The sequence below is a fragment of the Phyllostomus hastatus genome, unplaced genomic scaffold (genome assembly GCF_019186645.2).
Source record: "Phyllostomus hastatus isolate PE091 unplaced genomic scaffold, TTU_PhHast_1.1 phas_contig_40, whole genome shotgun sequence".
Taxonomy (NCBI): Eukaryota; Metazoa; Chordata; class Mammalia; order Chiroptera; family Phyllostomidae; genus Phyllostomus; species Phyllostomus hastatus.
In genome coordinates, this window is record NW_025333872.1 from 33807816 (window position 1) to 33879904 (window position 72089).

Below are 72089 nucleotides of genomic sequence, written 5' to 3' on the forward strand. Positions count from 1 at the left end.
ATATGATGAAAATAATGCATGGATTCCCATCATTACCTCGGAAACCATCAAGGGGCCCAGAGATAGGACCTGAGGTTGAGAATCCCTGCTTCAAATTACAAAAGAGTATAACAGGCACTTAGCTTTATTGTTTTAAATTACATAAAGTAACAAAGACTAATTTCCAGAGCATTGATATAAAAGATCCCCAGGGGATTTGGTTTAATGAACAGCTAAAAGTGATGTACAATGAACATATTTGCTATTGTATGTAAATGGTGCTCTTAAAGGGCTTAGAGTTTTCTTCTTAGGGAAGTGAAATCTGCTTTAGCCTCTTCCTATGTTTTCAGTGCACAGAAGGGAACCCTCACCAGTGCCATCTGTCCCAGCGGTCACCAGAGGTCCCCAGAAGAGTCAGCACAAGTCCTCTCTCTCCCTGCTGTCCTTCCTGGTTGCTTCCACCCTTGGGGAGGAGGGTAGATCCCAGTGATTTGATTTCAGTGAATGGAAGGAGCTACTGTTTTCCAGGGATGGAACTACCGAAGGTATTTAAAGGTCCTATAATTTCAGGTAGAGTCCCTTTTCTCTGTCTCCATTTAGCTTTTTTCCTCTTTGCCAGCAGTGTGTCCAGCTTTGCTGCCCTGTCTGAAAAGCAGAAGCAAAGCAAAGGGAATGGCAAGTCTTGAATGAATTTTTATGAAAGAGTCTGATGTTGATGAGAAAGTAGATAAAATGTCATGAAATTGAGGCAACCCAGGAGTAATGCCTTTTTGCATACTCCCTTACAAATCCTTTGTAGAAGGTTTTGGTCAGCTGTATTAGTCAGCTGAACTGCTGTAGCACACAGTCGCAGACCTTGATGGCTTAAATCGGTAAAAATGTATTGCTTGCTCACATCACAGGCCAATGTGGTTCACAATCATTCAAAAGAAGCTCGGGCTCCTTCTGTCTTGTGACACCACCAGTGTCAACACATAGCATGACCATCAAGAAGGGTGGCCAAGCCTGGAAGTACTGTGCATCACTGTTTCCCAAATCCTGTTGGCCAGAACTCACATGACTCCAACCTCACTGCAAAGACGCCCAAGTGAAAAGTAAAATGGGCTTGGTGAACACTCGGCATCGTCTCTGCCACACCAGCTCTGGGCTCAGGAACAAAAGACATTTATATTGTTCTCTGGAAGTCTGATTCCATTGTCTCTGGAAGAGGCTCCTCCCCATACTTGAGTAGTAAATGCTGAGATTTGGGTTTGAATTGAATAATTAATGGGGATTTATCTGGGGTTGGATCCCTGAATATTCCTGGTTCTCTAGACAGAAACACCATCTCGGTAGTATTTAATTGTATCTGAATCAATAGCCAGAGATTCTGAAAAAGTAAAATTCTAGAGCTTTGCTGGATCTCTCTATTAGTATTATAAAGGTAGGAAGAATCCAGTAGTGTACTGTGGCTTTCAGTCTTTCCTGATCTACCTTATTGAAGATTTTTATCATTGAACATAGTTTCACCTTTGGTGAACAATGATGCTGCTGGGATTTTCATTTAGCCTATGTGGACAAAGTACCATAACCTGGCTGTAGGGAGGCAGTAAGTCCAGTGGTTAAGAGTACAAGTCTAGAGCAGACCACCTTGCTGTGACCCTGGGCTATTTACTTAATTCTCGGTGCCTCAGTTTCCTTACCTATCAACAGGTGTCATGAGGACTAAGTACTCACAGGAAAGAAACAATGTGGATTGCCTAGCTTATCTTACATTCCACCTCCCTCCTTGGATCCTTTCTTTCCTGTAGAGGTTGAAAAGCTAAAAGTCTGCATATCTCAACCCGCTTTGCAACTAGAGGTTTGCATGTAATTTAGGTCCTGTCATTTAGACAGATTTGTTTGAAATTTGGAAGGCAAACATGAAGTCATCCTCTCATTTCAGTGCCCCCACCACCAGTGGCATGCAAAGATCCTGGAGATGTGAGATTTCATCTTCAGCAGGGTTCCAGCTTCTTGGGTGTCAAAGGCTGTGCCAGTAGAAGCAGCTTCTTGAAGCCAGTTTCCTGAGACATATTTCTGAATTTACAAGCTTCAGTGACCTTGAAAGTAGTTGCTCTCTTCATGGGCCAGTTCTGTATTTCTCTGGGGATTACTTCTGGGAGCCAAGTCCAAACAGGGGTGTATAACCTTCATTCCATTGCACATGAAAAGGCCTTATGTGGCTCAGGATGGCTATGAATGTGGCCCAACACAAAATCATAAATTTACTTAAAACATTATGAGATTTGCATGTATGTGATTAGGTGCTGTAATGTACTTAATGTGTGGCCCTAGGCAACTCTTCTTCTAGTGTGGCCCAGAGACACCAAAAGTTTGGACATCCTTGGGACTCTGGAACTGATTCTTCCAGCCCATCTAACAATGGATGGGCTGATTGGATGATTTTGTAAACATCCAATTCCCTGTGTTAAATATCACCTTGCTTAAAATACTGAGAATGGTTGGTTCCTTTTGTTCTATTATGCATCTTGATAAAGCAATGATCTCATAGGCTTATTTTGAGAATAAGATGATAGCCAAAAAGCACCAAAGCCTGGTATGTAGCAAATACTAAATACCTGTGAGTTTTATTATTATGCAGATCAATGACCAGAAAGTGAAATGAACCTGTACAGGATCCCCTAAAGAGTTCCATTTTTGGAGATGAATCTAGCAATATGTCACCCAGTAGCACATAAAGTGGAGTTTAGTCATACACAGTTAATTTGCCCATGTTGCTTTTACATGCTAATTCAGGAAAAGCAATTTGGCCCTCTGATGACCCCAGCACAGTGATAATTTGCCTGGTCCTGAAAGGCCACAACCCCAAATTACTCTTTAGCTCTTGGACCCTGTGAAGAAAACATTGTGGATGCAGACACAAAAGCATCATGAACAGAGGTATTTTTACTACCACTCTCTTTTTAAATCAATTTACTGAATTTCAGAAGCCAGTAACCATGAGTAAGTAACTGGGTATTCTAAAACAAATGCTAACATAAAAGAAGGTGATTTGAAACAAAACAAAATTGTATTTGGTTAGTCTGAAACTTCCTTTATTTAATTAAAAAAGCCTAATTTAATATATGTATATCATCCTGAAGTTTATTCAGGCTGCCTTTCTTATAAATTACCTTTTTAATGCAAGCTTTGCATAGAAGCCATAAGAACTGTCTGCTTTTGCTGTTCCTCTTATTAAGCCCATATTTTGAATCCAAAGTGGCCATTAACTTGCCATGTATGAGGAATTTTTACAACTCAGTGTCATTAATGAAAATTGGGTGGCTTCTTTATGGGAATGGCAGATGTTTGTTATCAATGATGATAATGGCTTCTTGACAAAAGTCAGTTTATTTAACTAGCTTTTTCTGGAATTATAATAATTCATTTTCACATCGACACCCTTGCAGAACTTGATATACACATCTCTATCATCAGAGACTCACCGGATCACACAGAAGAGAGAAATCCCTGTTTCATCATCTATGAAATTAGAATAGTTTCTTCTTAGATTTATTATGAAGTTTTTATAATACACTTAACATATCACTTACATGTAATAAATAAATGAATAAATTTATTATCTATGAAAGGTTATAATGTATATAAAATGCTTCGCACAATTTCTGGGATGGCAAATCCATCGAGCTGCCTCATGTGACCACAGGCAAGTTGCTTTAGTTTCCTCACTAAACCTTCTTCGCAGAATGTTAGGACAAGTTTCTGTCAAGGCCTCGTGCGTGTATATAGCTATTATTATGTCTGTTATTACTGTTCTTTACAGATAGTCAACCCTCTTTGAACCAGGGCATTTGGCTGACATAGTTTCCCACTATGATGGGTAACAAGGGAGTGCAGTATTTTTCATGAGTCTATCAATATTTCTCAAAAAAATAATAGATTAAAAAAACTAACAAACCAATACTGAAATAAAAAACAGCTACAGGCAAAATGCCCCAGAATCAGTTTATGAGTTGCATTGTTGTATTTTTTAAAAAGAATTTTTTTTTCTGCTGGGCACCTGTTTATTTCAATCACCAAAGCTTAGAAGATTCTATCTGAAAACTTTGCTTCTGAGCCCAGAATTTAAATTTGCTCCACTGATGGTTTTCATATTTTAAGACAGGAAATACAAATTATTCATACAAGTATTAAATATTCTTGCAGTTGTTATTGGGAATGTTGTATGGTTACAAATGTGATTTGAATTACAAGTGGGTAGGGCTTTGAAAAGCCAAAGGCAGGGGGCTGTTAGTGGGAATTGTGCAATTGAAATTTCTGCAGTGATAATTGTGTTTCTATCTTTGTCTGCAAAGAGGTGGAGAGTTGTTGAGAGCTGCGTTGAGAGTTCTGAGTGTTCCTTTTGTTTTGGGTTATCAAAGCCAGGACCTCTGATCCCTTGCAGGGAGGTGACTGGCTCTTGGAAGTCAAAGAGGTAGAGTTTCTTTCAAACCACTAGAGCCTCTAGTCCCTTTAGGCTGTGACCCACCCAACCCTAGGGAATAGGATCCTGACCCTCCCAGAACTGTCCATGACCATCTGACTTGACTTTTCACCTCACCTCCATCTGTTTCTTTGTGACCAGGCTCCTCAGTGCTCTTCCAGGTTAACAGTGGTATTAGCTGGTTTTCAAAGTTCTGCCCTATGGTGTCAGTGCTGATATTTAAGACAGTGGTAGTCATACATCATGGCTTCTTCAGATAGGGCTTAGAAATTTCCCAATTTGGCTTCTACCCCTCAGAGATAGAGTATTTGACACAGGAGATTATGACATAGAAATCAGGAATAAATAATGAGTAAAACCTTCCTTTTGTTGAAAAATATATCTTTTATCCCTTTTTGGCATCTCTCAATTTAAAAAATGAGCTTTATTGAAGTGTAATTTATACACCATTAAATAGACTCATTTTAAGTGTACAATTCAATGATTTTTAAAATAAATTTACCAAGTTTTATAACCATTGCTAAAATCCACTTTTAGAACATTTTAGATTGTTCAGTGCTAGTATATGGAAATACAATTGATTTTTGTATATTGGTCCTATACTCTAAGATCTTGTTGAATTTTTTTAAGTTCAATAGTTTTTTGCATGTGGTTAAGATTTTCCATATACTGGATCTTGTTATCTATCAATGAAGACAATTTTACTTCTCTCCCAACTTTGAATCCAACAATAGACATTAAATCTAGTCTTTTCATGGGAAGGAGATGCTGGGAGGAGTACTGTTCTTGGCCCATACAACATTTGGAGAGTGTCTATGTGGCAAGTGAGAAAAACCAAGAATTTAGTCCTTGGTTTCAAGAATACTTAGTTGTAAAAAAGAAGAAAGTTTTACCCTCTGTGACAGTATAGATGGACCTGGAGAGCATTATGCTAAGTGAAATAAGCCAGTCAGAGAAAGGCAAACACCATATAATTTCACTCATATGTGGCATCTAATAAACAAAGTGAACTAACAAGGAAAATGGGGACAGACTCATAGATGGAGAGCAGGAAGACAGCTAGTGGCGGGGGAGGTTAGCGGGTAGAGGGACTGAACAAAAAGGAGAAAGGAAAGCCCTGGCTGGCGTAGCTCAGTGGATTGAGCGCGGGCTGGGAACCAAAGTGTCCCAGGTTCGATTCCCAGCCAGAGTACATTCCTGGGTTGCAGGCCATAACCCCCAGCAACCGCACATTGATGTTTCTCTCTCTCTCTCTCTCTCTCTCTCTCTCTCTCTCTCTCTCTCTCTCTCTCTCCCCCTCCCTTCCCTCTCTAAAAATAAATAAATAAAATCTAAAAAAAAGTAGTTTATTAAAAAAAAAAGGAGAAAGGACTCATGGACATGGAAAACAGTGTGGAGATTGCTGGGGGGGGCGGTGCTATAAGGGGACTAAATGGTAATGGGAAAAAATACAATAAAGATTAAGTTGAAAAAAAAATTAGCCAAAAAAAAAAAGAATAGGCTACTTCTTTACATTATTTATTTATAACTGTGGAGTATTTTCCTTCTTAGGTTGAAAAAGAAAAGAAATGCACGACTGGTAATTTACCTTTTGATGACATTTATGGATATAACCTGTATGCTATCTATTGTAATTTCTAATAGGAATTCATTGCCATTACTTCCTATTCAATTGGACAATGAAATAGTTACCCACTACAAAACCTGTCTACTCTCTTTTTCTTCATAAATTTTCAATAGCAATTGATTTGATAACTTCAGAAACTTCCTTCCATATCATATCCATTACTAAGTTAATGTTAAATCTTACTCCTTCTCTCATACCATATTGCTGCTGAAGGCTTATTTCTTTAAATTGTTCCTCTGTTTCTTCTTGACCACCTAGAAAACCAATGATAGTGTCTTTGTCATTAAAGCTATTCAATATCCTTGCAGATAGAATATCAATCCACACCTTTACAATTTCCCATCACCATTAATATAAACTCCTGTTGGCCTTAATTTAAATCACTTCCATTCACCAAAAATCATTTTCCATCTTTGTTCTTGTCAGAACATACCTTTACTGGCCTCTTTTTTTATTAACTCCATTCTCTTCTCAAGATTTTCATTACCTTCAAGTTTATATTCCTTATTTGAAACCCAATATATAATATTTATAATTACAAAATGGTGTAATAATATAATGCATACTATTATATAAATAAATAATTAAAACTTATGTTGACTTTACAAATCAAGCCCATGGGGGGAGCAAAGCATATTATTTAGAATTATGGGTGAAAAATACTGGAGGAAATACTTAAAAGTATATACCTTTGGGGAGAGGGTTTGCTGGAAAGTGTGGAACAGGTCACTATTTTATACTACTTGATTTTTAAAACATTGTATTTAAAAAAGTAAAAGAAATTAAAATTTAAAGAATTAGAATGGAGAAACATAGAGGAGGAAGTTTGTGACTGGGACCCTTCCATTTCATCATTCCCCAGACAAGAGCACATACACAGCATCCATTGGGGCCTGACCTCATATCCTGACTTCCACCCTGACCTCAATGGAGAGGTGACGAAGGTTCTAGTGAAGTATTTCTTAATGGGGGCTACACTGTGCCCTGAGAGGCTGCTTTGGTCTTCTGTGGAGTCATTAGCTGTCACCATGACCAGAAGTGGGGAGGTGGATGAGGAGGTCAGGAGGAGATTATTGGACACAACAGGGATGCTAGATATCCTGCAGTGTGTGAACAGCATTGTCTTACATCTCTCATGACTTTCACCTATCCCACTGGACATTCATGGAGATTTTTAAATAATCCTGTTTATAAATTTCCAAGCATAGAACCTAACTCTGTTTTAACATATACACACACTGAATATTCTGAATACTGTTTGCACAGTTTTAAATGTTGTGCTTAGTTTGCAACTTGAACAAGTGTTGTGCTCCATTTCAGAAAATCACATCACCAACAGCAACAGTTTGAAGAATTTGTGTCTTCACTGCAACTACAGCTGTTGCATCTCAGTGATTCCATGAATACCTATAAAAGTATTTATCCCCTAGTATAAAGTTTCAAGTATAGGGGAGGAAAGAAGGGAAAGAGACTAAGCAAGTAACATGTATGTGTGACCCATGACATGGACAACACAGAGGCGACTGACTGTGGGAGCAGGGGGAAGGGGGTGAGTGGGGCCGGGGACAACATGCAGTGGGGGAAAACTGGGACAACTGTATGTAATAGAACAACAATTAAATAAATAAAGTTCCAATTAAATAATATGTTGATAATTCACTGAATGTTTTATTTTTCTTAAATCTGAACTTATTTTGTGCATCTATTCATTCCATTATTTCTTCTTGTGAAGTCATGCCCAAACATTTACATATTGAAATGCATAATTTGTTATTAATTTCTTTAAAAAATTATTCTTCATTTTGCAGTTAGAACAGTATGTTCAATTTTCAAAACTATGCATGTAGATTATATTATTTATGAGCTTTATTTCAGGATAGTAAAAGGGATGGTAACGAATATTTGTTACAGAAAGTGGATGAGTCCGATCCAGTCCAGTATAATTGTTTAAGAAGGCCTGGAAGCTTTTTTCTTTGTCTTTGACCTGGATCCCTTGTGTTGCTGCTTAATGGTGTTTTCCATTTTCAGCTATGTTCTGCTTCCCTTTGGATATGGAAAAGAGCTACTCAGAACCACCTTAAATTTTTTTTTCTGTTTTTCAAGTCCCAAAGTACAAATGATGTGATACCTTGTGCTTACTAGGTTTGGTATTACAAAGCCTTTTCTGGGTATTAATATATTTTTGCATGGCTCAAAGTCCAAACTCGGCAGTCCTGTGGAATCAGCCAAAAGATGCGAGAAGCTTTTCTGCAGTTTTTTCACTGCAGCCTTTCTTGAGAGTCCCTGACTGTGGTAGGACTGGTCCTGCTTCATGGTCTGTGGGGCCTCGTGTGTCTCCACCCCCAGAACTGGGGCCTGCTGCACTCTGCATTTCAGCCATGGCACTAATTCACAAAACTAATTAGGCTAAAAGTCCATAAAGGCAGAAATCTGTTGGAGTTTAGTCTCATTCGTTCCTTTCAGAAAAACTTGCAAGGAAGCTCCTGTCTGCATTTGGAACAGGAACAGAATCTCAAAGGCTTGGCATGAGAAACAGTTGAAGGCGCCAACCTTCCAGGCCAAAGATTCTAGTCACAAAGAGTCCCAATTCAACTTCTTCCCTTGAGGCAAACTTCAAAGTATGTAGGACCCAAAAAACTCATATAATGAAAATAAACCAAGGGATAACACACTTAGCTCAGACTTGCTGAAACACTTTACTCCCACTATATCTCAATTCTCTCTGCCTCCAGAACTGCCTCATGGTACTTAATTACTTGCAAGGAGGACAAAGGCCGGTTTTCTAATGTTCACTCACTTTATTCCACTTGTGCCTGTAAAGTTTTTTAACTCGTGTTTTAAAATTTTTCTTAAAGTCATATAGCTTCCAATGTGCCAGATACTGTTCTAAACACTTTAAAAATATTAATTCATTTAATTCTCATAACAACCCTGTGAGACAGGCACTTTTTTCATTCTTATTTTATAGATGAGGAACTGTGCAAACACTGCTATGTATTATCCTTTGGGGGTGGCTTTTTTCCTTCCTTTTTTTTAAATTTGGGGTTTTTTTTCTTTTCTTCTTTCTTTTCTTTCTTTTTTGTTTTGTTTACTACAGAAGGTTTTAGGATTGGGCATAATTGTGTTTTCAGAACTTTTTTTTTTTAGTGATTGGAAAAAATCAGAAATGACTATAGTAGAGACCAGAACAACACATGCAAAGCATAATCTTAAGACACAATGTTTGGAGTTGGTTTTTCTCCTTTTGTTTTAGGTGAAATATAAGGCACTCAAGGAAGTCCATAGAAAGGCACAAATTAAAGCCTCTTGAAGTTTCTTTTGGCCTTTAGGCTCAGTTTAGCAGAATAAAGCAGCTAAATAAACCAGAGGTTTAATCTCTTACACTTCCCTTGTTTTCATATGCTCTTGGCATTGCCTATCTCCCCTCCCTAGCCACCTCTACCCCTGCATACCTGCAGGCTTTCTGGGGATGACAAGAGAAGAATAGAATCTTCACAACCTGTGTAAGGGCACTGTCAACACATCAATGCACACACTTAAAGAGCAAAGGCACAAATTTGGTGACTACTGCAGAGAGTCACTCACAGTTTTTGCTTGTGCCTATATAGTACCATTTATCTGGAAGCTTTTGTGATGATTTGATTAAAATTTAATGTAGATTCCACCCTGGCTGGTGTAGCTCAGTGGATTGAGTATTGGCCTGTGAACCAAAGGGTTGCCACTTTGATTCTCAGTCAGGGCACAGGACTGGGTTGTGGGCTAGGTCCCTGGGGCGGGCGGGGGGGGGGGGGGGGGGGGGGCATGTGAGAGGCAACCACATATTGATTTTTTTTTTCTTCTCTTTCTCCCTCCCTTCCCCTCTCTCTAAATAAATAAATAAAATCTTTAAAAAAATCATAATAAAATAAAATTTAATGTAGATTCAACTAGTTGGTTTAGAAAATTACCAAAGTGCTTGCAAAGTCTTGAAATTTGAGGCCTGTTAAAATTAGAACTTTTGCAAAAGAAGAGTATAACAGGAGCATCACTTGTTACATAGATCTTTCCTTAAATCATTTCTTTAGGGTATTGACATTATTACTACTCTTATTTTTGAATTCTGAAGCACATGTTATTTAGATTTGGCTTATTGTCAATTATCAATTAGTGCAGGGAGGTGTGGGACTTTTCTCTCTCTCCTTCTCTCTCAGCATTTTTTCCATGCCACTGGCTTCCTTTTAATAGGAATGGCAGGAGAATGTGGTGGTTTTGTTATTTGGATAAGGGAACAGTTTATGAGAAAGCCCTTTCTGCTAGAATTCTTGGACTTCTTTATAAAATTAATTAGTCCACTTAATGGCCTTAGAAAACAAAGTGTGTAGTATTAAACATCTCTGAATCTTTCTTTCAGGGCACAGTGTCTTCTTATGCCTCAGGGTCTCCACTCTGAAGGTTCATTATTATACAGAACTGCAGGTAGAGAATGAAGGAGACAGGACTCAACTTACATTCTTCCCCGGACCTGCCTACCTTGGAATTCTTTTCACTTACATCACTGAAATAAGCATGCTTTCTTATCAGCACGATGCACAAGCTCTGGAGCAGTCTGCCAGCATTTAAATTCCTGTTCCACCATTTACTGACTATATATCCTTTGGCAACTTAGTTATCTGTTCTTAAGTTTCCTCTTCTGTAAAACAGGCAAAAAAGTAGGTCCCATCCAACTTATTAATGCTCATGTTATGAGTATTAAATATTCATACAAAAGGAGAATGCCATGCCTGGTGTTAGCCAAATGCAAAGTCTAAGGGCACAGGCCCCAAGACTGTCGTCACTTCTGACACCAATTGCAAGTTCAGGGAGTTCTCAAAACCACCCTGAGGTTAATGGCATAAAATTGGAAGGAGTCACGGTCTTCACTGAAAGCTATTACACTCATAACTTATTACAGAGGAAGAATACAAATGAGAAGGAGCTAAAGGAAGAGACACATAGAGCAGAGTTTAGGGGGATTCCAAAGGCAAAGCTTCCATTGTCCTCAGGACAAGTTGCCCTTTGGGTATGGATGTGTGACAATACCCATGGAGTTCTGCCAGCCTGGGATGTGCACCAGAATTTTGGAATCCAGAGTTTTGGCTGGGGTTTCATTACATAGGCATGATTGATTGAAGGATTGCCCAAATGTTTAAACAAAGTCTCCAGCTCCTCAACCCCAAACCCCACCTTCCACCTCTGTCCACAGTTGAATAACATAAATAACAAAGACACGTTTAGCATTGGGAAATTCCAAGGATTAAAGATTACTTTTCAGTGTTTCTCTCTCTTTCTCTCTCTCTCTCCTCAAATCAATAAATTAAAAAAAATTTGAAAGTAAACATTACTTTTCAGGAGCTGTGGATAAAGGCTAGACCTTTCCTTGGGTCAGGCCAAATTCTTTACAACACAGCCTGGCACAGAGTAAGTACTCTCCTAATGTGGATGATTGTCATTACTAACTGTCCTCTTGCTCCTATAGAGAGTCAAAGAAAAATGCTTTTTTTCCACTTTTTTCCTAACTTTTTATTAAGAAAATATGCTAGCATACAGAAAAGTATGCTATAAGAAATCTGTGTATACCTATCACAAGATCTAATAATGAACATTTTGCCATATTTGTTCTATCTGTGGAATGGGCCACACAGAAGGAGGTGAGCAGCTCTGCCTCCTGTCTCCCCTTCCCGACACCAGTGGTGGAAAAGTTGCCTTCCACAAAACCGGTCCCTGGTGCCAAAAAGGTTGGGGATTGATGATGAAGTTGGGTATATGTCTACATATGCTGCATATATTATACATTATTTATATACACACACATATATAATTATTTCAAAATAAGTCACAGCTATCACAACACTTCATCCCTAAAAAACTTCAGCACACATTCCTAAAAATAATCGTAATTGTATGTTAGAAAATTAACAGTAATTCTCTAATATGCAATAGCTAGACCACATTCTAATTAAAGGGAAAACATAGGTTAATCGAGGGGTTCAGTTAGTTGCTAGACTCCTCTTCCCTGGACATCATGCTCATCCTGTCTCTCCTGGGGAAGAATCACAAGACCCTGTGTTTCTTGTTGAATTAAGTCCAAACACTGGTGACCACCACTAAAGGCTTCTACGACCATGTGGATTTCACATTCCTTGCCTACAATATCATATTCCCACACACACTTACCTAACATTTCCTGAGGGCTTACCATGTGCCAGGCATGGTCCTGAGCATTTTGTTCACAGTTTGCTCCCACTGCTTCCCACTGCCAACTTTCTACTCCAGGCATAGTGTTTCATCTTTCTGGACAAACTGTACACATTGGTAGTTGGAAGGAGCCATCCTGTCACCCCAACCTTTAGGGTGTCCCCTGATTCACAAGTCTTCAAATTGTGTTCTATTGGTTCAGCAAATGACCCTTAGGAGTTGCCTCAAAGGGTGAGGTAATGGCCAAGAGAGTGGGTCATATGCCCCTCCTGTAGCCACCCCCTCCTCCAAGAAAGAATTACTGGTATCCTGTTGCATTAAAAAAATGTTTTTCCAGCCATTAATGAAATCCAACCCAATCATTTTACAAACAAAATGGAAACACGAAAGTGAAAGAATTTGCTCAGGTATCTAAAACATGGTTTTACGAGATGAACTCACTTCATGTATATTTGACCTCACATGCTTCCTCCAGCCCTCAAAGACTGTTACCTCGCCTGACAGACCCATCAGCTGCTTTTTGACTCATGCATACCGCCTTCAGAATTGGCCACATCTGTGCTTTGCCACCATTAAACCTTTCCCCAGCTGCTCAAGATGGTTCTGTTCTCTGGTCTTTTAGAGCCTTTAGTCTGAAATGAACACATTTAACACTTCATTTGTACCCTGGAGTCTTTTTCCCTCTTTTATATGTTTTACTTTTGCCTCCCTCAGAGGTCAGTAGTACTTTGATAGTTGGGAGAACAACCTGGATTTACAATGAGTTCACCTAAACATTCAATAAATATTCACTGAGTAACTGCTATGTGCCAGGCACTAGGTAGGTACTTTAAAGAATATAAGGATGAAGAACTCCCTGCCTACAGAGGCTCAAATTGTACTTGAGGAAATAGAAAAGGAAACATCATCACACAGTATCAGACAGAATAAAATAAGTACAAAATCTAGATCAAGAAAGGTGTTATGTGAATGCAAGAGGAAAAGCAACTCATTGTGTCAGAGAATATCAGTCAATTTCTCATTTGCTTCTCTCCACCATGGGGTGCATTGTAGACACTCAGGACTTGGTTGTGTCTCAGTTTTGATGAATCAGTATTAAGCTATCTGTAAAAAAAAAAAAAAAAAGCAGAAGAGCACATGGCCAAAGTTCTGTCTTATAAGAACAAAGCCAAAAATTACGTCTATTCTTGGGGTTGCTATTACTTCTCCAGCAATGTGCTCATGTAATAGGGTATAGGCAGAAGGCCCTGAGCCCCCCAAAGGGGAATTTTTAATGGGTCCAGAATTTGGGGTATCCAGGAATATAGGATATCTCCCCCCAAAAGTCTGGCTGGGGAATGGAAGACTTGGAGCAGGGCCATTGAGACTTATTTTGCATATCAACAGCAGACTAGCAAGGGAGATGGACAAGACTTTGACCATGATATAGCTGGGAGGCAGCTCCCCCAGTTACAGCAACTGCATGAGAGCTTGGAGATGGTTTGCTCCACACCAAGGGGCCACACCTGCCTGGACTAACTGTTGCAGCCAAGGAAGGCAGAAAATTCGGGAGTCTTGGCAGGTGTAGCCGATTGTAGGGACAGTTGGAAATGGGGTTATGAGGAAGTTCCAGATTGCAATTTAAACTAAAGGTAAGCCTTCACAAGGGAGGAGAGGCAATGCAGGACTGTGTGTGTGGACAATGTGAGACCATGCGGGAAGAAAAGGAGTGAAAGTACTCCCGCTGGTGGGACATGAGAAGGTGCCACGTGGTTTTGGATTAAGAACTGGAGATCGCAGCAACATAGCTGATGGTGCTGGGGACTCTGGGAGACCTGCCTAGCCAAGCACAGATTACTGGGAGGAACCAAAAGTCTAGCTAAGCTTTGGACTTCTATTTCTTTTCCTGAGATATGGTACCGCTGACTCACCTGACTGGACAAAGGGGGAAGGCAGCAGCACTGTGTGTGTGTGTGTGTGTGTGTTTGTGCGTGTTTTAAAGGGACCCTGAGATTTAACAGAGCTGCCATTATATAATTCTGCCATTATTCTAAACCTGTATAACTTTTTAATAAATAGTTCCTTTCCTTTTTACCAAACTCTGGCATTGAGAGCCGCAGTTCCTACCTGGCAGCGGGCAAGACTAACCTAGTACAGAAAGACCCCAGGGAGGAGGCTTGTTTCGGTAACAGTATCTGGGCTTCCAATGGGTTCCTTTCTGTAACACTCATAACACAGTAGCTGCTTAACAGTAGCTGGTTAAATGCAGCTTGTGGGACTTGGTAATATGCTGAGTCAACCAGTTTTTAAGAGTACCAGTCATTACCCATTTCTCAAATTGAATTCTAGCAAGAGTGAAAGCATATTTTAAAATCACCTTATCCTGACTTAGAGTCTACTCTTAGAAGAACTCAACATTTTCCCAGGGAAAAAAAGTAATTCTTTTGGAATTCAAAGGAGACTTGGTTCTAAGAAAGAAATGACATCAGACACCCACAAAGGTGTATCCCAGTTCTGTGATCCCCAAATCTGAGGATTTTTGTCATAGAATGGACTCTACTAGTCGAAAAGACATCTGTGTAAGAGCCCCAAGAAATACTCAGGACCACAATTATTTCCTGAAAGTACAACTGAACACTCATTATGCAAAGGCCAAATTGTCATTTGTTTCACTGATACTGTTTAACAACCCAGTGAATAATACTTAAAAGTGCTATTCAATAATTTGACTTATTTAGTTTCCTTTAGGTTTATTTGTGGCTAACATCTTTCTCAAAATGGAATCTATTAAAGGTATATGAAGGGTTTTCTGTGGAAAAGGTTAGGATTCAGTGATGGCTTTTATAAATACACACATATCAGTGTTACTAAGAAATTAATGTTGGCTTCCTTGTAGACTCAAAGCTCCATAAGAGCAGGAACATGGACCCTCTCTCCACTATGCCCTAATGCCTTGCACAATGCCCAGCATTTGGATGTTCAATTTGATGAATGAGTGAAACTGGAAGACAGACTTTGGTGCAATTCTGAAGTGCTCTTAGCCCCGCAGTTGTGCTTTTTAGAGATGGATGAACTCACAGAAGAGACACTGATCAAATTTGCAAAAGCGGTTAAAATTGAGGAAAGCCTAGGTTGAGCCACATGAAATTGCTGTTTTTGAAGGTTCAAAAGAGACGATGAGCTAGGCATTTCATATAGTTCAAGCTATTGTGATGGTTTTGAAAATTTCTGTGCCCATTTTTCAACTATCAAAATTTACAAGGCTATTGAAATACATTGTATTTTGAAGAGATCCATGCCCTATGACCATAATCTAAAGGATGGATGAGAGAAACTGAGGTGTTTCTGAGGGGATGTAACAGGTGTTTTTATATGTTTGAAGGACAGCTGGGGGAAGAATCAATTAGTTCTATATGTCCCTGATTCTAGCAGAACTGGGACTTGTAGTTAGAAGCTACAAGAGATGGTTCTTGGCTCAACAGTAAGAAAATATTTTCTAACTTTTAGAGCTACTTAAATAACAACTTTTTCATAACTGGAGGTATTTAATAAATGTGAGAAAGCTTTGAGGGTCCTATATATAAAGGGGAATCTGGATGATGTGGTTTTGAGGAACTCACTGATACCCATTAACCTAGGTCCAGATATAGGAAGGTATTAAAGATCACAATATAATTTTTCTTAGAAAAGTAACATGGGGTCTAAATTAAAAATGTGATTGCACAGGTTGAGCAAGTATCATTACAGGAATAGTACCAAACACAAACTTCAAGGTGTTCTTAAAGTTATGGTATTGGTGTTTTACAAGGCATTAGCTTAAACATAAACTAAATGAAATAACGATGGTTTAATTTTTTTTTATTAACTTACAGGAATATTGGCCAGATTTGTGGTTTATACATTTGTGTTACCCGGTGCAGTTGGTTTACTTCAGAAATGGATGTAGCAATGGTAACAACCCTGAGCTTGGTTCTTCCCTGTTGCAGACCACATTCAGTTCAGCAAATGTTTATTGGCCCCCATGGTGTGTCAGGCCCTGGAGAACAAAGGAAGTGAGACAATGGTCCCTGCCCTCAGGAGCTAACATTTTACCAGCGCATGTTTTGACTAATAGTACCTCCTGAACACTTACTTCGTGCCATTTAACACTTATAACACCCTATAAAGGAAGTACCATTTTTATTCTCATTTATAGATGGGGACTCTAAGATATGTAGAGTTTAGAGAGATTGAGTAACTTGTCCTGGGTCATACAGACAAAGACAGGATTTGAATCCAGGCAGAATGGTTACAGGGTTCACAAGCTTAGGCAATACACTATATTGCCTTTCTAACAAAGCACAACTCTTCCTTTTGCACTGTTCAAAGGGGACACACTGACCAGAGGCTAATTGTCTACGACAAACATACATGGTATATGTTCATCAGAACATGCCTACAGAGCTCATTTATAAACATCCAATTTCAGTTCAACTGGCATTTGTGGAAAACCTACTGTTTTCCACTTAGGCACTGCACTGGGTGATTTCACAGTGACTACCTCATTCAATCTGAACAACCTTGTCAAACAGACATTTCTATCATAAGGATGAGAAAATGAAGAGGCAGACATTAAATGAACTGTCTGCATTTACACAATTAATCAGAAATAGTGCTGAGATTTAAACCCAGACCTCCTGACTCTAAGTCCTGTGCTTTCAGTAGCTTCATAAATGTTTTTAGTATATTCATGAGTTTGTGCAACCATCCCCACTAATTCAAGAACCTTTTTATCATCTCCAAACAGAAACCCTGTACCCATTCACTCCCAACTGTTCCCTTTCCCCCGCCTCTGACAACCATAATCTACTTTTTGCCACCTATGAATTTGCCCATTTTGGATATCTCATATACATGGAATCATATGTGTGTTTTTCTTGTGTGTGTCTGTGTGACTGCCTTCTTTCACTTAACATGTTTTCAAGGTTCATTCATGTGGTACCTTATAAGGCGTGTCAGGAAAAAATGCAGTCATTGTTTATGTAATAAGAACTGTTAGTGTGACATTGGTGTAACCTGGCAGCTAAGGAGAGTGGACTGGAATATGCATGTGTGAACAATGATGACTTCACTGTACTAGTCAGTGGGGGCAGTAGACACTGTTGAGTGAGCATGTGTACTGTGTGACTGTCGCATTCAAAATGACTGAGCAAATAGAGCAACGAATCTGCATCAAATTTTGCATTAAGCTTGAACATTTCTCCAGGGAAACTATTCAAATAATTCAGAAGGCCTCAGTTATGGGCAACTGGTGATTGACAGCTTCATCACGACAACACACCCACTCATGCATCCTTTCTTACACAGAGTTTCTTGGTGAAACATCAAATCACCCAGGTGACTCAGCCCCCCCTTCAACCCAGATTTGGTGTCCTGCAACTTCTGGCTTTTCTCAAAACTAAAAATACCTTTTAAAGGGAAAAGATTCTAGACTGTCAATGAAACTCAGGAAAATATGATGGGGCAGCCGATGGTGATTGGGAGAACTGTGTGAGGTCCCAAGGTGCTTACTTTGAAGGGGACTAAGGTGTCATTGTTCTACATACAATATTTCTTGTATCTTCCATAAATGTCTCTATTTGTCATATTACATGGCTGGATACTTTCTGGGAATACCTCATAATATATCAGTACTTCATTACTTTTTATGATTACATAATATTTCACTGTATGGATGTACTGTATTATGTTGATCCACTCATCAGTTAATGAACGTTTGGATCTTTTCCACATTTTGGCTATTATAAAAATGCTACTATAGACATTCATGTACAAGTTTTTGTATTCATGTATGTATTCAGTTCTCTTGGGTATATATCTCCGGTGGGATTACAGGATCATATGGTAATTCGAAGTTTAACTTTTTAAGGAGCTTTCAAACTGTTTTTCAAATAGGTTGCACCATTTTGCATTCCCACCAGTAATAAGCAAAGGTTCCAATTTGTTCACATCCTCTCCAATACATCATTTTCCACTTTTTTTTAAAAATACTCATTCTAGTGTTATCTCATTATGGTTTTGACTTGCATTTCCCTAATGACTTACAATGTTGAGCATCCCTTTATTTACATATTGGCTGCTTTCGAAGAAATGTCGTTGAAACTTTTTGCCTACTAAATTTTTTAGTAGTTTATTTTTGAATTTTAAGAGTGTCATATATTGTGGATACGAGACCCTTATCAGATATATGATTTGCAGATAGTTCATCCCATTCTGTGGGTTGTCTCTTTGTTAAAGATTTTAATTTTGATGTTGTCTAATTTATCTGTATTTTATTTGGTTGTTTTTGCTTTTGCTTGCGGTGTCATACCCAAGAAACCGGTCAAAGTCATAAAATTTACATGCAGATATCATATTAAACCTTAGCTTTAAAAAACTTTGTTTTCTCCCACAAAGGAGAGATGTATAATCTCTGTGCAGTTTTAAATGAACTTGAACCTCTATTTGACATTGTACAATTGGGCTTTTTTAAAAATCCTCACCTGAGGACATTTTTTCATTGCTTTTAGAGAGGGAGGGAGGGAAGGAGAGGGAAACATCGATTGGCTGCCTTGCATGTGCACCCAGATAAGGAATTGTATGCACCTCAGCTGACCAGGGATTGAACCAGCAACCTACGCATGTGTCCCGACTGGGAGTCAAGCCCACAACCCTTTGGTTATGGGACAATACTGCAACCAACTGAACCACGCCAGCCAAGACTGGGCATATTTTTATTAGGGGATGGGAACATTATGTTAAAATAATGGAAAAACTCACAAATTTTCTCCCAAATTAATTTATGTAAAGTACTTATTACAGGGCCTTAGTGACTTTGATTACTATTACCATGTACATTCCTTTTGACATTCCACTTCAGACATCCTACTTCTAGAAAATTATTTGAGTAGAAATATGTAGGCAGGCAAAGCTTTGTTTATTAGAATGTTTATTGCAGTATCAATGGCAGCATTGCAATATTCGAAATAATCTGTCTTCAATGATATTTTATTGGTTGAGTAAATTCTAAATAGGCTGTATATTTCCTTTTAAAAATTATGTGTATGTTTGTGCATATATACACACATATTCATAGTCATAGGGAAAATAGTGTGCAATGATTATCTCTGGGACTCAGGAGTGAGGGGAAGGAGAACTTTGAGTTTTTCCTTTATATATTATCGTAGTGTTTGATATTTTTTAAAAATCACCTATAGCACCTTTATAATTTTTTTATCCTCACCCAAGGACATTTTTTCATTGCTTTCAGAGGGAGAGGGAGAGAGAAAGGGAGAGAAACATGGATGTGAAAGAGAAACATTAACTGGTTGCCTCCTGTACGCACTTGGACTGGGGATCATATGCCCAGACTGGGTATCAAACTCACAACCTAGGCATGTGCCCTGACCAGGAATTGAACCACAGCACTTCAGTTACAGGATGATGCTCCAATTAACTGAGCAACATTAGCAAAGGCACCTCCATAATTTTTAAAAAAGTAAATCTAGAGAGTTTATATTCTACTTCTGAATTGGAAGCTAGCCAGCAGTGTACTTCAACTCTGTACTAAAAAGTGTTGAAGACAATTTTATAAAGTGTTCACAGGATACCAGCTATTTTTTCTTTGGGGTAAAAGTGGTTTTCAGCATATCTAACATTCATGAATTAAGGTACACTTCTGAATCAGAAGCTAAGGAAACTTTTAATGAGATTATTCTGTATAAAACGGTTGTTACCTGCAGATTAATGACAGACTAGGGACAGTGACACAAAATATAAAAATGATGGAGGGACCCCGTTTTGGTTGATAATCACAAAAGAAAAGCATCTAAGGCCCTGAGGAACAACAGCCTTTTTACAAGTGTCCCTAAGCAGCACAGGAACTATTCACCATCTTAAAAATTCAAGTCTTCATCTAAGAGGAATCCTGAGAATTCAGCTTTCCTAGGTACTCATGCAGTTACCAAACTTCTCAGGAATGTAAATGAGCAAAAAAAAAAATTACATTCATAAGATAGTTCCTCTGTTCCTAGCATGGCTATATCCTTCCAGAAGCAGAAGGACATTGCTATGGTCTAAATGTCTCTCCAATGTTCACGTGGAAATCTTACCATCCAAACATGGTAGTATTAAAAGTGAGGCTTTTGGGAGGTGCCTAAGTCACGAGGGTGGAACTTGCATGAATGGAGTCAGTGACCATATAAAAGAGGTCCCAGAGAGCTCCCTAGCTCCTTCTGCAATCTGAGGACACAATAGGAAGTCTGCGACCTGGAAGAGGACCCTCACCTGGCTGAATGGCACCCTGATCTCAGACTTGCAGCCTCCAGAACTATGAGAAAGAAATTTCTGTTGTTTATAAGTTACCCAGTCTGTGGCATTTTGTTACAGCAGCTTGAACAGACTAAGATAGACACTGTGTATAGAATTAAAAAGATCAGGCTCAAGCTCTGTTTTTTCTTCTTCTTGTGGGCCTGAAGCAAGTCACATATTCTTCATATCCCCATTTCTTAGTCTAGGAAGGACCTCTAATAACACCTATGCCAACTGCTTTCTTAGGCTGATTCAAGGCTGAAATGTGGTCATGTTGGGTAAAATTTTCAAAGCTATTAAGTCCTCAACAAATGTGAACGTGTTTTAGTACAAATCTGACTCAGTATTATTTTGAAAGTGGGAAATTTTCAAGGTTTATGGTTTTTCACTAGTTCTGGTTTAGCAGAACACTGTTTATAAAGACTTCAAAAAAAAGAGGTTTTTATTGTTTTATATGTGGTAATCCTTGTGGGCCACTTCTGGTATGACGTGTATTAGGTGTAATTCTCCACTGGCACTCACAGATGACTTTATTAATAACATTTTTAAATGCCAGAAAATTAAGAAACAATTGTATTTGACTTATCAGAGATACCATCATGGCACACACTGCTGAAATTCTTTACATCTTCTGCAACAATAAAATAAAATGCTGTCTAAATTGAGTAAAAACACTACTAGGAGGCAGGTATTCTGCAGGCAAGAAAACCTTTTATTTTAAACCACAAATAGTCAGCAGGTGGCCACAACTATCCATGTTTCATTAAAATCACATAAACCTAGGTACAAAAGCACCACTGATTATTGCTCTAGAAAATTGCATGAAAAATTCAAATATGCACAGTAAAAACTCCACAGTATGCACAGGACTAAAATTTTAAAGCAAATGCATGGAATGCTGAATCAATTTTACACACAGCTTCCAATAGTAAATTTATTTTACTTGAGGATGATGGAAATTTCCAAAAAGATTTGATTATGAGAAGGTAAAATGTCCATTCTTATATAGTTTTGTATGCCAACTAGTAGAGTTCTAAAAAATTAGCATTTACAAAATACTTGGTAAAAATAGCTTTTAAAAGTTGTCCCAAGAGGTACATAAAATCAACCCCAATTTGTCATGACAATTCACTCTCCCTCGTTATCTAAAGATTCAGTTTTCTGTGCCTGTGAAAAAGAAAGGAAAAAAAGATATGGTTACTATTAAAACTATTATAAGCCAAATAAAAATTCACCCCACCAACACACACACTTTAAAACACCTGTTTTTTAGCAGCTCTACCGGAAAACCTATTTCAACTCTGGGTGGAAAACAGACAAGGCAGGTTACACAAACACTTGGCTATATTTACTGCTTTCTGCTTTTCAAACAGCCACAGAAGCTTTTGCTGCAAGCTCCCACTGTTCATAATAAACACCACCACAACACTATCTGATTCTAGTCACTGCAAACATGCAGAATTTTCTACTGTACCCTTAACTCTCACTGTTTCAATCTGCCCTTTTACTGACAGTGTGCTGGGTGGGGTACCTCTGGAGGTTGAGACACTAACAGTTGAACGAGAGATGTAGATCTGCAATAACATTACAGGCAATGAAAAGAGACATTAAGAACATGCTATCAGCAGCTGAAGGATCCAACAATTTCTTAAGACACTGATTCAATCAGTGGGAGGTATTTATGCAAAGTACCTCTTCAACTTTAGTTTCACCATTTTCAGATGGTGCAATACCTTCCTTTCCAGCTTCCTGCTTCTCCTCCTTCTTCACTTTAGCACCTTTGTTAATCTTTGTTCCAGGTTCTTTCTAACAGAGGATCAGAGCACAGAGTATGTTAGACGTGGTGTGATGTTAGCTAAGATCAGTCAGCCTCTGTCTAAACACAAGCCAGAACCAACATGGTGGATTGTAGGAGGAACCTAATTTTGCTGGGGATCAGCTGAGTTCTACTCAGTCTCTGAAATGTAACAGGCTGTTTAGAGAGTGCACTGGACCTTCCCTTCTGGGAAAACACGATGATTCCCCTCAGGTATGTGTTTGGTGAGCCTCCTCTCTCAGTGAATTGAGAAGTGGAGAGAACAGCAGCTGTTGGTGAAGGATGAGGCAGAAGCCGGGGAGAAGAACCCAGCAAGTGAGACACTTCGCGTGGGGACATGGGCTTGAGCAGTCGACTAGAAAGCTGAGAGACAAATTGAAAATGAAGACCCAGATTGTAATTTTAAGACCACACTACAGAGGTGAGAGCTGTATCAGAATCACCTACTCACATAATTGCAAACAATTCACAAGGGAATTGTGAGGTTATACGAGAAAAGCAATCAGAACAGGGTCTGGCATAGTAAAAAGGTCATATAAGTTTTTGCTGATACTAATTATTTGTTAGTATTATTATGTGATTATTATTAGTTATCGGACAGGCCTACTAAAACCAGTGACATGAAGTCAGAAGTCCCTTCCCCAAGTTCTCAAGCTGCTGGCAACAGTGTTGCCCACGGCTTACCCCTTCTGAGCACTGTGTGAACAGCATGTTCCTGAGGAAGCTACCACCCCCCCACCCTGCGACATGAGGCTTCTCAGAGCAACATGCTCTGACTCTCTTCATTTTATTGACCAAATGGAAAACACATCCCTGGTAAAGCATAAAGCTGTGCTTCATGCCTTTTGAGAAAGCCTGTAGCAGGGGTAACAGCCTTCTAGACAGTACATTTAGCCTAAATCATTAAATGTGATCTTTCCTTGGATGACTTTTGGATATGATATTGTAATTTATTCATTGTTTAAAAAGACAAAGTGGGGATGGGAGCATCTCTTACCTTAGCAGATGTTTTTCTTGGTTTAGGTTCTGGTTTCGGTGGAGCAGGTTTCTGTAACAATAAAATAAATTACACAAATACTGACAAAGACAACCCTCAGTACCGAAAAGAACACAAAAAGGTTACAAAGACAACAGTTCACCTTGACTATGATTTTGTTCATTTAAAAGTATTTTGTTCTATGTTCAGCATCCTATAACAGCATACAGATCTCTGCACTTCATAACTATTTTCATCCTTGGTTCTCAAGTGAACGGCAGGTGAGATTTAAAAGCCGACTCATTATATTCCCAGGTCCAGAATAGCTCTCCGGGAACAGGTTTAGGCTTCTATCTCTGATGCCTCTGCATTTCCTTTTATCACAGCGCGGCAGCAAGAGGGATGACTCAGGCTCTCGGCCAAATGACTCAATGAATTCAGTCACACTAGCCTTCCCAACAGTGGAGAAATCACAGCACAATCACAGGCAAAGCCCATCCAGTAATGAAGACTGCTGCCTGTGAAGCACTTCAAAATAATTTCCAAATCCTTCCACCTCTGATGTTGCTTTCCAGTTCTGGAGCCAACTGTCTTCCTACTTTCATCATCTCCAATGTCAGCTCAAGGTGAGAAGAATCTCTTGCCCACCCTGATGCTGGGCTCATTTTGCCCTTAGAGCTCTCTATTAAGAACATGATTATAATGACAAAACTTTCACTATCAGCCCCCAAAAGTTTAAGATTTTTCACAGAATTTGTAGCCAAAGTGTCCACTAGAAAACTATTTTTTCTATTGCCTTGTATGGTTCTCCTGCCTATTCCTGTGAGCAGTGCCCACCTTCCCTGTGGCCACAGTGCCCTCCACACAGGGCTGTGGCCCTGGCCCACTTTCCAGGGCACTGAGCACCGAGCACAGGTGGGACATTGGGACACTGGGAAGGATGGTTTTCCATGCTATAGTAGGGCAAACATTTCTGTCACAGAGCTAGGAAAAAATAAGTGTACATCTCTCCTGACACTAGGGGAGAATGGTTTTTAAATAGAAAACACTGGCCAGGTTCTCCCCTGTGGAGAAAAATACATGTTTTTCCCCAAAGCCTCTAGGTGTTTCAGGTTATATGGAATCTGGCCCTTTTCATCAGGGGCATAAAGTAACATTGTTGCCAGTTCAATACCTGAAGACTGGCTGTTAGACATGACCTTTCAAACAGAAAAAGAAAACTGAGCTTGAAAAGCAAGGAATGCTTCTATTAACCTTGCCACTCTAGACCTGCAGTCTGCTCCCCAATTACAACAGCTTGCATGGCTACAAAGTTTTCAGGATTTTCAAAGTTTTATTTTGAGCTTTGATATAGTGTATTAACATATGCTTATTTTCTCAGTTTACAGCAAATAATTTCCTTTTATATTATTACTGTAAGACAGCTCTTTCCCCTCCGACTCTGTATTCAAGTGTTCTGATGGCACAGGAGATGATGGTTTCACAGCCTGTGATCCCAGCGGCCTTTGAGGAGGCTCTGAGTCAGCACCACAGGCAATGATCTCAGGGGAAGGTGCTTATGTTGCTAGAAAAGGCTTTACTGGTGCTCAGGAAAAGCCTTGTTTTAAAATTTGAGGAGTTTTTGACTTATAAGGTCCATCCCCATAATGGGCTAGAGATCCATGGAACACAGTAAAACCTATAGTTAAGCCTAAAAGGAGTTAAAACTAACTTCTGAACCCTGGTGAAAGTTATTATTAGAGCACACCATCTCTGAGAGCTTTGGGGAGAATCTGGATTTACTGTGCACACACACCAGTGCACCTCCCTGCCCTTAATCTTCCTGGTGACTCTGATATCACCTCCTTAGGTTGGGACTCACGGGAAACACTGGCTCACTCAACTTAAACTCAGTTATACTTTTAACTTGTGGCTGGTCCTAAAATTCATTTCTGCTTTGATTCCATGATGTATGCCAGGCCTGGGTATTGGCTGATGATGAAATCCATGCTTCCCCAAAGGCCAAAGGAGCTTGCAGCTCCTGTGCTATCTAGAATAGGGCTATAAGTTGTCAGCCAAGAGGTCCATGCCTTTCCCGTTACATCTCAGTGGGCAGTGTGGGCTGCTGGCATTTTTACCCAAAGCCTCCACCAGACAGCCAGGCTGACCTGTGTTGGCAGAATGGAGACTGGATATCACTCAGCAGGGCAGCAGGAAGGAGCACGACAGCCAGCCAGGAGCACATGTGGTCACAAGAGCGGGAGCACGCTCATCACCAAGACATGGCACACCTGCCCATCTCTACTTTCATGATCTAATCCTCATCTCTTGCCTGGGCCTGGCCCACCGAGGGAGACTCCAAGTGGCAAAGTGGAATCATTTTTTTTTTTCCAAAAATTTTCTAGTTCTGAAATGAGGCTAAAGCATATGGAGTCAGAGAACTTTCAGAAGATTCTGATGTATGAGTTGTAGGCAGAGAATCAGAATTCTTGTCCACCTTAATACATCACAGGTAGAATGGGAAGGCTACGAGTATGCTTAATGTACTTCTCTGCTTTATAGTCTTGGTAATGGGGATGGCCACTGGTTTTCACTGATACATCTGATCAAGGGGACTGCTTGGGCAACAATGGTCGCATTTGCTACATTTTGTGACCACGTGATGTCCCAAAAACAAACAAAAAAACCTCAAGGGAAACACTAATCTTCCTTCGGCTGCTTCTCTCTGGACAGAGGGAACATGTACTCACAGAAACTAACACCAAAGGGGTTCTAAAGTACTCACCGCTGACAATCTGGCAGACCGTCTTGGGGGCTAAAAAGAATATGGAAAAATAAATATTTTGGGGTGATTATATACAACCAAGTTGATTTTTAAAAGTTCTTTCTTAATATATTATATTTGTTGAGAGAATGTAATGTATGTCTCCCAACACCCTCTCCAGGTGAGTACAGTGAAACACCCCAAGTAACCCTGGGCACCTAACGTGTAAGAATAAGTTCTTCCGAAGAGGTGCAGGCACCCTATTCAAAGAAGTGGCCTCTCCCAGTTAAGGGTGTGGTGACCAGGGAAAGAAAAGGAAGATGAATTCAGGCTTCAAACCATAATCTCTACTTTTGTGATAAAACTGACAGTGGGAACACTGAAGTGCTACTTAAGAACTAGTTTCCAGTCTGACTTTTGTTCCTTACAGTTGGAACTAAAGCTTATAGTTAATTCAAGAAAGTTGCAAAATTGTGTAGAAACCAAAAGAGCAGGAGTTCCCTGCCTTGTTAGAAAAGGGAATGACTAAAATCTTGGGCAGTTAATGAGAAACATTTCCTTTTACCTGTTACAAAATAAACACGTTTACTTCTCCAGTAAATAAATGCATATGTTAAAAAGTTTAAATAGAGTAAAAAGTTCACTAATCATTTCTTGTAATTTGGTAGTTTGGAGAATTTAGAGAGAAACTGTGTTGAGATTGAGGTTTTCCAGGAAATCTTTTCTTCTTCAGAGATGGTGCAAGTTAGCAAATGAGATGGCAAAGAAAATTTAAAATAACAGAACTCTTCTAGGCATTTCAGAAATAAGCACACAGAATTGGTATTCTACTTACCACCAGCAAAAGATGGCTCCCCGGTGGACTTCACATTCTAAGTGTACAGTTACCTTTCTTTAAAAGTGTTCCAGAAGTAAATACTCCATACTTTTTGTCTGTTTTATTTGCTGCTCTAACTCCAGAGGAATAGTATGCCATCAAACACATTGTAGATACTCAACACCATTTGTTCAAAAAATGAACTCAAACTTTTCCCTTATTTTTGCTGCTTTATCCATACTTTGCCTCATTACAATAGCTTAAATATTTCAAATAATTTTGTTAAGGGGTCAACCTAAATGGTCAGTAACAGCCCATGCCATGAGTGCAAGGAATCATGAAGTTCTTAAAGCGGTGCTTGGGTCGGTTTAGGTCAGCCGGTCAGGCCAAAAAGAAAGAAATATTTCTTGCCATCTCCAGATCTAAGAAATTTCTTGCTGAAAATAGCCACAGGAAGCTAACCTCGTCTTTCTTTAAACTACAGAAGGAAATGAAGGGCTAGAGCCTTCGTGAATAATTTTAACCCTGGGTTCTCAGGGAAAGACCAGAGCTGGACGTAAGGCCAGCTAGCAGCATGTGCTGAGACGAGGAGCCTGCAGGTTGAGCGGTGGCTGTGATATATTCACTGCAGAGGGAAAGAGGTACCGCTAGGCACACAATGCAGAGGAGTGCCTGCATCAGACGCTCCACAGGGAATGCCACGTCTGTCAGGATTATCATGAAGATGCACCACAAGTCACTGGGAGCCAGAACCCAAATTCACTGATGCCTTTCTCAGGATGGTTAGTTTCAGGAATTGGTTATCGCTGAAAGGCAACATTATCAAGTTAAACAGGGCAGCAGGTAGGTGACTTGTGCTTCTTCATCACAGAGTCAGAGACAGGAGGAGCAATGAGTACCCAACAATTTCCAAATAGAGCTCAGCTTTGACGCTTCTGTGCAGCCTCAAGAACTACCCACACCGCCTCACAAGTAAAGTGCAGGCAGCGTGAGTGTGCTCAGAAAGAGACTCTTTGAGAGGAAAAGTGGCAGACTCTATGCCAAAGAGGCGTTGAACAGACCTTATCTGAGTCCCTCTCCAGTTGGTGTCACTTTCATGAACCATGTTGGCCTCACCTCATAGTTCCCCTCATCCGTCTCATGGCGGTGCCCCTCAATTCCTGTAGTTCCAATGCTGACTAGGGCCCCACAATAAATGTGGAGCTGAACAGAGTGGGTAAGCACCAGAAATGTACAGCGAGTGCAAACCTGGGAGAGGTGCTAAGGTCACTACCTCATTTTAGTACACTTGGCAGATGACTGTGTTTCCACCAACAGCAAGGCAACACCCTCCACCAGCAAAAAAGATTATGACTTGCTGAAGACTCCAGGGATAGTTAGCATATTTTAGCAATAAAGTCTTTTTCAATTCAGTTATATACATTGCTTTTTAGACATAATGCTATTGCACACTTAATACAGTACAGCATAGAGTTAATATAACTTTCATATGCACTGGTAAACAAAACAATTCAGGTGACTTTATTGTGATATTTGTGTTATTGTGGTGGTATAGAACCAAAACCTCAATATCTCCAAGGTATGCCTATAACTCGGGTACTCTTCATTTTGGGCCTGAAAAGGGGACAAATATATTAACCATTATTCATGACTGCCTCCCTATCCACCAACTAGCTGCCCTGAAAAACACTGAAGTGAGGCCAAATCATGTTAGAAATTCCTCAACACATGTTCTTGCTCCTTTCCTCCCAATGGGAACAGCCAAACATAGGAAAGGCAGGGTGATGTCAGAGGGCCCTTAGAGATTTCAAAAGAGACATTCCAACCAAAGTGCTGCTCTGTGGGGCCCGAAAGCTGTTGTGATGCAAGGAACTCACCACCATTTTATAATTCGGGCCCAGTTCACAAGTTGCTAAATCAAAAGACTAGGAAATTAATGTAAAAGCAAAATTTGCTTCTAAATTGTCTAAAGCAACAAAGCTCCAAAAAGCACATCTTCTACTTTAAAAATCATTTTATGACTTTCTGCCTACCATTTACCAGCTCTTCTTCTTTCTATGCTACAAAGAAAAAAAAAGAGTTTTTCTTAAATTTTCCTTTCTAGTAACCTTCAGAAGAGATTTTCTTTTTCAGTGCAAACGGTGGAAGCTGAGATGAATCTTTCACTAGTTCTCAGGACTGGGTACCCATGCAAGTGTGTGCACCTTCCTGGAGAGCTTCATAAGATTTCAGAGCCCTAGAGTCTGTAAATGATTGGACTATATTTATTAGATATAATATAGACTAGGCTCCTATTTTTTTCTTCCACCAGAGTTTGCAGTATTCACTTGAGACTCAGGCTGTTGGGCAGGACCACTATGAAAATAAATATAGTCAAAACTTCTCTCGATTTCTTGAATGTAAATCCTCAGGAAAAGTGGCCAAAAGAATGGTTCTCAGGGAAAGAAGGAAGGTGTTTAGAATGTCAGGTCACCAAGAAAGTTACAGAAACAATGTGAGGATCTGTCACTGTGGTAGGTAGGTGCTGGGCACAATGGAATTATTCATGAAGCATTTACTGATTAGCTGGGTTGGAGAAAATTCTGGTGAAAGCTACTCTGAGAAACATGGAATCTTTTATGTTCTGGAGGCAAAAACACAATGGCATGGAAGTCTAATCTTGCTATGATAAAGTTCACTGGGATAGAGATAGCTAGATTGAAGTAGAGTGACTGGACTTTGCTGAATACTGCTTGAAACGTATGGGTCATTCCACTGGAATTTGGAAGTATGCTTATTTTTATGCTATTTCTTAGTGCTCCTGATCCTGACCATGTACTTACTTCCAAACACAACCCAAAATTCAAGCCTCTTTTAATTCCTAAACAGAAATGAGGAACTAAATAGAAATGACTTTCTTTGCAAAGCTGGGAGGTAGGGAAAGATGTAAATTAGAGCCTTGGCAGAGAAAAAGCACTGGATAATCAGGTTTTTATGATTACCACAAAATGGGCAAGCAGACAGAGGACTCTGAATTAGGACATTCAGTTATCTTTCCTGGTTCTGCAATTTATAAGGCGTGACAAGGGGGAAAATCATGTATGTCTCTGAGGATGCTGTTTGCATTAGTGGAAATGAAGATAATAACATCTGTCTACTTTCAAACACAGTACTTCTCTGACATTCACTATTCCTTTCCCCTGTTTTATTTTTCTTCATAGAAAATATGTGATTATTTTATTTCTCTCTCTCTCCCCTGCTAAAATGGAAGCACCATGAAGGCAGGGATTTTTGCTTGTGCTCACTATGGACTCTAGCAGAGCCTAGAACAGTGCTTGGTGCATTGTAGTTGCTTCATATGTTTCTATCAAGGAATGAATCTGCTTTGCCGTCATTTTAGGGTTATTGTAAGGGTCAGAAAAAATAACACACGTGAAAGGGCTTTGTAAACTGCTGAGTGTAGTGACTGTAATATATTGTTTTGGTCATTTTTTCCCAAATACTAAACTCTGTACCACACCCTTCAAATATCACAGCAGGGACAGAGGCATTTCAGATTCTTTGTGACATCTTCACTGTAGTCAAGGCTGTGCACCATCGATGGCAAAACTAGGAAATTCAACTGATTCAGTGGGGGTAGAAGTCAATCAAAACAATGTCTGACAGTTCTTACCCTAAACCACCAGCTAACCAACTGACCTTTTCACTTTTCAAATAATTATGTTGATGTCCTGAAGGAATATCGTGAGTTTTAATTTTGGGTTTAAATGACAGGTAGAGTCTTATCTAGAAAAGATTTTTGTTAGCAATAACATAATCCATATAATAATATAAAGTAAAATATTAAAAATAATAAAAAAAAATACAGGCATGCCTTTCAGAACACCTCAATAAAGGGAATATAGTAATAAAGTGAGTCACACAAATTTTTCGGTTTCCCAGTGCATATTAAAAGTTGTGTTTACACTATACTGCAGTCTATTAATAGCATTATGCCTATAAAAACAAAGTACATACCTTAATAAAAAATACTTTATTGCTAAAAAATGCTAATCATGATCTGAGCCTTCTGCAGTTGCCACAAACCTTCAATTTGTAAAAAGTGCAAGACCTGCAAAGCACAATAAAGTGAATCACAATAAAATGAGGTATGCCTGTAATATAGATCATAAAGATTCTGGGGCTAAAACAATATGTGTGATACAGCTGTATTCTTTTACATATATTATAAACAGCCTCATTGCTTTTAGTCAAGAAAGACTGGAATGACTGTTCTCACTATCCAAGATCTATTGTGTGTGATGGTTTCGAGGTTTTCTGACTGACAGATCAATTTCAATGGCAGTCCCTAAGGAGACACGCAAATGCATTTCGTGCCCAAATCTATAAAAACATTAAGGTTTGTTACATTTAGCCAACTGTTCTAAATTGTATTTTTCTTTATTCAAGAAATTCAAACATTTGTCACTTTTTGGTTGGTTCTAGCATTTGTATAGTAACTTGATTTTGATCCACAAACTTTACCTCCCAAATGGTTAGACACTGAATGCCAGTGAAATGGATGGTGGAGCCTTGGTCATAGGCAGTTTTGTTTTGCTTATAAATTATTTCTTTATAGATTCTATTAAAGGTTTTCCATTAGGCAGAATGAATTTCTTTGTACAAATCCTATGTAGGAATTTTACTATCATGATAAACCCCTCCGAATTATTATCCACAATACAAATCACTCAATTAAAGAATCTGTAAATAGAGATTGTTTTTATCTCTCTTTAGACCCATTTTAATTTGTAAGTTCAACAGTAAGAGCTGCAGTTTTTCAATACACTGTACACTGCAAAAGTGAATGGCTGTCACCATAGTTACCATCTCACTTGCTACTTTTTTCATCCATCTCTCTTTAGAAGATTATGATATTACCACAGAGGGTCAAATGTAAGAATCTCTTCCAAGTATCTAGTTTTTTGGAGGTCTATGTATTTTAATACAGAGCTTCTTTGAATTATTGCCTGATTAATTATCCTAATCCCTAAGAATTTTTCTGATTTAAAAAACCCAACTTTAATATTTTGACATCTTGAGTATCTTCCATAGCTTTTGACTTTAGAGATGACTCCTCTTAGGCAAATATTCAGAGCCTAAAAAGTATATTAATTCACTTGCAGGAGAGAGAATTCATTAAATCAACAGCCTTGCATTTTCTTGCTGTGAAAGGCAGACTGTTCTCCATGATGAATTTACCTATTATCTCAATTTTTGCCCTGAAGGAATCTCAGTATCTGCTTTAACAGACAGCAGGACTGACAGGTAGAAACACAAACAACACAGTAAGCAGAAAATGCCTTACCTATGAACCTGACTGAAACAGACCTAGGTCAACAGAGACCACCACACAGTGGTGGACACTGTTATTTCTAGCTTGTGTACTCTCAACAGCCTTATATAAAAACAGTACTCATTCAGATGCAGATAATCATAACAATATTAAAAATTTCAACTGAATAATCAAATACAGGATGTCAAAGATACACTTACCTCCTGTTTAGTTACTTTGGATCCATCCTTGCCCTCTGTATTCTCTGGAGACTAGAAAAAAAAATTTCAGTGAATTGTATTTATACTGGAAAACACATTTGGGGGGATTTTTTTAAAAAAAAGATATTTAAATTCTCTGGACCACATAAACCAACAAATATTTTGTGGGGGAAAAAGTAAGTTTGTAAGAGGGTATGTTTTATACATGCACACACACACTGCAGTTATGAGCAGAACTGTTCTCCTTTTAAACCAGGAGTGGTGCCAGAACTGCTCAGTCCCTGTGGTCAATGCACATTCACCCTGAGTGGTTTCCGTTCTTTGGTGATTCCATGTGGTTGAAAGAACAGGAACCCAACAGTCAGTGTCAGGGATCCACCCGCATGTTCCAGTCGCTTTGATGCTCTGAGGTAAGAGGGCAAAATGGTGGAAAAGCCCAGGCAATTGCAAAAGCATATTTTCATCCTATGGCTGCCTGGCTTTGATTTCAGCCCATTTCTTGGTATGACCTGACTTGATATTTATTGTTATTTTCCCATTATCAACTTCAGCACCTCTACCACACTCCCAGCCTCACAGGCCAGCCAAGCGCCCTGCCAGCCCAGCTGATTTGTTCCCAGATTGTAAACCAGCCCCTGAGCAGCACCTACCCACTCTCCTGACAGCTCAAACCTGCCTCTTTTACAGGCTTGCATACAATGGGGAAAATATACTTAGATTTACATGACATACCAATTACCCCAATATATTTTTATTGGCTAAAGTAAGATTAAAACAATTAAACTAATTAGAAAATTGAGCTATTTAACACAAGATATGAATAGAATTCCCATAAGGAAAAAATACAATTAGCAAACCAATGTTGGGCACAATGTTTGCTTAGCAAAATAAAACATCTGTGTGGTAATGCCTTATTTGATAAAATGAGAAAATAATGTAAGACCATAAAACCCACTGTTTGGTGCGGCAGGTGACACTGTAAATCAACATTAATATTTTTAAACAAGAACCTGGCAATATGAAAAAGACATATAGGACTAATCATATAATGATGCAGCAATTCCAATTTTAGAACCAGAACTCAAAGGAAGACTCTGTAAAAATACAGTTTTATTTGTACTGTTTCTAATGTGAAATAACTAGAAATGACTTACTGGAAATATTTAAGTAAACTATGTAACTATTAGTGCAATGAGATTAAAAATAGGCTATGTGACTACATAGAAGTACACATAAAATAACATTAAAATAAGAAATATGATAAAAATAATATATAAAACACAGGTCAGAGTATATAAAGTCTTTGAGAAAGACAGAAGCTTTTCTTCAAGTTGAAGGACACAGCAAACCTTCTCTTCATCCTCGGGTTTCCTGTTACACAGTTCACCCCTCTCTAGAACTTCCCAGATCCATGGAGTTCTCTTCTGCTTCCCAAATCAACTCTTTCCCCTCCTCCTTGGAACCTTCTCTCTCATGAGGGGGAACAGAGCTTCTCTTTTCTGTTCTCCACTCTCTGGCATCGGGTTGTCTGGTTCACAGGTCTAGCGCTCACTCAGCTGAATTAGAGAGGGCGAAATCTTGAAAAGTGTGACCATATGAAGACAACACCTAGATGGGCCGTTTGCCTGTGCTCACTTTTTCACTACAAACTCGACCCTTCTGGCCACAAACCAGACCCTCCATTGTCATGGAGTGCTGGGTGTCTTTCCTACCTGCCAGGCCATAGTAGATTTACCTGGAGCACCCTCTACCTGTTACCAACAGGCATTTAAAGAAGCAGCACATAGCTGTTGCTGATGTTTAATGACATAAAAAAATAAAAAATGATTTAATGACATTATTTTCAATATTCTTCCATGCAGTGGATTAATGACAGCAGTATGACTGAGAGATTACTCTCTAGACATGGGCCTAATGTTTGACTTGGATGCAACTTATTGAAAAAGAGAAACTTGAAAAGATACCACATAAAAAATCAGGTATAACTGAAAATATTGATGTTTGCAGATGAATGAACATAGGCTAGAGATGTAAAGAACTGCAACTCTAGGCAAAGCTGGTTTCTCTGGTAATCTCTCCACAAGGGCTTTCTGTTAACAAGTATGTAACAAGTTAACAGTCAGAAACAGCCCAACTAATCTTTCCCTGGGATCAGTGCGGTACTGTGGCACCACTGCAGGCCAGGACATGGGCTTACATCTTGGGTTTCTACCTAGGAGCTGTGTGATCTAAGGCAGCACCTTGATCACCATGGCTGTCTCTTCACCTGTGAATGACAGATGATAATGACATGTAATTCAAAGGGGCATGTGATCAAGCGAGATGCTGGGGACAACATTTCATAGAATGCAAATTATTATATAGATGTTACACAACAAAAGATATAAGCTCTTAATGAGTCTCCTGAATTATCAAATATAAAATTACACTCAACAGAGCCTTGGACTTGAGCACATCCCCTTACATCCAGAGTCCCTGCAACCCTGTCACCTATTTTTGTGGCACAGGTTAACAGGTACACTATCCAGAAAGGCCAACCATTTCAGGCTATCTTATCTCACAGCCTGTCTAACACTAACCTTTAGCCATGAGGCTGGAGATAGCAAGGAGGGCCAAAGGATTGTGAAGAATAAAAACAAGAAAAGGGGGAAACAGAGCTCGAGGGTGTACATGGTTGATCTCAGATGTATTTCAATATTCCAGCAGGCTGATAGGAATGATGAGGTGACTAAGATAAAGGGACAGGGACTTCCAAGGCAGAGGGGTTCTTACCCCATTCCCCATGACAGGGAGGGTTTATAATCTAGTCTGAACCCAGAATGGTCAGGATGGCAGAGAACCAGGGTCAAACGGAAAGGTCTCCTTCACATATCTAAGGCTCCTTCAGCACCCAGGTGGCATGGGTCCTGAGTTGAGAGTCAGCACAAGATGGGGGACATATATGGTGGCCAGAAGAAAGGCACAACAGGGATTCTGGGAGTCTAAAGCACTTCGGAAAGCCGATCTGAGGGCAAGTCAGCAGGCAGGTGGACCCCTGAACACCTGGTGACCCGATGAGGACAGAGGTCAGCCAAGAAGGCCTGAACCTGAGCAAAAATCAATAGGCAGTTGAAACTTTTTTATTACAAAATTTTGAAGATAAAAGTAGAATCACTGAAATAAGAAAAACTTGAAACATAAACACTAGACCAAGGACAGTAAAAGAAATAATGTATTGTCACTGACTGCTGAGAAATTAGCCCAGAATGCAACAAGGAGAAATAAAGAAACAAATAATATGAAAGGGAGGTTAGGAGATGTTGGGTACTGCTTTGTGTGGTATCAGAGACTGTACCTTAGCACAAGCAAGGCCTTGAAAGAGTCTCAACTGGAACACCGGAAATGCAGGAGGTAGGCATGACCCAATACTAGCCCCGAGGGTTCCTGTGGGAGATCAGGCCTAAGGAATGCATTATACCCCTTGAGGCTCTGCTTTGTATAGCCCTGTTGCTATAAACCAAATGTTTAAATTCAAAGCCTATGGGAGTGAACTCGTAATCTCAGAACTACAGTTTAACAACCCTTGGGGTCAGCATATCTAACAGACTCTGAATTGAGGCAGATCTCTGTGTTTCCTCAATTGTTATCTATTGATAATATCTGTTTTCTGTAACTATGGCCTTTAGACATTGACTGATGAGCTTTGCATGCATACTGTGTACCCATACATGCTGCTGAGCAATAAAAGTCATGCTGGAGAAGGGCTTGGGGCATTCTCCACTAGAAGGAATCACCACCTACTTTCCAGCAGGAACAAGAGATTGTGCCTGCGATGACTTATTTCTCATCCATGGCCAGGAGAGCTCCACAGGACAGGGCATCCCACCACGAGACATGGTGGTTAATTGAGGAGTTCCACATATACCTAATAGTTATTTTGGAAGCAGAGATTAGAGGTACTAGGAGAAGGCAACGACATAAGTAAAGCTAAGACTATCTCAAAATTGAAGTCATGAGTGTCCAGATGGAAAGCTTATACCAAGAAGCATACTGGAAACCATATTGGAAATACTATAATAAAACTATACCATGGTTCCCTGGCCATGTGGTTCAGTTGGTTGGAGCATCACCTGGTACACCACATAGGTTGCAGGTTTGATCTCCAATAGTGGTACGTAATGGAGACAACCGATTGAGGTTTCTCACATCGATATTTATGTCTCTCTTTCTCTCCACACCCCCTCACTAAAATCAATAAACATATCTTCTGGTGAGGATTAAAAAACAAATAAACTGCAGAATGCCAAGGAAAATGGGAAAAATCTTAAAAGTTATCAGAGTTAAAAGATGGATTATCTACAAAAAAATTACTTCTCACCAGCAACTACAAAAGTAAGAAAATAATGGAGTAATGTTCAAGGAGCTGAGTAAGACTATCAAACTAGAATTCTATACTCAGCCAAGAATCATGGCAGAATGCTATAAAGACCAACAGAGCTTTTCCTTCAATAAGGTCCTGTTACTAAAGGATCAAATTCAGCCATTAAAAACATGAATCAAGATGGAAGGAAAGTATATAAGAAGAAATATATAAAATATGTTGGTAAATCTAATAAACCTGTAGGTAATAATACCTATTTTATGTGTTTAAATTTTAAAAAGTTTCAACAGAAATCCCATATCACTGCAGAAATATAACATGTAATTCTAGATTTTCTAACAGCTACATTAAAAAGTAAAAAGAAATAGGTGAGGTTATTTTAATAATATTTTATTGAGTTGAATATATCTAAAATTTTATCACTTCAACATGTAATCAATATACAAATTATTGAGCTATTATACAAACTGTTTTGCACTATATCTTCAAATTCTGACATGCATTATACACTTCAGCACATCTCCATTCACGTGCTAAGTCTTCACTGAGAATACCTGATCTGTATTCAGAGTTCACAAAGTTTATAGTGGTTTTATATATCCAGGTTATTTCAAATATATTTAAGATTTTCCAATTACTCCAATTACTGAATGCAATACCAGTTTTTAAATTTAAATGGATTAAAACTACAGTTTCAAAAATTCAGCTAGTCCTTTTTATGTAGTTAATAGCCTCATGAAACTTTTCACTACCTTATTAGACAGCACACTTCTCGACAAACCACTACAAAACACGAGAAGAGAATAGATCAGAATAAGTTAAAGGTCCTGGTTTTGTTCTGAAAGACAATACAGACACAGAAAAATTTTACACTTTGTTAAAATAAAATTTAGGAGATAGTCATTAAAATTTTTAAGACAGAAAATAGGATCTGTAAATTTACAAGTCAGGCAGAACAAAAGGAAGTAAATTTTACAAATAAAAGGCAAGGGGAAAAAAGAACAAAGCAGGGGAAACCACATGATATATAGAAACCACAAATTAAGTCATTAGAAAAAGCCCAGATACATTAAGCATCACAATACACCTAAACAGATTTACACTCATTCATTATAATGTCAAGTAACAGAAGGAAGAAAACAAGAACACATGTATGATTCCACTTTCACAAACTTTAAAACATGAACGAATCAATATTATGGATTTATATATGACATATATATCATAAATTCATAACATCCTGGACTGGTAAGGATACAAGCCAAATTCATAATGGCTGTCTCCAGGGAGGGTGACAAGAGAAAGGAACCAAGGGTGTGTTTCGAACTTGAACTTTATCTGTAATGTTTTTTTTATTTATTAAAAATATCTGAAAAAATACTATAAACATATTCAAACTTATAAATTCTGAGCAGTGAGTAAATAGGAAAGTTATATTATTTCTTGGATTTTTCTGTTTTTAATTTTTTTCCCAACAAAATATTACCAATATTGGGGGGTGGAGCTGGAAGCAAAGCCCAGGTTAACAGTGCCTGCTGAGAAATTAGCCCAGAATGCAAAAAGGAGAAATAAAGAAATGAATAACATGAAAGAAAGGTTAGGAGACATGGTGGTTAATTGAGAAGTTCCACATATACCTAATAGTTATTTTGGAAGCAAATTCAATGACTAGGTTTACTCATAGCATTTTCTGTGTTTCTTAAATGGCTTATACATCTGGTTCATATGCTGCCTCTTCATTTTCTGTTCAAGACATATAATTCATAATCACTTCATTTGTACTTATATGAAAGAACTGGAGTAGGGCAAGACTGCAAGCCAAGAGCACTGTAAACACTGGCTCAGTGAGGGAGGAGGGAGGGTGAAGGAGTATGGAATCCTCAGCAGCTGACTGACTGTACTAGGCCCTTTCTTTACACAAAGATGTCTGGGTCCTGCATCTGAGGACACTAGAGTGTAATGAAGGGGCACAACTGTATTTTCCTTAAGGCTACAACAGGACCAGCAATTCTTATCAGGAAACTAAGAAAAGAAATTTGAAATTTTGACTCCATAGACCATCCATATGGAATCAATAGGAAAATATTACCCAGATGTTGAGCTTCTCTTTCAATAAATGGCAGTTACCACCTTACTGAGGGCACTGTGGGGTCATAGGCCCATTTTTCCCCTGCCAAACTTGGGAAGGCATCAGAGAAGAGGAGAAAATCCTTATGCCCTTCCAACAGTTGCTTGGGAACACTTCCAGATGGTAATAGCCTGTAGATTTGTCACTGCAGAGGGAGATACAAGGGGGGACCCCCCCCCCCCAAAAAAACTGGAATTATCTTCTGGAGGGTAGGTCTCTTGCAGCATAGGCTTCCTCTGCTAGGTGGGTATTCTGGGAACACATCTGTGTCCGTGTACCAGCACGGGTTGCTGTGAGAGGCTGCATTTGGCTTCAGTGAATTTTTCTTTTTTTGAATACTCTTTCAATGTGTTTGCCCATTTCATGATAGGTGATTTACAAGTGCACCTGCCCATACTGCACCGAATGTTCAGCAGTTTTTGACCAAAAATGGCATGACCCCTGTGCCCCACCCTCTCTATTCACTGGATCTCACCCTGAGCAACTTTCTTTTGTTTCCCTGGATGAAAAAAGTCCTCAGAGAGAAACAGTTTTGCCGATGTGGAAGAGGTGAAACAGAAAATGGCAGAAGCACTAAATGGCATCAAAATTGATGAGTTAAAAACTGTTCTGAGCAGTGAAAAAAGCCTTGATAGGTGATTGCATCAAAAGGAGAATGCTTTGAAGGTGACAAATATACAACTTTTTACAAATAATTTCTGTTTTTTGGGGGGTTCCCCCATCCAATACTGAGGGTGTGGCAGGAAGTTGGAAAGTGTAAGTCTACTACCCCAGTGCCATGTTTCTCAGCCACAAGGAAGAGGAGAGTTCAGGATTCTTAGCAACAAGTGCTGTACTGAAGTTCCAGAAAGTCTTTACTGGTAAATACAGGCTCTTAGAGTTTTATTTCTAAGATTTTTAGTGACCAAGGCTATTGCTTTATAACTTAAGCGAAATAGTTGAATTATTGTAACCATTTGCCAGCAGCCATAGAACAAATCCAGTCTCAGCTCCTGGGTTATCCATGCTAATGTGGAAAAGCTGGGAGAAGCTATAACCAACAATCACTTCTTTTAACCTGGAGAATGTATTACTTGGTGGTTATTTTTCTCTAATTTGCTGGCCAATATTTAAAATTTTTTTATTATTTACAATTTCTTTTAAAGTTGATTTTCAATTTCTGTTACAAATGCAAGGATGAAGAAAAGAAAGTAGTCTGGTAGTGAGATGGTGAGCAGAAGACAACCATTTTAGGACAAAAAAAGCCAAATAACCCATCCAGAGAAGATTGAAATGTATCTATAACTATTTCTGCAAAGATTAACACATAACTCAACTATATGAGTAATGCAATGTGAATTTCCCTCTGTAAATGTCTATAAAGTATTATGGGGTTTTCCAAATAACAGTTCTCGTAAATTCAAATATTCCTATAACACATGAAATAGACACTAAAATTTTTACTCAAAGCCATCAGGACTGTTTAACATTGTTTAACATTAGCATGACTGTTTTTAATTCATCCTGAAGGTGTATTTTGGGACCTTCCAATACTGTATTGCTTTTAAAAATAATCTTTAAAATTCCAGTTCCTGGAATTGAGAGATCACATGCAGAGGATTAATAATCAAATGAATGTTCAATTTCTTTGCTACCTCCTCCTTTGCTTATGTTGATTAATTTCATCAACTTCTATAAACGCAAATTGCACTTATTAAAGTTATGTAGGGCTATTATCTTCCCAGAGTAATATTTTATGGTTGTGTGGGAGCTTTGCCTGCAGAGACCCCCATCCACCGCGGATGAGAATAAGTCTACCAAGACAAGATCTGCTTGGAGAGGAAAGGTGGCCGATCGCTCAAAGGAGAAGGGCCAGGAGCCTCTTCCTCCATGGGCTTTTACTGGGTTCAATTTGCATGGGAATACAGGTAAAGCTTAGCAATCATTGTCAGGCAGTAAGGATCAAACAACAGATAACATTCAAAGAACTCTGAGGGCTTATTCTGAGTCAGGGTCAGTTAGCTAAAGGGCTATAAAACTTTGGGAAACAAACTCAGTTCATGCTTGGACCCTTATCAGAAAACTGAGGGCATTCTTAGCAAAGCAGGTTTCACAGGATTTTATGCATTCTTTCTTAGGCTTGATTGCCCCGAGGAACCACCTATTCCTGCCCAGGGCTTCACCACCCTCTGGCATTGTTTCAGGCTTAAATCAGGCAGGCAAAGTAAGGCAGCCAAGAGATGAGGAGACTTCTCAAAGAACAAATGAGGACTCAGGCTATATCAAAGCTGAGGGGTGAGGGTCCATCACCCCCTTTTTCTATAGACCCCCAAGTCCTTCCCTGAGGGCTCCTCCGTGACCACGCCCATCTTAGGTCGTCCCTCCCTCGAGGAATCTTACCCATCATTGTCTAACCGGCCAGGCTCGGGGCCAAGTAGGTTGAAGTAAAGGAGGCAGAGGTGGCACCCCTGCCAGGGAGATAAGCTTTGTCTCCTTAATGGCTTATAGTCCCAAGGTCTCTCACTTAGCCTTAGTCACAGGGGATAACAGTTTCTGAAACCAGGCAGGGCAGTAACCAACAGGTGATCAAGATAAAAGTAACTGAGTTAATACTTCTACTCTAAAATACTTTGGATGATCCTGGCTGCTGTGGCTTAGTAGATTGAACACTGTCCTGTGAACTGATAGGTCACAGGCTCAATTCCCAATCAGGGCACAGACTTGAGTTGTGGGCCAGGTCCCCAGTTGGGGGCGATGATCTCTTTCTCTGTCTCTAAAAAAAATAAATCATTAAGTAAAATCTTTTTTAAAAAAATTTTTGGTGAATTGAAATAAACAGTAACTCTCTCGTTTCTGAGGGATACTTTTAGGGAAAATAACTCACATTATAAAAGGAAACTGAAAGTAAAGAAAAAACCATGTTCAGCTAGGTTCAGTGAAATTTTATCAGCATAAATATACATAACTCAATACTGGGAGTGTATTATTAATATGAAATAAATAATTCAAACTACTTTATACAACTCTTTAGAATGACTTGCCTCCTTCATGAGTTACCTTTCTCCACGTGCTGTGGTTTTGTATGGAATGGGATCATGGAGGAAGGCCCTCACTGAGGTCAGAGCCTACATTCTATTCAGCCTTACAGCTCATGTCCTCGGGCCTAAATTTCTCAAGAATAAAATTAATAAGATGGACATGAAGATCTCACTTGCCTGACTTACTTGGCTACTTGTATACCTATTAATTACACTGTGGAAGTATCATATGAATAAAATAGGGAATTCTAGGTATTGAAGTCTTGGAAAAGGACAAGAGAAGAGACCCAGAAGAATAATCATTATCTTAATAAACATGCATACTGCACTACGTGCAAGGCAATGATCTAAATGAATTCATCCTTATCACAACCTTGTGAGGTAGGTAAAATAGCATCATGACTACCTTATAAATGAGGAATTGAGATTGGAGAGATTAAGTAACTTGCCCAAGATCACCCAGCTGGTAAGTGGAAGGGCCGGGATTCAGACTCGGGTAGGCTAGCTCAGAGTTCATTCTCTTTTGTACCACACCACACTAAATTTTCCTGTTTTCAAAACTGATGCAGGTCTTCTGGTTTGGGAAATATTTGAATTTGTACACCTAGGTAAGGGGCACATAAAATGTAATAGAGTGTTTCTTTTTCCCTCTCATTTGTGAGCTTCTTGGAATAACAATAAGCAATTTCTCATTAAAAATACTATATAGAGAGATGAACATAAATGTACTATTCTGGGCTTTTAAATTGTCACATACACAGATATAAGCATTTTTGTCTCACTATTAAAACTAAAGACAAAACACCAAATCATTTCTATAATTTTTTATAGTACTTATGTTTTCCAATGTCCTTGCACATTGATCTTATATTTGATCCTCTCAAAAGCATTGAGAAACACAGGGCAGTCTTAACATTTCCACTTTACAGATGAAGAGCAGAGGTTCAAAGAGGTCATGTGACTTTCTACTGGGCAAGAGTAGCAGTGTCCACACTAAACTCAAACCTTCCAACTTTTACACCTGGGCTTTTAAAGGATGTTACGAGATAGTTACTTTGGCTTAGATCTGAATTAACTTCTAGCAAATGGTAAACACAGTTATGATGTTCCTTGTATTTTTATAAAATTAATTAGCTGGCTCTGATGTGACTGACATGTGACCACTAAAAGAGAAAAACACCACTCTAATGAAAACAGTCTGGCACTGGCATAAGAACAGACACATAGATCAGTGGAACAGAAGAGTGAGCCCAGAAATAAACCCATGTCTCTATGGTCAATTAATATTTGACAAAGGGTGCAGGAGTATAAAATGGAGTAAAAATAGCTTCTTCAACAAATGGTGTTGGAAGATCTGGACAGCTACATGCAAAAAATGAAACTCAACCACCAATTTATGCCATACACAAAAATATACTCAAGATGGATAAAATACTTAAATATAAGTTGCGACACCATAAAAAACCTAGAGAAGAACATAAGCAGGAAAATCTCAGATATTCCATGCGGCAATATTTTCACCAATATGTCCCCTAGAGCAAGGGACATAAAGAAAAGAATAAACAAATGGGACTACATTAAAATGAAAAGCTTCTGCATGGCTAAAAAAAAAATCAGCAAAATGAAAAGGAGATCAACCATATGGGAAAATGTATTTTCCAGTGATAACTTGGACAAGGGTTTGATCTCCAAAATATATAAGGAACTCACATGACTCCACACTAGGAAGACAAACAACCGAATTAAAAAATGGGCAAAGGACCTTAACAGGCACTTCTCAAAGGAAGACATATAGAGGGCCCAGAGTCATATAAAAGGATCAACATCAGTAGCCGCAGAGAGGCAAATTAAAACTGCAATGAGATGCCACTTCACACCAGTCAGAATGGCCATCATAAACAAATCAACAAACAACAAGCACTGGCAAGGTTGTAGAAAAAAGGGAACCCTAGTGCACTGTTGGTGGGAATGCAGACTGGTGCAGCCACTGTGCACAACAGTGTGGAATTTCCTCAAAAAACTAAAAATGGAACTGCTTTCTGACCCAGTGATTCCACTGCTAAGATTATACCCTAAGAACCCTGAAACACCAATGAAAATGAACCTATGCACCCCAATGTTCATAGCAGCATTATTTACATAGCAGCATTATTTACAATAGCCAAGTGCTGGAAACAGCCTAAGTGCCCATCAGTAAATGAGTGGATTAAAAAACAGTGGTACTTTTACACAATGGAATACTACACAGCAGAAAGGAAGAAGGAACTCCTGCCCTTTGTGACAGCATGGATGGAACTGGAGAGTTTTATGCTACGTGAAACAAGCCAGGCAGTGAAAGGCAAATAACATATTATTTTACCTATAAGTGGAAAACAATCAACAAAACAAACAAATGAGCAATATAAAACCAGAGACTTGAAAATAAAGAACAAACTGACAGTGACCAAATGCGCGGGGGGAGCGGGATAATGAGGGAAATAAAGGGAAGGGTCAAGTCAAGGAATATGTATAAAGGACACCTGGACAAAGACAATGGGGGGAGGACTGACTGTGGGAAGTGGAGGTGGGTAGGGCTGGGGAAAATAATGGAGGAAAAATGGGGACAACTGTAATTGAACAATAAAAAGAGGGGGAAGCAGTAAAATTGAAAATTCTGTCAAGAGAATAGGTAATAAAAGAAAGCAATGAGTAGTAGATAGAAAAAATATAGGTTTAAAAAATCTATTATATGGGTCCTGGCTATTGTGGCTCAGTGGATTAAGTGCTGGCCTGCAAAGGGTTGCTGGTACAATTCTCAGTCAGAGCACATGTCTGGGTGGTGGGCCAGGTCTCCAGTAGGGTGCCCGTGAGAGGCAACCACACATTGATGTTTCTCTCCCTCTTTCCCTCCCTTCTTCTCTCTCTAAAAATAAATAAATATACAAATCTATTATATGGCATATATATGAAATTTCAGAAGAAGTCTTTAAAGCTTCATACTTTGATCACCTCAACTCCATAGAAGGTTTATCTCTCACATACACCATGCCAAACGCTCACGACTCCCCACAAAGGAGACTTTAACTAATTCTGTCCAGTATTTTTTTAAAAAGCCCACAGCTTACATTCAAAAAGAAAAAAATTAGAGAGAAGGAAAGAAAAGAAAAAGAAATAGAAGAAAACAACACTTCTTCTACCAATACGGCAAAAGGGTTCCCCTTTCTCCACATCCTTGCCAGCACTTGTGGAAAGCAGTACGGAGATAATTCAAAAAAGTAAAAATGGATCTGCCTTTTGACTCAGCAATCCAACTTCTGGGAATATATCCAAAGAAAACCAAAACACTAATTCAAAAGAACGTCAGCACCCCTATGTTCATTGAAACAGTATTTACAATTGTCAAGATACAGATGCAGCCTAAGTGTCCATCAGTCAATGAGGAGATAAAACAACTATCAGTCATTTACACAAATGGAATAGTACTTGGATATAAAAAGAAAATTTTACCTTTTGTGACCGTATGGATGGACCTAGAGAACATTATGCTAAGTGAAATAAGCAAGTCAGAGAAAGACAAACACCTTATTATTTCACTCATATATGGGATCTAATGAACAAACTGAACTAACAAGCAAAAGAGAGACAGACCGATAGATGAAGAACAAGCTGACAGCTAGTGGGGTGCAGAAAGGTTAGGGGCTGGAGGGATTAAGCAAAAAGGTAAAAGGACTCATGGACAAGGACAACAGTGTGGTGATTGCTGGGGGGAGGGGGCTATAAGGGGACTAAATGATAATTGGGAAAAAAATACAATAAAGATTAAATCAAAAAATTTTTAAAAACAAACAAGCAAAATGAGAAATCTCTAAATACTGAATTAACAGTTTACAGTGATAATGTACCTTTTAAATAAAGCAAGCTAAATAAAGTACTCAGAAAAAAAAACCACTTCACAGGGTTTACTTTGCTTTTATCTTTATACGGGCTCAAAAGAATCAAGATACACAATTTTATAATATCACTTTATATCTTCACAAATAACATTTATTATTAAAAATTAATCAATTGGTAATACAGAACACTGAAATAAAATACTCCTAGGTCCAATAGATTTTCCTAGCTATAAAGCTTTTATTCTTATTTGATGAGCTCCAAAAACAAGTATCTGCTGATGTTTTAAATCCAATGCCTAAGTAATGGTGCCTTAATATTTACATTTTAATCTCTGAATACATTGTGTAATATGCAAGTATATTTACATGTTTCTGGCCATAGGGGAATATTCTTATTACTCTATATATAAAAAATGAAGACAATATATCTCTGCAATAGTAAATCCAACAGTTCATGGTGAAATCCGAGGAAATACGAAGTGCTTGACTCTTGGTACTCAAAGCCATCGATACCTGGGTGAGGAAACACCTTGTATATGACCCTACACCATCAATTACTGAAATACCCAGAAGACTCCTTGATAATGTGCCTCTCCCAGAAGCTGAGGCCACACCCTGCCTCCTGCCTTGGGGCATGATCACAGATAATAGTGACTTGCTGGGTAACTCTCCAACTAGCACCTAGAAGCAATGGCATCAGCCTGTGTCTTAATAAAGGCAACATTTTAAACAAATAAACACTCACAAGTTTATATAACTTTTGATTCTTCCTTGTTTCATTCATTGGGTACCTTTCTTTAAGTAAAAGTACATCAGATTATTAGAAATAAACATTGATGAGACATATTGTGGGATGGTTAAGAGCAAAAATCTCAAGTAAAAAAGGGCTGGGTTAGAATTCCTGATTCTATCATTTTCTAGCTGTGTGGCCCAGTGGAAATTCCTCATCTCAGGAAATCCCAATATTCTCACTGTGTATGAGAAAGGCTGAGAGCTGCATGGTCAAGAGCACAGGCTCTGGAGCCAGACTGTCAGGCTGCAACCCCAGCTCCTCCATTCCTATCGCTGGGGCCTTCTGCAAAATGGCAGTGTGAAAAGTACTGGAAGGATTCAGTTCATTAACGCAAAGTGCGCAGAACAGTGCCTGAGTCATAGAAAGCTACCTAAATGTTATATATTGTGGCTGTCATATCATTATCTGTGAGATAAGGAAAACCTCATAGAACTGTTGTAAGAGTAAAATGAAATAATATGAAATTATACCAGAATACTTCCCATATATATTTTTAATAACTTCATATATTCTTATTAAAACTAAGGTGCCTAATAAATATAAAGCATATAGCTCAGGTTTGGTACATCCAGGCATTGAATAAATAGTGGCTATTTACATTTAAATAGTAACAAATGTGTTTATATGTTGTTACTGGTATGTCTCTCTTAAAATATTAAATTTTAGAACAAATTTTGAAATTTAAAATAGTTTGTTCTATTTCCCTATTTCTGAATATGCATATCATTTACTTTATGTGGACCTGAACATGCATTTGCCTTGGGCATATCTCAATGGCCCTGTTCCTGGGCAGTTCCACAGATATAAGAATACTAGACTCAATAAAAATCTTGACTAGGAACCATATATGATTTGGCTGAACTTTTATGAGAAGAAAATGAAATGTACAATAAATAAGCTGCCAGTGAAAAAACAATTCAACATTTTGATTTGGTTTGTTACCTTTAGCATTGATTTTTAAATTACTCAGGACGCTAACCTCCCATTTCAACATACTCGGTACTGTGAAAGCAGACGGCTTAAATGGTGTTTATTTCAGTCACCATTTCCAAACTGTACCCTGCAGAAAAGTGGAATACATTTCATTTTGGTGTAAACAAAAAGAGTATTTTAGGAGGAAAACACAAGAAAAGAGGATTACTCGATAACTGATTTACCAAAGGAATTTTAATGTTACATGAAGATATTTTTAAACCAATTTTTATAAGAAAAATAAACCATGTAAAAATGCACCAGGTTTTCTTTCAAAAGCACTACATTTGTTATTGGGTTGCTGAACGTTTACTCCTACAATTACAGTTAACCAGACATCCAGGATGAGATATGCTTGCTTTCAACCCACCGTATGTGCCGTTTGTCCTACAAATGGGAGCTTGGTGCTTACCACAAGCCTCTTATTTCACTGTAGTTTTCTTAACAATTAAAAATATCATCATGATAATAACAAACATCCATTGATTCTTTTATACATGCAAGGCACTGCTATGAACTCTGCATTTGATATTTCATTTAATTCCTCCAACAACCCAGTGAGGTAGAATATAATTCTCTCCTGGTTTTACAAATGAGGAAACTGAGTCTCAGAGGTTTAGAAATTTAGAAGCTTAGGAAGAAGTTAAATAACCCGCCCTATATCACAGCTCAAACAGTAAAGCCAGACCAAATTGGATTATCTCCTCAACAAGTATATGAAATAATTAAACCTAGACTTTTCCCTCTTGAAAACCATTCATTTATGTACTTATTCAGCAAATAGTTACAGTACCTGTGCTAGGAGCTATGAGGGTTTCAAAAAAAGAGATCACAGCTATCAAAAACTTCATTACAAAATTGATTCAAAATTATGTAATCAATCAAATAAGGTGTGCCAACTTAGAAACATGGAGCCAGACAACTGCCTTTAAAACACAAGAGGGTCATTAACAGAAAGGCACAGGGACCAAAGAGTCACTGAATCTCCACTGAGGGAGGGTGGCCACTGTTTACAATCCAATCTCACCTATAGTAACAGGCCTGGACTTGAACTTCCTCATACTGCAAAGAAAGCCACACTTCACAGAAAAACCAGTGATAGCTGACCTTTAGAAACAAACTAACACTGATCCTTTTATTTAAAACAAAAAACAAAAAACAAAACTATAACTCCCAACCATTTGAACCAAAATTTTTTGTCAGTGTTTTTTTTTCTTTGGACGTGTACTCTGGCTAAATGCTCATAGCTTTTTTGTGGCTTATTATCACTTCTTGTCATGAATTGTAAATACATGCATGTGTAGATTACCTACCCTCTCAGATGGAAAGATCCTTAAAATAAGGGCATTTATTCATTCACTTCAAAAAGGATTGAAAAAAATAATTATTTACTTACTTTCCCCAGGTGATAGATACCTTGCATGAAGGTGATGCTCAAGAAATGTTTATTTAACATGGAATGGGTGAATGAATGAATTAAATAAACAAGTCTGCCTCCCTGGAGTTTTCACTCAAATATAGGTTCCATATCAGTATTAACTCAATTAAACTCAGTACTTATGGATGGCATACTATCTGTCAGAACAGGAAACTCAGTATAGCTAGGATGGCAATTCTCTCCAAATTGATTTATAAATTTGATTCAATCCCCATCAAAATCATGACAGGCATTTCTGTAAAAATTTACAAGCTGATCCTAAAATGTATATGAAAATGTGAAAGATGCAATAGCCAAGACAATTTTGAAAAAAAAGAACAAAGTGGAGAATTGACATTATTAGTTTTCAGATCTTACTATAAAACCATAATAATGTGTATTAATGTAAGAATAGACTATATACAGAGAATGGAACACAACTTGCAGCCCCAAAATAAATCTTTACATTCATGATGAGTTGATTTTTAGCAAAGGTTCAGTGGAAAAAGAATTATCTTTGCAACAATTCATGCTGGGGTAACTGGATATACATATGCCAAAAAAAAAAAAAAATCAAACCTTTATGTCATGCTATATCCGGAATTAACTCAGAATGGATCACAGACCTAAATATGAGATAAAAGTTCCAGAAGAAAATACCTGTGACCTTAGATTAGGTAAAGATTTAAAATGTCTGTTCTTTAAGAAACATCACTAAGGCAGCTTTTTAATTTAAAAAAGCCACAGACTGGAAGAAAATATCTATAGATCATATATTTGATAATGGACTTGCAGCCCGAAAATATAAAGAACTCTCACAACTCAATAATAAGACAAACAATCCAATTTAAAAATAGGCAAAAAATCTGAATAGACATTTCACCTGAGATACACATTGGGCTAATAATAAGCACATGGAAAGATGCTCATTATCATTAGTTATTATGGAAATGTAAGTTAAATTCATTAGAATGACTATAGCAAAAAACCTAATAATCCCAGGTATGATAAAGAATGTGGAAAAACTGGAACTCTCATGCATTGATGATACAATCACTTAGGAAATACTTTGCAAGTTTCTGAAAATATTAAAGACACTTTCATACCACCCACTTGTTCTCCCTTTAGGAAACTTCCCAAAGGAAATGAAAACATGTCCATGAAATACTTATATACAAATATCAATGGTGGCATTATTTATAATAACTGAAAACTGCAATAATACAAATGCCCATCAACCTGTGAAAGGATAAACCAAAAGAGGTATATTCATTCAACGGAGTATTATTGGGCAATAAAAAGGAAGGAAGTACCAATATGTGCTATAATACGCATGGAATTAAAAAACACTATGCTGAATGAAAGAAATCAGACACAAAAGACTACATATTGTTTGATTCCTTTTATATAAAATTTCCAGAAAAGGCAAAGCTATGGAGAGTGGTTGCCTGGGCCTGGGGTGGGAACAGGGACTGGGTGCAAACAACGTAAGAGAGCTTTTTGGAGTGATGGAGATGGCTTAAAACTAGATTATGGTAATGTTACACAACTCTGCAATTTATTAAAAATCATTGATCTTTGTACCCTGAATAGATGACTGAACTTTATGGTAAGTAGATTAGACCTCAGTAGAGCTCTTTTTCTTCTTCTTTTTTTTTCTTCTTAAGGAAATTATACTCCCAATCACACTGCTTGCAAATTACTGGAGTGTCACTATCACTCAGCAATGGGCAGTGGTACTTTCAACCATTTTGAAAAACCAGGCCAGACTGGTTTTTAAAAATTACATCTCATTATTCTTAATATTATACATTTCTTTGATTTTTAGTAAAACTAAATATGTTCATCTGTCTGTTTCTGTTATTTTCTTATAAGGATATACATCTTTTCCATGAGGACCTCTGAGATTTTATTTTTTAAAAATAGCAAACTTTTTTCAGTACTATTTGGTACAAATATTTTTCCCAGTTTTCCATTAGTTTTTAAATTTTAAGTTTCTTTTGCCATATTGAAATACTCATTTTCACATAGTTAAATGTATCTGTATTTTCATTTACAGAGTCTGTCTCTGATATTATAACTTGTGATATTCTTATGAAAGATCAATCAGAAATCTTGAGTATTATTAGTTACGCATCCCCTGTGCCAAGCCAAGCACTACTGAGCCTTTCCTTTTTAAGAAAAAAGATCAAACCTAACTTCATATTTCAAAGCAGGAGACAGACAGCCTTTTTTCCCTTTACACCTGTATTTTAAGTGTAGAAACACTCCCTAGTGTTTATATCCCAAGTTCATGGAAAATTGTCTCATGAGAGAATTTCTTATGTGACACATCAGGTGCTTCTAAGAGTTCTAGGATGAGAAGTGGAAAAATAAAAAGGATGTGAAAATGTGTCTACTGTTGCTGACCATGCCAGGACTACAACTCTAGGCCTCACTGGCCGATGCCTCTTTTGTAGGACATCAGATCATCACCGAACAACGTGACCCCTGCAGGCATTCCTGGATGTTTGAGCAGAACAGTCTAGAGCTGAGTCACACACCGTCCCACCACCACCTCGGTCCATGGGTATTATCATTTTCCCTCCTGTTCCTCTCACTATTAATCGGTAGTGACCCATCAACTCCCTTACCCATTAGGTAATAAATATATAGGAAAGTCAACTTTATTTATTTAAATCTCACAACTCAGAAAGGGATTTAATGGTAACTGAAGAACCCTTCACTGCTGAATGATGTACTGCTTCAAAAAATACATTAGTAATAAAAAACCGTGTGATTTAATGTAGCTATCACATCCAAAGATACAGATAAAACAAAGACATGATTAATAAATGTCATAAGAATATTTTACATTGATGTGGATATTATGAGCTTTGAGTTGTGTAACTGAGGCCTGGTCATGTTAAAATACAATCAGAAGAGACATTCAAATGCTTGATAACAGAGAATGACTATTTTTTCCTTTGTACATCAGTTCTACCCACATTTTCAAGACCAGTCTAAATCCAACCTTCTTTCCTTATCTATCCTACAGCTTTTAGAATCGGTACTATATATTCTGGAACATATATACAGGTTTAATATTATTGAACTGTTTTATATCTACTACTCTATATCTATCACCTCACTGAATATAAGCTCCTTGAGAACAAATTGTATATCCCTATGGCATTAAAGCAGTACTAGGATTCTAGATGTTTTTAGTATTATAGTTTAACTTATTATATTTTTTACTCCAGATATTTTATTATTAATGCCCTTTCTTACTCTGCAGAAACCTAAGCATATGCTCATTAAATAATTTTTATTGATATCTAGGAAAAAGGAAAAAAGAGGTCAAGAATGCAAAAAGTATTGTGGGGTACTTTTAAAACTTATTATAATGTCAAACAGGCCATTCTTTAGTCAAAAACATTGAGTAATAGTACTATGTAAATGTTTTTGACAATTATTCTAGATTTCCAGATCTCCAAAAGTTACACACAGATTTTGTCCAGTTCTTGTCTTTGCATCTAGGCAGGTTTTATTTTACCTAATGACAATGGCTTCCAATATAAGTTCCAGTGAACTCCAAGATTCCATGAGGCAGCTCTAAGTTTTAACTGATGGATGGGGTGGCCAAGGTAGCTTAGCTGCTCCTGTCCAGGTTTTTGAGCTCTAGGTATAAACAAAAAGCCTTCCTATTACTCAAGGAGAGGTCTGTCATCTCTGAAGAACACTCTGATGTCCTGAGGGATGACACACAGGTGCCTATACACAGGTGTGCCCCTAGTCCCAGAATGCCTGACTTCATGAAGGCTCTCTGCCTTCCAGAGAAATAAAACAATAATCAAAGCTAGTTCTTTTACTGCTCTTCTTTTCTTCCCTTCTATTTCCTTAAATAGAAGATGTCTCTAAATAGAAGGCGGGCAGTGAGGGAATGGAATAGGTTATGGTTTCACCAACTCTGGCTCTTGAACAAGTGTACTACCATGTCAGAGTCCATTATACATAAAGGGTTGGTGCATATCTAACTTACTATTCATCTGAATTTGTTAATTCCCAGGAAAGGAGACGATACCAACTAACCCTGTAAACCATTGCTTGATATTAGTTTCCTTGACTCTACTCAAATTCCAAACCTTGACATTAAAGATTGGATAAAATGCTGAAAGTGGTGACATCATATTAATATCCTCAGATTAGTAGGACAAGGTTGGGAAAACAATACTTTCATAAAAATTAAGTTTAAATAATGAATCTCAAGTATCAGCACTCTCAATAAGTCATCCATCTTCTTAGGCTGGGAGTATCTTTAGATTTTCTAAATTTCTCTTGACCCACCCTGCACTAAATAAAATGAGTGTATAATGTTTGAAGTTAAGAGCTTTGGACCTACAGCATCTAATTAAATCTTTGGTACAAGGTACTGGTTAGTGAGATGTCGGGTAATTTATGTCTCTAAGCCCAGTTCAATGGGGATAACACTTCTCAAGGTGTTTGAGGATTAAATGAGATACTGTACGTCAAACTATTCCCACAGGAAGAGGCACACAGTATGTGAAAAACTCTAAGATTAAAAACAAACTGGTGTAATTAATTAATGTTTTTTAAAGAAATAAGTTTCCATCAAACTTTCAATAGTAACAGATAAGGCAAAAGCTTCTGTACCTTTAAACTTCAATATTTTTAAGTGATGCATTCACTTAAACACACAAATCAGTCCACAGCTTCAACCCATAAAGCACGATATTATTTGTCATTCTCCCTCAAATTTAATACTCTCACTTGTTGACACCGTTGGAAACATTGCGGCAGGCAGTGGGAGCGTCCAAAGCATTTTCTTAGGAACAGTGGCCACACACCTGTTTTCTCCGGGTAGAGGGAAGCCTCCCTTCCCTCCCTGAGACTCCGAGAGAAATAAACTCCCTTGTGCAAAATACTTGATGTCCGAGGCCTGCGCGGAAGGGGACATAATTGTCCTCAAGAAAAAGATGACACTAATGTGACCCCAGTTCCCTCTACGCACCGAGGGGCGCCAGAGAGGGCGTACCCTGCCTTCTCCGACTGAGTGTGGGTTTGGGTCGCCAGGGCGGATTTGGTTAGCCCCTGACCTTGGCAGCCACAGTGGGTGACCCAGGCGCTAGGAGCCATCCGCTTTGCACATTACCAACTGCGCGGATCTCGCCGCGAACTGCCGGGCAAGTCCAGCCGTCCGGGCCCCGCCTGCGCCTTCCCCAACCCTGATTGACACTAGAGTTGGTACATACGGGTCTGTAGCGGAGACGAGCAGGGGGGTGAGCGCTATTTTAAACATGGCTTTCCCTCTTCCTTAGACTCAAGAGCCACCGCGGCGCGCCTAGACGTGGGCACGGCCCACGTGGTAATAACCCCAACATCTGTCCGACTTACTTATCTTTTTCGATCTCCTTATGCCTGTGCTCGCTTCCCCCCCTCCCCCTTGCTGCTTTCCTTCTGCACTAATGACAACCAGGCAGTTTGCAGAGAAAACTCCCCTCCTGGAAGGGGGAATGTAAATTGCCTTTGCTTCTTACTGAAGAGGGAAATCATTCCACAGAGAATGAATTCAAAAAGAGGGGAAGCCGCTTCGTTTGACAGAAAGTAACATTGAGAGATCGATGGGGTCGGTGAGAAAAAGAGAAGAAAGGAGAAATGTATACAAGCATCTGAAAACAAGCGCGGACAGCAAATAGAGAGCAAAGAGATTCGCAATCTCCGACTAATTACTGAGCGCATTCCGCGCAAGCCATTACAATGACAAGGTTTGCTGTAAGCACAATTTGAAGGCCTTTGAAATCTTAAGACTTACCTTTCTCTTCGGCATAGTGATTATGTTCGTGCAGCTAAAAAGTAAAGCAACGGGTTGGAACTGCTGGTACCGCCGTTGGATGTTGCCGCCGCTGTAGCTGCTCCCGCACGGGGTACGGCCTCTCCGACCCGCACCTCGGCTGTTCCCTCCAGGGGCCCTCTACTCTCTCGCCTCCCCGCTCTTCCAATGAGAACCTCCGGCAGACGGCCGCGAGGCCCCATTGGGTGCGGAAACGTTCTAAATTCCATGAGGGCACGCCCACTTGTGCGCGCTCTGTACGCGCTGTTGTAGTTCCCACTTCACGGAAAAAAAAAAATCTGCCTGGCGACTGAGCATGCCCAGTTGAACCAGTAAACCCAAAGTCACAACATCCTGGAGTTTCATTGTTTTGCTGCGCCCTCTTTGGATTGTGTCAGTGTAGGTGGGCCGTAATAGGGAGGAAAAAGAGTAAGGATGGACATGTTAACTTTTAAGTATATACGTAGAGCAGACATTCTACATTTGCTCCTCCTAAGGCTTGAAATGAATGGTATATGATGGAGACTTCTTAGAGTGGTAAGGTGCTCTGTTCTGGAAATCTAGCAACCTCTAAGTGTCTTGGTTTTTCCTTCTAGATAGATATCTAGTGACAATAATCCCTAAAATTGCTTAGCTCTTTATTTCCTAAAATCTGATTACAAATCACTCACTAATCCAGGCTGTTTCAAGATAGGCTTGAAGATGAATAGGATATATTTGTTATGGAAATTAGAAAAAGAATGAACAAGATCAGAACAGATTATTTTATATTTGAAGCATATATTTTAATATACATAATTTAAACATGTATAATTTGATGCTTTTTCAAAGTTCTGCCAGGCATTAGATAGGCATTATGAAAACACTTTCAAATTTATTTAATGAGATTAGTTTTACCTTGATACCAAAAGGCACTGCATAGTTTTTTCTTTCTCAAAAGAAAAGAGTTAACTGGAACATAATCAACAAAAGAAAAAAGCAAGCAAAACATAGCCAGAGACATTGAAATTAAGAACAATCTGATAGTAACCAGAGGGGAGGTGGGAGGGGATAATGGGGGGAAAGGTTTTCAGGAACTACATGTGTCCTCTAAAGGACACATGGACAAAACCAAGGGGGAGGGTGGAAGCAAGGAAGGGAAGTGAGGGCAGGGGTGGGGGGAAAATGCAGACAACTGTAATTGAACAACAATAAAATAATTTTTAAAAAAGAAAAGAGTTAAGACCAATATCCTTCATAAACATAGACATAAAAATCTTCAACAAAATTTTAGTAAATCAAATACAACATCATTTAAAAGGTTACTACATCATGACCAGTGAGTCTTATCCTGAGAATGCAAAGTTGGTTTAACATCTGAAAATCATCCAGTGTAATTCACCATATTAATAGAATAATGGGAAAAAACAATATGATCATTTCAACAGCTACAGGGAAAGCAATACTGAATGGGTAAACAAATTGTGGTAAACACATACAATGAGATACTCAGCACTGAAGAGGAACACAAATATTCCTACATGGATAAATGTCAAAGACAAAATGTTGCCTGAAAGAAGTCAAATACAAAAGATGATGCTAAATAATTTCATTTATGTGAAATTATAGAAAAAGCAAAACTAGGCAAGGTTAGTTTCATAATCATATTAGAAGACAAAGGTTTACATCCCAGCAAAGTATATTGAAGTCATATGCTACAAATATTGCCAAATCCACTTTGGTCACACAGAGGCTGAAAATATGTATAAAACAATTTCATAAAGTAATTAATCTTAATGTTTGTTTTTTTCTTTGTTAATTTCAGAATAATCAGTTAGTATCCTAGCAAACTCCAGAAGTGGTCAATGACTTTCTTTTTTATAATATCTTAAGGAAGTCATGGATTTTATATATTTGGTGTGCTTCAATCTATTGCCATTATTGCTATTTTTTTAATGTTCATGTTACCCAATGAGAACCTTTTCAAATTAGTGCCTATAGATTCTTTGCTATCAGTGGATCACAATTCACTCAAAAGAACTGGCATAAAAACATTTCTTTGCTTTAGAACCACATAGAAACATCAAGGTTAATAATTTTTCATAAAAATATTTATAATGAAGTTCTCTTAGAAGAGAATGAATTTGCAAACTGCTTGATGGTTTCAAAAAAGCTAGTGAGGACATTTTTTGATACTATGTGTGTGGGAAGGAAACTGTGTAGCAAGTAAAATCTGGGTTGAATTCTTGTTTTTCTTTATGGAGATGAAAAGGTATCACAACAAAAGTGGGGCTAGGGTGCGTTTTTTTCCTTCTGGGATGAAAAGTGACTCATGAAATTCGCTTCCTTAGTTGATATTTTTTGAGGGTAAACAATCAATGACAGCAAACAAAATTGTGAATGTTTTTACTGTACAAAGTAAACTGGCTGCAGTGAAAATGAATCTTGCTAGCCGAATAAAGAGAGTGGATTGTGAGGATCTTGGGTCATTTGAGTCTCAGTTAGTTTATGAGTGATGAAAATAAGATCTTTAGTTGTAAAATAAATAACAGCATTGGTTCTCTTTCCTTTGAAGTGGATTGCACCTGCCTCAGGAGGACACTAGGGAATGGAGCGTTCTCTCTCAATCTTCAGGAGCCTTCAAGGTGTGGGAAAAGAAGTACAGACCTCTTCTGGTGGCCCTACAGGTAAGAGGAGGAGGCAAAGAGGATGATTTAGTGGTTAGCTACCATTCCAGTTTAGAAGGTAAAGATACCTGAGGAAAAATGAACATGCCACATGTAAGACAGTGACGGGGCCAACCTGGTAAGAAGTAAAGACTCATTTTTTTTTAAGCAATATATTCCCCTGAGCATTTTTCCTGCTTGGATATATCAACCTCTAAGAGAGTAAATTCTTCTCTACAGGATGTTGATACTATCTCAGCCAAGATAGGCAGTGAAAGAATGAATGGAATTACTGCCTGAGGAAGAAAGAGGACAAATTCATGAACAAACTTCTTTACCAATCCCAATTCCTCTCCCATTCTTTCCTTCTCAAAGAGATTAGATTCCTACACTACCTCAGCATTTTTCAAACAGCAGTGCAGAACCATTTATGCTATCCTATCATTAAAGAAGAGAGAGAGAGAGAGAGGAGAGACAGAAAAGAGGAGAGGAGAGGAAAGGCAGAACACAGAAACTATCAGAGTGCATTTCTCATAGTGTCTTATAAAATGTTTCCACTTTTCCATACATTCCCACACAAACACATACCACACACATGTACATATAGGTGGTGTGTTTATGTGTGTGTTTTCTAGGTTGTGACTTGAAGTGTATTTTTAGGATGGATCTTGGTGAAAAAACTTTAAAGCTACTCCATTGCTCTGTTGAATCTTCTGAATCTTTGGGGCTCCAGCAATTTTTCCTCTGGAAGAAAGGTCCTTAATCTTCAAATCTTTAAAGAAAATCTTGAAAAGAAATGATCACTTGCAAATCACCTCATTCTTGATTTGTCCCTACTTCCCTCTTTTAAAGAGGCTCATTTAGGATTTTGCTCTAAGTAACGGCAAATTACTGGAGAAGTAAGGTTTAGAATGTATCTATTGTTTCTTATAGTTCTGTGATTACAGGTTACATTATGGTTTAGTAAATAAGCCAAAGAATTTGAGAAGTGGATAAATTTAAGGGTGTAACAAAACAATATCAAAAACAACAAACAAAAAGTGACAAAAGAATATTCTGTTTGATCAATCAAATCTCTAATTTGATTGGATGCTGACTTTTTATGAATCCACATTCCTTTTTTATAAAGTCACTAGAATATGCTAAGAACCATACCAAACCACATAATAATGCAGATTCCTATGCCCCAACCCAGGGAATTAGAATCTGTATGGCTTGACCTGGGAGTCTGCATTTCCGATAAGTGTTTCATGTGATTTTTTGTACTAGAATTTGAGAATTCTGGAATAGGCATTAGCTCTCAACAAATGTTTACTGACTACTGGTACTTCAATTCTAATGTATATCTGTGAAAGCTTGTTGATTAATTAACACACTTTCAAAGTAGGAGCATAGTTCTGTGGGTGAACCTCTACCCTGTCCCACCTTGTGCTGTGCTTCATCTCTCCTTAATTCCAGGTTTGCTTGGCACTACTTGCTTACTTCACATTCTTCTTCCTCTTCTCAACTTGCAAGAACCCTGGAGGGTGATTAAAAACTGTACGCCTCCAGATCCCTAGGGAAGCACCTCCCCCTATCTTCCCAGGCAGCAGGTGGCCCCTGGAGTCCCTGACAAGATTAAATTCCCTTGCCCTGGCTCATGTGGCTCAGTGGATTGAATGCCAGCCTGCAAATCAAAAGGTTGCTGGTTCAATTCCCAGTGAGGGCACATGCCTGGGTTGCAGGCCATGTGCCTGATTGGGGTGTGTGAGAGGCAGATTGATGTATCTTTCACATAACAATCTCTTCTCCTCTTTTTCCCTCCCTTCTCCTCTCTTAATAAATAAATAAATAAAATAAAATAAAATAAAATAAATGAATAAATAAATAAATTCCCTGGCCCCACGTCCTCAACAGGTACCTAACCTGTCCAAAACCCCACAAGCCAAGCCATTGCAAGGCTGTATTACTTCACTGATTGTGCACACATGCCTTGTCATTGCATTAACAGCAAGGGGGCCAGAGTGTTCTGTGATCTTCCAACAGGAACCCAGTTTTTGTTTTTCCCAGCTTTCAATCAAACTTAATATGTGCAGATTCTTTATCTCAAGAATGTTTTACACATACTTTATCCCACCCCCAGTCTTTTTCAGGTTCAATCTCTACATTATTTACATCTTTTTGTTTCTGATGTTTAAACTCACAGGAATGTAATTAATTTGCTCTTTGTAGCTCCCAAATATCTATTTGGGGAAGAATTAGCCATGCTCAGAGTAGCTAGAACCAGGGACTGGGCTACATTCGGTCACCCATCCCTGTCTGCCAGGGTATTAGCATGTCCAGTGCCAAAAAGCCAGCCATCTTTAAGAAGGCAGAAGTGAAGGGAGGGACTCCCCTAAGTTCAAGGCAAGGACACAGCAAGGTAAGGACACATCCCACTCCCTTAGGGGAAAAGCCACAAGCTGCAAGGTGCCAAACACTAGTTAGGTGTTGTTGCAGAGTTTTCAGACTGAACAATACAGTTGTGGGACAACTGCCATTGCCAGCACGCTCTCACAGAGCACCACACCCTGCTTTCCAAGCTGGAGTTCTTGGCCTCCCATTTCTGATGTCTTCTGCATTTTCTTCAAACCTCAGAAGTCTTGGGAATTTGTAAGAAATATCCAACATCCTTGTCTGCTCATTATTTGCAATGGCCCTGCCTTTTAGGCCAGATAGGAATATTTCCTTTTCTCAATGAAAGCAAAAATAAAAAAAAATACAAGTTTGGGGAAATGAGAATCAAATGAATAATTCTGGAAAATACCATATAACAATTAGAGATGATTTTTAGGTTAACTTGGTTAATAACTATTATAATTCTCAAGCATGAAGTAAGAATAAATATAGGCAATAAAGTAAGTTTTGCCAGGTCATAAAGAATTCTAGCCACAAGGCAATAAATATATACCCAGTAGTGGAAAAGTAGCCTGAAAATGCGCTACAATCTTTTAGTCTATTGTTAAGCACAGAAGGGTTTTTTTTTTTGTTTTTGTTGTGGGTTTTTAATCATGGGATTGTGCTATTCCCACAGAACATCTTACCTATTCCCCTTTTCTTGTTCCTATTCCCACTTCTCCTCTTTAAAATCTTTAGCAAATGGTTCTTTTGTTTATGTTCTGAAGCATCTGATTTGTCTCTTTATATGTCAAAAATTTTGTAAAGTTTTAACTTTTTGTTTAAGTAAATGCTTCTCGAAAAGCCCTAAATTTCCTCTTATAAGGCCTGAATTCAAATTCCAATCATTGAGATATGGTCAAATTACTTAACTTTTTTGAACCCTGTTTTCCTTGTTGTAAAATGAAGGTAATAATGTTTATCTGAAGCGAACACTGTTAGTTACCTGCCCGATATTCACACTAGCTTTCTTCCTTGCTAACAGAATTCTGATTTTTGGCAATAGTCCTGGCCAAAGCAAGAAAAACCTTGAGTACCCCAGTTCCCCAGCAGACAGAGGTGTCTATGTGACACTGTTTTGATGGGTGAATGTGCACCAAAGTCACAGGGGAGTAGAGTAAACACCACCTGTAGTGGGGCAGCCCCAGCCCCTCGGCTGCTTTTTGCCCTTGTCCTCTTTCTTCCATCCTGGAAGTGGGTAATACTGTCTGGCAGTAGAACAGCTGTCTTCTGTGCTTGAGGATGAGGGCTACAAGCCCAGGGGAAAGAGCAAGAAAGACAGGTGCCTTGGTCCCTGTGCTGGCTCTGGTTTGCCCAGCTCCAGATGACTTATTACATACAGAACATGAACACCATGCTTGATCATGCCATGGTAGATGGGTGTCTGTGACATGCAGCTGAATGCAATCTTTGACTGACCTGCTACCACACAGAATTGGTGTGAAAATTGATGATGGCAAACTATGGGAATACACATATTCTTGAAGCATAGTACTTAACCTATTTTGTTTGGAAAAGTATTTTCTGTTCCTCCATGGATTACCAAAGGAAGCACAAGAAAACTTTAACTTTTTCTGAACCCTAATGGCCTGATTAGGATGATAAAAAATTATATCCAAGTACTATGGTTGCCATAGACTGTGCTGCCCTATCTGCCCATGTGGCCTACTACCACATGGAAAGCATGGTCCATCTCTGCTGTCGTGTACCTTCCTGTACTGTAGATACTGGAGTCTAACCCCCATATCTTACTATACCTCGGGTTCTGGGCACAATTTGTATTTGGCCACTTGAATGCACTACCATTAGATTTGGCAAGTAAAGATTAGGACAAGGCTACAGTTAGCTACATTGGCTTTGCCTGATGCTTTCTATTTCCCTGCGACAATATCAACCGAGATCCGAGGCACCAGCTTTGTGAGTTTTGAGAGACAGGAACCTGCATTCACTCTGTACACATGGACTGTAACAGGTGCGGTGTGGTCTAGAACTGGCAGCAGTAGTGACTTCCTGATTGAGAATGTTTTCATTCTCACAGAGTCCTGATACTTGCGGATTCCTGACTGCAGAAGAGGTGCATGTCCTTTGCTAACTGGTTCTGGGATGTGACTTTGGGAGAGTTTTTTGAAAGTTTAACCTAGAGTCTCTTTATTTAGCTCTCTCAGCTATCCATAAGCCATTGAATCCTTGAATCTATCTCTTCCTCTTTAAATTAGATACAGTGGGTTCTGTTTCCTACATCTGAACTCAGATTTGTAGAAGTTCTATTAGTGTTGCTTACCAAATAGTTTCAGCATTAAGAGGGACCCTCTATTTCCCCCGAAGCTGTGATTGTGGAGAGGGATATTGTGGTGGAGACTGTCAGTGTGCATCCCTCAGTGACCACGGTGAGGAGAGTCTTCAAAGACTCTTCCAATGGACAGAGGGCACAAGTGAAAATAGACCTTTTTTAAAGCTGATATTTGGGGAAATTTTGCTACCACAAGATTATTTATCTTATTCTGATGTGATACAAAACTTAGAAGTTAAGAGCAGAGTGCTGCTTTACTAATAAAATATACCCTAAAATCTGTGGCATTGGCTTAACAGCTGGTCAGAGGGGATCAAGGAAACTATTACTAAACACTGGCAGAATGGAAATCCTGGTTTTCTAATGGTGAAACATTTGGTAAAAGTGTTATCTGTCACAAATTGGAAGGTAAAAGGCATACCTAACTTTAGGGAAGAGATCGAAAACAAATTATGATTACTGTTTAATTGGTTGCTATTAGCTGCATTTGGCAAGATATTACAACAAAGAATTGTGTTTGGAGAAAAATTGGTCCATTTGTAAGGAAAAAGAGACTAGAGGATCTGTAAATTTAAGGACCTATCAGGTTGGAAAAGACAACTGCTTCTCAACACAAATAGTAAAAGATAAAATTGATACTTTGAATAACGCAGGCCTGTTAAAACTCAGCTCTGCAGCTAGGATCAGATCACTAAGCAAGGATTAGGGTGTGGTGTCCTGAAATTCCTTTCAATTGGACTAAATGGCTCAAAACAATTTAAAGTGGTTCAGGGTTTGAAAAGGTGTTACTCTCCCTGCTGGGCTCAGGAAGCTACAATTAGGGAGGGAGGTTGGGAAGAAAAGAGAGAGAGAGAGAGATTGAGAAAGGCATTGGGGCAAGAGAGCACGGAAATATATCAAAGAAATATGCCTAGAAAGGAAATGTGGGAATAGGTATGAAGTCAAGCAAGTTTAAGATCTGAAGACAGTTTTACTGCTAAAAGGGGCACCAACCTGGATTAAATGCAACTCTGGCTATTTGAGATTTAAAATGACCCTTGGATTCCCTACCATCAGTGGGCAAGAATTATGCTGAGAAAACTGTTCAACCTGTAAGGCAGACAGTCTCCAATGCCTACTCAGACAAGGTCCAGAAGGATATCGGAAAGAAGAAGTCTCCCAAAGGGAAAACCCAGGGACCATGGAGATGAACAGGCAGAGAAGCCCCTCTTAGGAAATCCCCATGGAGCTGTTCAGATAATAGAACATTCTTCATCTTTTGGCTGGGGGGGAGGGTGGGCTAGAACTTCTGCCCAGTGTAATATTAGAATTGCAAAAGACCATGTGTTCCCCATTCTTCTGTTATTAATATGGGCATTTATTAAAAGTATCTTGACCCTGCTCCACCATTGGAGTGTGTGCGTGTGTGTGCGCACGCGCGCGCGCACATATGTTTGGAAAGGTGAAGGAAGGGTTTATGAATCAAGAGGAATTGCACATGGATCTATTGTAGAGGCTTCCTGCACATTATTCTGTAATGTACAGATACCATGCCTTACCCAGAGATCATGGGTTTGAACTTGCCATCATCACTGAGACTTTTGAATTATCTTTCCTGGAAAGGGAGTAAGTAATGCATTTGTTATGCAGGAAGAAATATTTCATTCCTATTACCAAATATGTCTACTTTACTTCTTATGGACTTCCCCTCCCTCCACTTTTAAAGTTAGGCATAGCTATATAACTTACATAGCTATGTAATTAATTAATAGTTAATTAAATGTGAGCAGAAGTGGAATCATACAGTACTTGTGTTTTTGTGACTGCTAATTTTACTTAACATAATGCCCTCAAAGTTCATTCATGAGATAGGATTTCCTTCCTTTTTTGAGGCTGAATAATATTTTATTATATGAGTATCCTACATTTTGTTTATTCATTCATCCATCAATGGACATTTGGGTTGTATCCAACTCTTGGCTATAGTGAATAGTGCTGCTATACTGAATACCATTTTTAGGAGCCATGTATGATTCACCAGATTCCCTTTTTCTTAAAAGCAGAGAACTTCTCCCCAAAAGCTGATGTGACTACAGAAGGAGGTCAGAGAAATGCCATGTTAAAAAAAAACAACAAAACGCCCAACCCCATCTCTGGCTTTGAAGAAGAAGAAAGGGATCGTCAGCCAAAAAATGCACATGGCCCCTTGAAACTGGAACGGAAAAGGGAACAAATTCTTCCCTAGACCTTGAAGAAAGGAATGCAGCCCAGCCAATACCTTAATCATAGCCCAGTGAGAACCATTTTGACTTCTGACCTATAGAACTGTAAACTTATAAAATTTTGTTGTCTTAAGCTACTAATTTGATGGTGAGTTGTTAAAGCAGCAATAGAAAATTAATACACTGCATTGCAGCCACAGTGCTTCTGTTTGGCCACCCAAATATCTGTGCACATTCTTATCTCCATACAAAGAACAGACTCCCCTCTGTCTAAGGGAGAAACCCCTCAAATCCTGTACTTCTCTTCCATTTACAGTATCCAGTTCAAAGTCCAGGATCTCCAGGAGACATTTAATACTCTCCATTGGGTCTGGATGTAGCCAAGTTATCTGCTCCCCAAACACCTAATATAATGCATTGGGGTAGAAAAGACTCATTCCTTAATACTAAATTCCTTGACAGGCTCATCTTGCAGCCTTGGTGGGAGGGTCTTCTCTTCAGGAGGATCTCCCATGCCCACTGTCCTGCATACCTACTGACTTTGCCCTCTAGGAAGGGCTTCTTTGGGCTGCATCCTTCAGGGCCAAGATGATGTGGACATGGAAGAGTTCATCCCATTTGGAAGCTGCTAAATGTACCCCACTTCTTCCTGGAATGAGTTTGAGTACTCAAGGATTGCTTTGAATGTTAAACAGTTTTTGATTTTCTAAGTTTGTATTTTCTTTGGTAATATACTTCTTCCTATCACTTGGTGGGCTTCCAACTTACTTACTTTCAGTCAGTTCCACTGGCAATTAATAATAGCCAATGTTGTCTAGATATAAATTTTAAACCTTAAGACTAATCTTTTAAGTACTGGCCTCTGTGCTTCTCCTGTCCTTCCCTCTCAACAAACGATGGCTACCTGAAGCATACGTAAAATAATAGATTTGAGTAGGAAAAATACTTTTATTCTGATATTTGCTGCTTGACTATCTCCCATTGTCCAGCAGATAATTCTTAATAAAACTAGCTTGAAAAAAAACTTGGGGCCACAGTCTTATTTCTCTCTGTGACTGTTGATTCAGAGCGTATCACTTTTCTTAGCCCTGTAAACTCTGCATTATCAGAGTTGTTGTCGAGTTAGTTTGCAAGCTATAGGCAAGTATGCCTCTCTTAGCTAAGCTATATTTATTTATTTTTCTGCTTTTGCACCATTCAATTCTAGCCCAAGTTTATCTTTTTCTTGTGAGACTTTGCTGAAGGCAGCAAGAAAAATTCAATACCTACATTCTGAATTTTTCTTACTATTTCCCCTGCCTGCTCTAGGTTTCTATGGTCACTTTACTACCACATATTTGCCACAGAATAACAAGGATCATCAGTTTTTTCTAGTGTGTTTATCATTCACCGTTTGGCCACTTTCATTAGGTCACATGTTTAGTTCTGTTACTTCCATTACCAGGTTTCTAGGTGCCAAATTCTAATTAGGTTTGTTGCGAGTGTCAGATATCCAAAATGACAGTGGCTCAAACAAGTTGGATTTTATTTTCTATTTCATGCACAAGTGAGGTCTTGGGATGGTCAGCAGCTTCACGATTATCACATTCTCAGGCTTCATCTATCCTCAGTATGCAGGTTCGATTTTGTGGTCCACGATGTTTGCTCCACTCTTTGCCAACATGTTTGTATCCTAGCCATCAGATATGATAAAGAAAAAGAAAAGAGAAGGAAAAGGGTTCACTGTTTGTCTTTAAAGGTATCGTCCCAAGGCTGTACCCACAGGTTCATCAGTAAGAAATTATTGACATTGCCACTCCAAGCTACAAGAGAAATCTAGTTTTGTTTTGGGTGTCTATATGCCTAGCTAACATTTGGGGCTTCTGTTACTGAAGAGGAATTAAGGTGTAGTTAGTTGTATTCTCAGCCACACTCTCTCTTGATTTGTGGATATCAGCTAAGTGACAATAGGGGATTTGGTGAGGAGAACTAGATAGAGCTGCATTTTAATGGGGGGTGCTGTGTTTCTGAAATGGATCATTGAGGAGTGAATCTTTTTATTCAAATGTATCAAGAGCTCATAATGATGAAACCAAAAAAAGAATTGGAGGAGGCATGGCTAGCATTTCCCAATCTTTTATTACTGGCATTTTGGGTACCCTAACTATTCTCCACATTGGCTATCTAATGGATAAATAAGAACATAGAGGTGTAGGGCTACTCCCGTCAGCTTCCCAAAATCTGAATAGACTCAGATGGATTTTGCTTTCACTGTCTAACTCATGAAAACTGGATAGTGTGCCTCCTAGTTTACAAAGTTCTGCAAAACTGAGGTACCAGAGTCAGCGTGATCTTCATTCACTATGGCTAGCTGTCACACAAGCACAAACCTTTTGCTGCAGGGAAGACCAGATGTCAGGACAGTTCCTTAATATTAGCTCCAACTATGTAATGTTAGATATATTAAAACAAGCTGTTTTGCCTCTCTTAATGATGGGAAAAGCCTTGAATATCTTGATTAAGTTCAGAACCACTTTTTGTATTTTGGACCCTGAACAAATTGGGGGTTTCATGGGCCTCTGTTTGCCAAAGATGGGGGAAGGAGCTTAAAAGTCTTTACTCTGGACCTTGGCCTTGAAGAAGAGCTTTGAGAAGTGATCGGTGGTTTCCAGAGAAGTATTTTAAAGCTTTAGGATGAAGGCAGGAAGAAATATTCAATATAATAAATATTATTATATTATATCAAATATTATTACACAGCAAAATGGTTATATATTTTTGTCTATTCAGATTTCTATACTAATTTTTCAGCTAATTCATTGCATTCTTTACTTGGTGTGCAAGAACGCCTCAGTTCAGGGACATGGCTGCTTCTCAGAACACGCATCTGCAGAAGGATACATGCTCTGCTTGGTTCTGTGCTTCTGCAGCCTGTGCTGCACACGGGCTCACCGCTCCGGGACTTCAGACTAGAATTCCTCTCCAGATCTTTGATCTACTCTGGCATTTTGCACTATTTTAACTAACATCTCTTACTAGACCAAGAGAAAAGGCTCTAATGAGTCTTCACATCTGCTTTTGACTTAAAAGGAACCGTGAGAAATTTTAGTTCAAAGATCAGGATCAACTGGCTTTATATGAGAACAATTTGAAGAACTGTAGCCCCACAGTCTGAGAATCAGCATTGTCTCCAGTGCTGTGGCCCATTTGTACAAATTTCATTTTGGCTACTTTCCTGTACTGAGACCCCCTTTGGAGTAAATTGCCTAGTGTCTTTGGATGGAGAAGTAATCCTCATCTCAGATGCTGACGTGCCCTTAAAGGTTTAATTCAAATATATAAAATCCATGTATAGTATTTTTCCCTTTATCAATGTGGCAAAATTAAAATAAGTGGCATTCTGCTCCAGTTAGGACATAGAAAGTTGTGACAGACAATCACATCCATATTTAAATTGGAAAAAAAAATCAGGCAAACTAAGAAAAGTGAAGTTTTAAAAAGACAGAGAGCTGCTGAATACAAAGAAGTCTAAAGGAACTGTATTCTGGAGAGGGGACAAAACCTAACAATATGTATAAAATACATAATAATGCTTGTAATATGTAACTGAATTTTAAAAGTCATTCAAAGTGTTATTTTTTCAGCAAAAGTAAAACAATTGAAGAGAATTAAATTAATGTCTTAATTATTTATAGTAAACTTAACTTTAGACTTTTGCTTGATCTGAGAATATAATTTTTATTTTGGCTGTTAGCTACTCATGCAGATATTGCTGCCATTTTTTTCCAGCACCTGACAAAATTAGTAATATATAAAATACTGTTTGTTGAATTAAATAAGATACAAACTGCTTTTATTTAATTCCTCAAGTCCAACTCACACACAAAAGCGTGAAGAACAAATATAAAGACATGCACAAGGCCGACCACAGCCCACAGCCATGTTCAGACCCCCTCTCACAGTGGGACTGAAATGGAGCAAGAGGAAGTCCTCACTTTGCAGGCTGTTATAACCATAGTTTTGTAGAACTGATTTAAGTGTATGTTCTCAGTACTCTTCTTGGATTCAATTTCAATGCTTCTCATGTGATACCCCTAAAAACCCAAAACCCAATAAGAGTAATTAAATACTAAGGAATAAAATTTTAGTAGGTAGGGCTGAGCTTTGGAGGGCCATATCCACTGTAATATTAAGATTTTTTAAAAACCCATCCCAAGAAACAATGTTTTTCCTGTTGGATGCAATAGTAACCCAGTGAGAATGTATGATGTAAATGAATTTATACTACCAATAGAAAATATTTATAACAGGCATGCTACATGAAAGATACTTTTTTCCTTCTTACATGTAATGTTATATGTATAGGGATAACTGCTCCCTTCCAAAAAAATTTCCCTAATTTCATTACAGAAGTCAGTGATCCCAAAGCACATTTAATGAAAATTTATTGTGGGCTACACCTTTTCTAGGGACCTCAGGGATCATCTTGTACAATGGGGTCTAGCTTGAAATCTCTAAATAATTGCGAAGGTGGTAATGGGGCACCAAGAACTGTTTTCAATATTTCAAAATGCTAGACAAAACGATAGGTACTCTTCCTGGGCTTTTTTCCCTCATGTGCTCAATTTTATAGGATTCTGTTCCATAAAAACAGAACACTAAAATGTTGCTTAATTACCTGAGGACATTGACCTCTCCTTCCAGCAGCTTGATCACCTGCCTGTTCTCTGCCTCACACGGCTTCCCCACTTGTGTCACCACCATTCTTAACCCCCTTAGAGATTTGTCCAAATTTTTAACAAAACAAAATATGAAAATTATTGCTCACTAAGTGAATTTTTCTATTGTCTAAACATCATTCTACATGAAGAACCAAGCCCATGATTAAATATTATTAACAGGAGAGCTTAGTAGTGAAATGTTTCAACTACGTCTGTGGTTTAATGTTCTACAGAGGTGTAAAGAGGTCAAATGAATTTTTCAAGGCCTTGAAACTGGTTAATGATGAAGGCAGGATTGAGTACCAACTTTCTGACTAAAACCTGTCATGCTTCTCACTACATTAACGCTGTTCTCAGCATGGATAGCATTAAACACTTATGCTGTAACTGGTGTGAAAGCCATTTTCTGTTGATAGACATTTGTGGCTGCCTTCGCACCCTAAGGCTTGTGAGAGCTGCTCTGCCTGCCTGTTTGTACTGCCTGGGTCATTGTCGTCAGCCTGGAGCACAGCAGAACACTGAGAGGCAAAGTGCTGGTGCAGCAGTTTTGACAGATCCCTGAAAGCAAGCTCGTGTAGTCTGTGACTGCTGAGTTGTGCTGTGGTAATTGTGGTTTGCAATGATGTCCTAAGGCACTGCACGTTTCCAGGATGTGATCTAAGGAATCAAAGACATTATTTTTGGAACAGTTTTAGCATTTACTACATATGTGAGCATTCAAAGGTGACAATATGGCTGCTCTCAGTCAAATGTAATTTGTGTAATTGGACTTTAAAGTAATATTTCCAGAATATAATTTAATAGGAGACTCCAGGTCTAGCGTCATATTGCTTGTTTTTATAGCTTATATTTTTTAAAGTAGTTTTACTTTTGTATCAGCAAGCCTTTGCTGGCTATTATGTTATGGCTTTCATTAATCTTTCTTTCTCACTGTTTCGAACAACTCAGTCTTTTGAGTTCTTTAGCATACAATTCATCAATTATGCATTCATTCAATAAACTTATCAAATACCTACTATGTGACAGATTTATACTAGACACTGGGGAGATATTGGCGAAAAAATTAGATAAAACTTGTTATAGAATATAGGACTAAAAACACAAATGTTTATAAAAGTACAGCTGATGAGTGTCACTGAAAGGAAGGTGTGGTGGTATCAAAGATTTTTTTAAGGCAGATTTGGTATACTGGGGTAACAGGAAAGGATTCCTTAATAGAATTATGAAGCGAAAGTCTGAAGAAACAGTCTTTAAATAAGCAAAGATGGCAGAGAAGAAACTTTCAGGCTTCTATGCTAAGTCCCTGTAGCCAGAGTTCAGTGGAATGAAGGCTGGTGTTACTGGAGTGCAGATTGGATGGGAGGTTGTTATATGAAGTCATGTAAGAAATGGGTCATGTATGAGTTTTAGGCAGTGTTAGACATTTCGGCATTTTTGTGAGAGCCACAGGAAACACTGAAGGAGGTGGGGTGATCAAGGTTTATGTTTTGAAAAATAATTTGAATGAAGAATAGATCAGAGTAGCAACAAGGAGGCATTGAGATGTAGGAGATTATTTTAAGAATACTAATGGTAAATGATGATTGTATTTAGGCCACAGATTCTCAACAGGGGTGACTATCACCCTCAACACAGCAACATTATTACATTGATTTGTGGCCCTCAGTAGCTCAACCCTAACTGATAAAATTTTATTGCTTAGTATTTGATTTCTCTCATTGGGTTTTGGTGTTGTTTGTAGGCATCATATGAGTGGCACTGACATTGAATTCATGGAAAGTATACAGTGTATGTAAGATCAGTGCTAGACAACTATAGAAGAGATGGCTATGATCAGATAATTTCTCTTGCATGATTTTTTGATCCTGAGTTATATTGCAAGAGATGACATAAGAATGACTATGGGCTACTAATGGCCACTTTGTAGATGTTGTTTATGTATGATTCCATGTATTGCGTGTGAATTGGACTTGAAAAATTAACTAAAAATAGTTTATGCTTTATTATTTAATTAGACAAAATCAATCAACTCATTTTGTCAAATGCTGAAAAGAAAAAATTCAACAATATTTTAATGAATATCTAGCAATTAATTACCATACTTTTGGACCATTAGATGCACCTAGGTTTTAGAGGAGGAAAATAGGGAAAAAAATTTTTGAAGCAAAAAATGTGGTAAAATATTTAATAACATAAATAACATAATATTTCACCAATGTAAATGAAAACAGAACTCAAAAGCAGCATTAACAACCATTATTCCTCCCAAATTTGGGGGGAGAGAGGTGGTTATAGTCTGAAAAATACGGTAAGTTGAAAGTTGTTCTTTGATATCAAGCAAAAATTAAAAGTTCACAAAAAATTGTTTTTAAGAAATTAATTCAATTTTCCAACAGTTTTATTTTTCCTGGAAAAACAGTTTAATGTTATTTTAAAACTTGATTCCATTGTTAATTATCTTGTTTATATATGTATATATATTTGATACACTACAATTTATTAGCATATAAATTACATTTAAAGTTGCTTGGTATATATTTTTTTAAATTACATTTTATAGATTGTGCTATTACAGTGGTCCTAATTTTTCCCACTTGGCCCCCTTCCACAACCTTAAGCAAGCCCCACACCACTGACCATATCCACAAGTCATGTATATAGGTTCTTTGGCTACTCCATTTCCTATACTGTACTTTACATCCCCATGGCAATTCTGTAACTACCTATTTGTACTTCTTAATATCCACACCCTCCTTTCATCTGGCAACCATCAAAATACTCTCCGTATCCATGATTCTGTCTCTGATCTTCTTGCTTGCTTAGTTTGATTTTTAGATTCAATTGTTGATAGATATGTATTTATTGCCATTTTATTGTTCATGGTTTTGATCTTCTTTTCCTTAAATAAGCCCCTTTAACATTTCATACAATAATGTTTTGCTGATGGTGAACTCCTTTCGTTTTCTCTTGTCTGAAAAGCTCTTATCTGCCC

At 38.5% G+C, this 72089-nt stretch overlaps 1 protein-coding gene across 5 annotated transcripts; it reads right to left on the minus strand.

Moving 5' to 3' along the window:
* Positions 1–21282: 21282 nt before the first annotated feature.
* On the minus strand, positions 21283–55033 carry HMGN3 (high mobility group nucleosomal binding domain 3). 5 transcript variants are annotated; one of them, XM_045844271.1, is made up of 7 exons: positions 54829–55030; positions 32458–32508; positions 26148–26177; positions 23405–23455; positions 22284–22397; positions 22066–22165; positions 21283–21758 (listed from the first exon to the last, which is right to left on the minus strand). In XM_045844271.1, exons 1-7 carry the CDS (start codon positions 54841–54843, stop codon positions 21745–21747), a joined length of 375 nt encoding a protein of 124 aa, XP_045700227.1. In that variant the 5' UTR covers positions 54844–55030; the 3' UTR covers positions 21283–21744. The 5 variants fall into 5 exon arrangements, with proteins under 5 accessions (XP_045700227.1, XP_045700229.1, XP_045700228.1 ...); XM_045844273.1 differs by having other exon boundaries at positions 22123–22165; positions 54829–55029; XM_045844272.1 differs by lacking the exon at positions 26148–26177 and having other exon boundaries at positions 54829–55033.
* Positions 55034–72089: the final 17056 nt, after the last annotated feature.

What these genes read in the sequence shown, in the direction of transcription:
- HMGN3 (XM_045844270.1), bottom strand. An exon ending in CCAAAGTAACTAAACAGGAG is followed by an intron (nt 26,178 to 32,457) that starts GTAAGTGTATCT and finishes TATTCTTTTTAG; the next exon opens with CCCCCAAGACGGTCTGCCAG. An exon ending in CAAGAAAAACATCTGCTAAG is followed by an intron (nt 22,398 to 23,404) that starts GTAAGAGATGCT and finishes ATCCTCTGTTAG; the next exon opens with AAAGAACCTGGAACAAAGAT.